At 38.8% G+C, this 72,089-nt stretch overlaps 2 protein-coding genes across 5 annotated transcripts in view; one reads left to right on the plus strand and one right to left on the minus strand.

The window, feature by feature from the left end:
• Positions 1-13,019: 13,019 nt before the first annotated feature.
• ice1 (KIAA0947-like (H. sapiens)) lies at positions 13,020-34,615 on the minus strand. The gene is made up of 22 exons (XM_059567324.1): positions 34,378-34,615; positions 33,912-33,970; positions 32,253-32,288; positions 31,797-31,814; positions 29,801-29,912; positions 26,134-26,210; positions 26,008-26,045; positions 25,466-25,548; positions 25,000-25,076; positions 23,119-23,156; positions 22,796-22,878; positions 22,659-22,695; positions 22,521-22,571; positions 21,747-21,824; positions 21,207-21,643; positions 15,202-17,571; positions 14,942-15,110; positions 14,613-14,773; positions 14,134-14,324; positions 13,907-14,007; positions 13,507-13,605; positions 13,020-13,353 (listed from the first exon to the last, which is right to left on the minus strand). Exons 1-22 carry the CDS (start codon positions 34,465-34,467, stop codon positions 13,169-13,171), a joined length of 4,590 nt encoding a protein of 1,529 aa, XP_059423307.1. The 5' UTR covers positions 34,468-34,615; the 3' UTR covers positions 13,020-13,168.
• Positions 34,616-54,685: 20,070 nt separating this feature from the next.
• Positions 54,686-72,089, plus strand: part of LOC132158072 (uncharacterized) — a 411,555-nt gene continuing 394,151 nt past the window's right edge. Inside the window, exons 1-3 of one of the 4 annotated variants that reach the window (XR_009437657.1) lie at positions 54,689-54,997; positions 55,070-55,244; positions 55,449-55,554. The gene's annotated coding sequence lies outside the window, so the exon portion shown is untranslated. Of the gene's footprint in view, positions 55,245-55,448; positions 55,555-55,627; positions 55,674-72,089 lie in introns of those variants that run through there. The other 3 variants (XR_009437659.1, XR_009437658.1, XR_009437656.1) reach the window with 3 other exon arrangements.

Consider the following 72,089-nt stretch of genomic DNA (forward strand, 5'->3'; position numbering starts at 1 on the left):
AGAAAATTACAGTCATAACCATATTGCGTAGAAAATATAGGTAATGTTATGATTTACGTCATTTAAAAATAAATTATTTATATATATATATATATATATATATATTTTTTTTTTTTTTTTTTTTTTTTTTTTTTTTTTTTTGTGTACCAGATGGGCCGGCCCACATTGGCCAGCGGCCCACCGGGAGAAGTCCCGGGCTCCAGATGGCCAGTCCGCCCCCATATATATATATATATATATATATATATATATATATATATATATTATATTTAACATAACACTGTCCTTTGAACTGTGGCTTAATTTATCTTAAGGAAAAATAAATCATAGAACTACTCCTCAATAAGCCTTCCCACATAGCAAACGGACTTGGCCCACATGTGGCCTCAAGGTGGCACTGCTGGCCTCCTGTCGGCAATGGCATGTACCCTTTCAGCCAGAGCTGGGCCATGTGTGGCAATGACGGCATGGCAGAGATCTGGCAAACAACATGAGGGCCGATTGTTGATGGGAGGAGTGTTGCCCAGATCAGTCAGTTGATATGTGGCCCAAATGAGGCTAAGATCTGGCAGCATATTATATGACCCATGATAAACAAGATAAATACAATATTGCATGATAATGGTTAAATGATCACATACATTTTAATGAAGTTTAGTATTGTTAAAATGTAGTCTTTGAAATGGCAAGTCAAAACAGAATGATACATTATCATTAAAAATTTAAGCAAATCAGTCAAGTGCTTTAAACTGCATTTAATTAAAATTTTATACAATTTTATATTGTTATTCTTGATGCAAATAATCTTAGAATCCTTACGTGAAAACAAAGAGGGAGAGTATTTAACCGTTATCATGTAATATTTATTTGGTTTAGTATGGGACACACACTGATCTATAATAGAGAGTGGGGGCACATCATTTTTATTGCTGTCATGCAAAAGCATTGAATAAAATGATCATGAAAGTATTTTATTTTCATTTAAATCCTGTATGATGCTTGGTGTGAGGAACAGATCAAAATTCAAACCGCATTCATTGTTGATATGTATCTCCTTCCTCTGTAGCTATAGTAACTATTTAAAAATGTGCCGTTAAGAAGTTTTACAACAAGTTTTACGGCAGCGATATCAAATGCTCATTGGCTCTCGTCGGTTTCATCAGAGATTGCGACATGCTGTGTTTCCGGTGAAGTGTGTTTTGAATGAGTGGAGCGGCTAGAGTGGAACTATATGTGGGCAGTTCTGCAAAGTTTTGGTTTCGGTGAACATTAAATTTCTACATGGGCATGGGCTGCCGGCACTAACACTAGCAACTAAACTAAAAAGTCTACTCTACACTAACACTAAAAAGTCTTTGGGACTGGAATAATACCACGAAAAACAAGACTTTGCCTCCCACTGCCAGCAGCTTACATTACCGAGACGGGGAAACACAGCTGCCCGCATTCGAACAGAAGAGAAAGAAAATGCCTCCTGCTGAATCTACTAGCTGCATGAACTGTTGCTAACTTCTATAAAGGATTGCAGTTCTTGAAACAAAGTTACTTGCTGGACTTCCAATACAGGCAGAACACTCAGCAGACCATCGTCATGGACCCCCTCAGCATAGAGCCGGTGAGTCTCATGAATCTAGTGAATTTCAACAGTTTACACCAAGGCACTCGAGACATCAGAATGTCACAAGTTTCTTGTATTCCTGCCTTAGCATCCTCTACCCCAGATTTGGCTATGACAAGGCTTATGAATACTTGTATTCTACCCCCCATACATCTTGAGAACATATTTGAAGCATTAATGAATGTGGGTGAGGAATCCCCAAATGTGATTAAACAAGAATTGGATCAGCCAGCAGCTAACATCACTACTAACAGGTGCTCAAGGTTGAGCAGAAAATGACATTCAACTCAGAGCGCAGTCAAGCCCAGGACTTTGATAGTGGGTGACTCTATTATCAGAAACATCAGTAGCAGGACTACAGCTGCTTTCCTCAAGCAACCTTTTCTGATCTGAATAAGGAACTTCTGAAAATTCGAATGAAGCATGAGACTGCGGTCCAATCAGGGTATCTTCCGTCCATTCCAAATCCGTTTTCAATTAAAAAACAGAAAATGGAAAGACTCAAGAGGATTCAAGTGAGAGAACATGAATTCAATAACGAGAAATTGAAAAATGGCTTGTTTATTCGTTATTCCATTCAGTTTAACAAACGGAAAATGAGTTTTTGACTCGATTTCTCAATTTGTCGTTTGGGGATTAAAAAACGGGTTATGGCTTCAATATTTAATTCGCACTTGTGAGCGGAGCTGAAACGCTCCTTTCATCTGATTGGTCGAACCGTTTCGCCTTCAACTTGGTCTTTCATTCTTTCAGAATAAGAGTCTTATACGAGTAATGTCTGAAACCACCGCTCACTTTTAATTAACATAATATTTGAATCAGATGTTCCTGCGCACATAATTCGTGCTGCTGTGACTTGCAAGTCACCCCTTTAAATTATTTCTAGGTTATAGTATTGTATGAATATTGTCCCACTGTAAATACAGTGCAAATAGTTCTGTCTCCTTGGATAAAAGTGAAGTGGAAATAAAAATCAATAATAGACTGAACAGTTCCATGATAATATGTCTATAACATTTACCACTCTCGTCTTTTAAGTCTAAAGGCACTAGGTAGGTGTGTGCGACATTAATAATTAATTGGGAAAATTAATATAGTTAAATTTATGAAATAAATTAGTAATATTAGTTTTATTACATACTAAATTGAATGATGTTTCTCTTTTAGTCTTCTTTGTTGGCCTTGAGAAAGCCAACATATATTTGAACATTATTATCATTTATTATGAGAGTAATTGACAACGACTAAAATTTTAATGTTTCACCAAATTCAGCTCAGATCTTCAGACTCGCCTGACTCGTTGCTGTAATTGGTCAGACTTTTTCCTTCTCAAAAAATCCTAGTGGCTTTCATTATCTGAGCAATGAAGGTCTTACACTTAATGTCCACTAGAGGGGGAGACAGGATTTCTATTTTCGTAAGTTTAAATCACAAATAAATACATGAATTTCATGTGTACTACCATGAATATGCCATATCTGTGTACAAGAATAAACTTCACACTTCAAGCTGTACTTTAAAACTTCCCATTCTGGCTTTTTCAACCTACCTCCAAATTTATTTTAAGATATTTTTTATTCACACTGGTTTATGCATTTAATGTTTGTCCATCTGGAACTTTTATTTTTCATGAGCTGTACATTTTAAGATGTACTCTGTGTTGATAAATCACATGCAGTAAATGTAAAGAGCTAATGTTAGGACTCTCAGTCCTCCTCCTGGATAGCCAGTGTCCTGCAAAGTTTAGCTACCCCAAATAAACACACCTAAGCTAAGCAAGGTCTTCAGGATCAGTAGCAATGTCCAAGCAAGTGTGTTGGGACTGAACTCTGCAGAACATGGTTCTACAGGTTCAGGACTGGGTTTTAAATCTATAAATGAATTTGTACAGTTGGGTGTCTGCATGCAGAGGTGTACTTCAGTAAGTACAATGTAAACTATAATCTACAAAGACAAAATCTTCAGATCAGCATTTAGGCCACTGCCTTGAGGTCTCCATCCATTGGTCAAAACAGACCTCGCACCCCACCACACTCCTGCTAGCTGTCAACATTAACTGTGGCTGGTGCCAAACAAAAATTATTATGTATCCCTTGTGCATTGTTCAAATTCACTACCCTTTCGTTATGTTCTGGATGAAAACATCCACTCAATTAAACTGCTATAAAAATGTATCAGATAAATATTTTTTTTTCAATATTTTTTTGCATAAATCTATTAATCAACCTCAGTCCTGATCAAAACTACCAAATGTAAAAAAAAAAAATCCAAGATTTTAACTCTTTAATTGCCTAGTTCATAAATAATGTCACTGATTTGGGGGGAAAAACTAACAAAATGACTTATTTTCAATATAAAAGTAATTGTGGCTGGATTTTTTTTTTAATCACAGTCTTGGGCATGTCAAAGATTAGTAACAAGATTGGCTTTGATGCATTTTTAGTTTTTGTGCAGCATTAGATTTATTTTATTTTTCCCCTAATTTATTGTTGGTGGCTGTTTTTGCCCCATTGACTTCCATTATAATGACATTTTGATTGCAAAGCCATGACACACAATCATGCATTCTTGATTGTTTGTGGTTTTCCCTGTTGGGAAGAGGTAAAATTTGTTATTTTTACAGTTGATCACTAGGTGGGACCATCAACCCTTTAGATAGGCCTGTTCAAAAAAAGCTTAGTTTCTGACTTGTATATGAAGCTATATGGAGTATAACAGCATATTATATTGTGTGTGTGTGTGTGTGTGAGAGAGAGAGAGCGTGTGAGAGAGACCTTTGCGCACTTACCTTGATGTATTTGAGTCATTTGTGCAAGTACACTTGACTTGCAGTTTTCCAAAACATAATCATTTTTATTTGGCACCAGCTGCAGTAGTTAATGTTGTTTTCTATTATACAGTTATCATTGAGCTAAGGTATACCCCCCTCCCACCCCATCTATCATTGAAGAACCTGTGTTACACAGATATGGCATATTCATGGTAGTACACATGAAATTAATGTATTTATCTGTCATTTAAACTTAGAAATCCTGTCTCCCCCTCTAGTGGACATTAAGTGTAAGACCTTCATTGCTCATATAATGAAAGTCACTAGGATTTTTGAGAAGGAAAAAGTCTGACCAATTACATCAACGAGTCAGGCGAGTCTGAAGATCTGAGCTGAATTTGGTGAAACATTAAAGTTTTAGTCGATTTCAATTACTCTCATAATAAATAATAATAATTATGTTCAAATGTATGTTGGCTTTCTCAAGGCCAACAAAGAAGACTAAAAGAGAAACATCATTCAATTTAGTATGTAATAAAACTAAAAATTCTAATTTATTTAATAAATTTAACTATATTAATTTCCACATTTAATTATTAATGTCACACACACACACCTACCTAGTGCCTTTAGACTTAAAAGACGAGAGTGGTAAATGTTACAGACATATTATCATGGAACTGTTCAGTCTATTATTGATTTTTATTTCCACTTCACTTTTATCCAAGAAAACAGAACTATTTGCACTGTATTTACAGTGGGACAACATTCATACAATACTATAACCTAGAAATAATTTAAAGGGGTGACTTGCAAGTCACAGCAGCACGAATTATGTGTCCAGCAACATCTGACTCAAATATTATGTTAATTAACAGTGAGCGGTGGTTTCAGACATTACTCGTATAAGACTCTTATTCTGCCTGAAAGAATGTAGAGACCGAGCTGAAGGCGGAGCGATTCGACCAATCAGATGAAAGGAGCGTTTCAGCTCCGCCCACAAGTGCAAATGAAATATTGAAGCCATAAACCTTTTTTTAAAAAGTTTTTTAAACCCCAAACGACAAAATGAGAAATCAAGTCAAAAACTCATTTTCCGTTTGTTAACCTAGATGGAATAACGAATAAACGAGCAATTTTTTAATTTCTCGTTATTGAATTCATGTTCTCTCACTTGAATCCTCTTGAGTCTTTCGTTTTCTGTTTTTTAATTGAAAACGGATTTGGAATGGACGGAAGATACCCTGATTCGAGCGCATCGCACTGCGTGCGCGTCGCTTCCATTATGAGCGCGCATACCGCATATTTACTGTCTATGGTAAATAACGACAATGAGCGCGCAAAAGACGCGATATGGGAACGGCCCATAATGGAGATTCAATCACAAATGTGATTTCATAAAAACAGTGAGTCATAAACAGGACTATCTGGATTATTATTATTTTTTTACTTAATGTTTGAAACAGCAGGTTATCAACTTAGAATATCAATTTATATGAAGTGCCACTATGCATATCCCACAACATTAGGCTAAATGAAAAAAGAAAAGAAAAAAACGATTCAGAACAGGCACAAACAATAACGTGACAACTTAAACAGCAGCAGGAGTAAAGCATATAGCCTAGCCTAATTCATTTCTTAATATTGTTTGCAAGAAACACCAGTCTATCAACTTGATCTGGGTTAAGTGCGGCTCCCTTTTTATTTACAATGTTCCCCGCAGTGGAAAACACACAGACGTGCCTGGCTACTAGCTATTATTCGCTTGATTTGGTCATGGGCCTACACTACAATACGTCTAGAGTGCCTTCTACTGGATAAGATGGCAAAGAATAAAATAAAAAACAACTGGTCTAATCATAGACTGTAAAAAAATGCGCTACACATGGCATTTTAAAAACCGGATATTTTATTTATAGTTCGATTAAGGATATTTCACGCCATGTTCGAATGCATATTCGAAAATATTGAATAAAAAGTGACAGACCCAATCACAGACCCAATTTTCCTACCAACGAAGAGAGCTATACCGGGGATTTATCAGATCTGCTGCTTTTTGCCGGACCCACGATCATTCCTACCCAGCCAAACACGGCCGTTGAGCACCATAAAGCGTCATCGCGACAGCTGCTCTCCTCGCCAAGCCACACGTTGTGGCCAATAGACCTTGTAAGCTCCGAGCTCGCCTTGCTCGACACAACGATCGCGCCGCCCGAGAACGAGCTCTCCTTGAGCGCTGGATTGCAGCAGCAGGCATTCAACCAGCCTGGGCCGCACCCCAGTTCTCACCGCAGCAAGCCTCTCTCGCTTCCTCTAGCGGCGCAGACCGTGTGACGTAAACCAATACATTTTCAGGCGAAGACGGTATAGGCAGGTTCACGGCTAAAGTTTGTTAAACGACGTCATGACACAGTTCCGTCTTTTTCTTCTTCTACTAGTGTTTTATGGCGGTTTTGGCAAACCAGCGTAAAGGTGCATTTACGCCACCTGCTGATCTGGAGTGTGGAGTATGCATAGATTTGGAAGACAGACACAAACGTTGTTCCGTCGGATGACGATGCCACTTTTAACCACGAAGCCAAGGCATTATTTCCAGAGTCTTCATCCACACTGAAATGTCCAAGACATTACATTCGCCTTACCGCGCACGTTTAAACCTCACTGAAATGATACAGACATAAGTTCCATGATAGGTAAAAAAAAAAAAAAAAAACATAGCCTGAATGCACTGTAAGTCGCTTTGGATAAAAGCGTCTGCTAAATGCATAAATTTAATTTTAAATTTTAATTTCCATGCAAGTATTCTGGCAGGATAAATTTATTTAGGGACCTATTTCACTATTCACTGGCGTGATCACTCAAAAATTCATCTAAAATGCAACTGCCCTCGTGTTTTGACGCAGGATAGCAAGTGAGTAAAATTTCTGTTGCCTTTTTTGGACAGTAATGCGAAAAACAGGCAAGTAAATATCTTTAGAAACCACTTGGAAGCGAATAGCACATAACTGCTATTAACCCATTTGCTTGCAAGAATCGCCAACGGCCCCAGTTTATTATCGTTTCACTTTCACAGCACGTTAAACATCACTCTCTACTTGATCTGGATAAACCGTGCATCAATTGAAAGTCTAAAGGCTTCGATATTTGACCAATGTTTCGATAAAACATAGTTTCAGTGACAGTTATTTAGTAATTTAGGTCAGGAAAAGGATTCCAATTCCTGAATGGTAAACGTCGAAGTGTCAGCTCGTAGACAAATGTTGATCATGTATCTAGTCAGAAAGAATCATGAGCAGAAACATTTTTATTTCGGGTATGTAATTTCTGTCTCCATGCCAAAAATGGGGTGTGACTGGTAAGGGGTTAACTTTACTGCTATAATCATGTCTTTTCGGTACAACGTCTTACAAGACTAAACATGCTTCATCATTTCCAAAAGCCTCTGTTTCCACAGTCCATACTACAACGTGAAAACAGCGTTCCAAACATATCCGCTCTGGAGACCGTCTAAAAAGGCTGGAGGCCAAATGAAAGGAAAGATGCTTTTCCAACAGGAACATAATAATGTGGACAAGGCTTGAGGAATTGCCAAATCAGGCAACCAATTGCTAAGCTGGCAACACAGTAGGCTACCCATTCATTTTTAGCTTGCCCCATCAAATGTTACTAACCCTTTTTACTCTTCCCGCAGCCAACATCTACAGAAGCCGAAGCAAGCTCCGCAGGTGGCCCAAGCAGCTATCTCTCCTCCTCTTCTCATGCTCCCCTTTACTTTTCCGCACCTCCCCACTGCTGCTGCAGTGTCTGCTCCCGCAGGAGCCTTTTCCATATCTCCTCAATGCCGCAGCAGTGTCTGCTCCCGCAGGAGCCTTTCCTGTATCTCCTCACTGCCGCAGCAGTGTCTGCTCCCGCAGGAGCCTTTCCCATATCTCCTCACTGCCGCAACAGTGTATGCTCCCGCAGGAGCCTTTCCCGTATCTCCCCACTGCCGCAGCAGTGTCTGCTCCTGCAGGATCCTTTCCCGTATCTCCCCACTGCCGCAGCAGTGACTGCTCCCGCGAAAAAAAAAAAAAAAAATCGACATCACCTCCGCTTAAAAGGTATGCCATGCATTCTAGGTTGCGGTGATAGTATCATGTATCGACGATAGCCAAGACAATATTAGGCTCATTCTCCAATCAACGTTTTTTTATTATCATTATTAGGCGGCCTACCATAATTCGGCTATCAAACTGCTCCGTTATCCCATCTCAGCACTGCATTTCACGCTCGCCCGTGCTCTCAAAGGATGATGTGAGCCTGTAGGCGGCGAAGAAGTCTCCATCCACAAATAGACATACATCGTTTGCAGATATAAGGTATTCCATCGTACTTTAACAGGTAATCCGATACGTGCCATATTTTAAACGAGCTCTCACTAACGGAGTTTAATGCCACAGTTACGTTAGAACGCATCTCATTCTTGTTTCCGGGGCGGCGCGTCGGTCCCACCGTGAGGCACGTGGTCCGGAGCGCGTATGACCAAGGCATCAGTTCAACCGAACTCACTCCAAATATATGAACTTACCTGTTTTTGAATACCTTATATTTAAGGCGTTCATTTACATCCATATTAGGGTTAAATCGTTGGACTTTAAATGAAATCTACTATTGTTTTTGCACCATTGACTGATTTTGCAGAACATTTAGACTGATAACTTCCGTGCGCAGATGCAAAAAAAAAAAAAAGAAATTTGTCACAGGGCAAGCGAGATGACAGTAGTGCCGACTACATGAACTAGCTGTTTTAAAAATATAATATTTTATATTTAATGCCAGTTTATCAGTACGTCCGAAAGTATATTTTTTGATTATTGGTGATTCCATAGGCTCTTTTTCATGCACCTGCATGGTTAAAATGGCAAATAGTAAGCTCAGACAAGAATAAAGAATCTTTCTCTTACTCCATCCATGCACGATTACATCGTCGATATGTACCATCGAACTTACTTGCTGACAATATGACGATTTGACAATGACCACATCGCTGATTCATGGCACCTATTTGGGGTACACTGGCACAGGAAATCCAATTTATTTTTGCACGCTTAATTTTGAATACAATGACTGGACCAAGATTTTTCTGACTCGTTATCGGAAGCAGCTCATTGGATTTGCTAAACAATTATTCAAGTAAGCCCTACAGCATCTACCCTCGTAGACAACCAAATCATCCTTAGTATTGAAGTCCCTGTCAGGCACTAAAAAAATTATTCTTTCAGTCAACGACACTTACCTATTGAACACCAACGAGTACATCGCAGCTAAAACAATTTTCCCTCCGATGGCAAGATGTACCCATCCAACACCGCAAATTTAGCTTTTGCCGAAAAGCTTCGACGTCGGTAAGTCTCTCGGCCACGCAACTTACCTTTCCATTTGACGGTAGGCGAGGCTTAACCGTCCGACGCTACGCGTCTTGACCTCTCGTCAAATCCTGCAAAAAAAAAAAAAAACACTCTCAGATATCCTCACATCTTTTAACCCCGCCTGGCGAGGCTTACCCATTCGATGTTCTGAGTTTAATGCCCCATCGGATGCCGCGAGAGTCCTCCCAGTCGGGTTTTCCTTTCCACTCTCCCCGTCCGGTGAGGCTTACCCGTCTGATGCGTGCGCTCCCTTCAGACGTCTGGCGAGAGTTCTCCCGGTCGGGTCTATACTTGCCGGTCGCAAGTGAGTCTCATCCATCCGATGCCGTGAGTCGGGATCTCCCTTCAGATGTCGCCAGAGTCATCCTTGTCGGCCAGCCCAAAGCTTTTTATCTGCCAAACCGAGAGGACCCAGACGTCCATCATCCTGAGTCTCAATCAGCTGTCGGAGGCTTCATGGGCCCACTCGGTCAGCATTAGGCCCTTCGCCCACTGAATAGCAGGGGCTATCAGCCAGTAGGGCCCGTACGCCGACACCGTGACCTATTCCGGTCGAGGCAACTTGGGTCCTCCCGGTCGGGCACCACAACCACGCTGCTCCTCCTCATCGGCCGGTAGGGCTCACCGTTCCAACGCCATAAGCTCCCATTGAGCATCGGCTCGAGCCCTACCAACCGGGCGCCAACAAACATGTAGTTCACTACCTGCAGCCGGTAGGGCCTACTCTTCCAACGCCTAAGTCGCTCCCACCAGAGTACGTAGGCCCTTCCGGCCTGCCAACGAGACGACTTCTCAGAAAATCAAAATCAGCCCCCGCCAGTACTCTATGCTATTTTTGGGGGGGCGTTATTTAAACTGGTGGCTGTCCTCTTGTACATTTGCTTTTTTGGGGGGTACTCTAGGTTTGGGCCATTCCCGAGCTCGGAGCCCTTCCCCGGACAGCACGCCAAATACACATACCATACCTCAGCTAATTATATGTAAGCGTGAACTAGTGAAATTATGTTTTTATTAACAAGATTCGGGAGGAGCACGTCAGATACTTAGCCTAATCGACACAGGTGGACCATAATCAAGTAATCAATCCCATAGTATAAATATCGCTGACTTACCTCTATCCATTGACGGTTTATCAGCATCCCTCCTTCATCCCATCTCCCCACTTTGAGTTCACTTTATAAATAGACGGGGAAGTGGGGGTACTCTAGGTTTGGGCCATTCCCGAGCTCGGAGCCCTTCCCCGGACAGCACGCCAAATACGCATACCATACCTCAGCTAATTATATGTAAGAGTGAACTAGTGAATAGTGCGTTCTGTCACTGGAAATATAGAATTATCACATTTTTCAAGATATGGTGCAGAAAATGTATAGATCTATATAATTTATATAGTTTCATATAGTTACTATCACACGAATAATTATGTTTTTCTCCAAAAGTCAGCATAATTACAAATGTGAAATAGATTTTATAAAACAGTTCAATAAACAAGAAGTTAATATCAAGAGACTTACGTTTTAGACAACATATTAACTGTTTTTGCTCTATTTCTAAGAACAAAAATCATTCCAAACACAGCCACCGTTTTGCTCTCTGAGTAACATGATAGAGTTTCATTCCTGAATGAATCAACTGTTTAAAGACTCGGTTCAATGACTCCCTTATTAACAGTGACTCACTGCCACCTACTGGCAATTTTAATTTCACATGTAATTAACCTTTTAATTTTTTTTTTTTATATATATAATTTCAAACATCAGTTTTCAATGTTTTGTTTAAAATATCAAAACATTATTTACTCATTTGTAACTGCAGGCTAAAGTATTCCATGCCCCACAGAGCTGCATTAAACAGTGTGTAAAAGCATCTAAATGCACTTTAGATGCAGCTCATGTTTTCTCTGCATTGCAGATCTATTTTGTTGATAATGATTGCATTTGCTTGGTAACAGCCAAAATGCAAGTATTTGACCTAAAAGATGGTGCACACTTTTAGCAAAAAAAAAATGGTGTAAAGGTTAAAATAAAAAAATTCAGGATTCAGCTGTCAGAACAATTAGAAATAAGATATCAGCACAATAACACACTCAGCAAAATATTGTCTATTTATCGTTATCGATAAAATTCACAGAAAAATCCTTTGTTGTTAATATTGCAAACCCTTAATTTTTTTCTTAATTTTGGTGTGCCACCCCAAGATTTACTGTGGCCTCATCTGGCCACCCCGATTAAAATTTTCTGGGGGCGCCACTGAAAGAGGGGCCTGCTATTTTCTCCCTCATTTTGAGGGGAGAATACCCCTTTTGCTAGCCAGAAGGCTGCATTAAGAATATCTCAATAATATTGTCTTTTCTCTTTTGCAGAAATGGAACAAGGATGGTTTTGGGGGGTTCTTCTTCAGGCATTAATGCCTCTCATTATGTTTGGGGGGTTAATGTTTAAGCTCTTGTATGTTCAATTAATCTGGGAGCAAGAACCCCCATAAGGAACCATACTGCCAAAGATAAATTGTGTTCAATAAACTCAAGTAACTTGCCAAAGTGGTCCTGTCTGAAATCGAACGCAGCGTTAGTTCAGTCAGGCCAGGGAGGCATAGGCTGCGACCAGCTAATGCAGTCAGCTGTCAAATGGCTCCAATGACTACCATTCTCCAATTAGACACGGGACATGTATACGTGGCACTACTGCTCGGTAAGTATGCTCAAATGGCTCGCATCCCTACCAATTATAAGCATGAGCATATTACCGTGCACCCTCTGGTTGTCATCTCTTTGTTTCAGATCACTAAGGCTTTCAAGACCTGGTGGCATGGTCCTAACCGAGGTCCACTGAGAGACACTCATCCTCATAACAAAGCTACAGGACAGACGTCCCAATGCCACATCTACACGATTACCACTGTTTGCTTTTAAAGACATTTTATTAAGTGTCTTAATTGTTTTGTATTTCCAAGCTGATGGTTCCGTGGTTCAATAAACTCAAGTAACTTGCCAAAGTGGTCCTGTCTGAACTAAAATTATAAAAGGCTATACGTTACATACGGATCAACAGTCTCAAGTGTTTAATCAAATCAAGACAAAAGCAGATAATGTATCAATAATATTCTAAGCAGAAACTGATTTTTTTTCTTCACAATTTTAGCCTGAAAATAGAAACATATACCACATTTCTAGTTCTGAATGCTGACAAAACAACAAAAAGGCAAAAACACAAACACAGTAAAGTTCAATACAAATTATCTTTATAGTATAAAGTTATTTTCTTTAATATACATAACATACATAAATGTACAAGAACAGCATGATTTCCTTGATTTTCAGTAACCAATGATCACAAAAAGAGCATCTGAAAAAAGAAAAAAAAAAGTTTTTATTTAAGCGGATTTAATTTGACGACAAAGGGAGCCAATCTGAGTGATGCAGCTTGTCACAGCAGAGGGTACTGGTTGTGTAGTTTCGCTTCGCCATGATGCTAGAGCCTCCAGGGCATCTTTGGGGTTGCAGGGTGCCAGGTCATAAATGGCATAGACAGCAGACAACTGCACCTCATTGGGCACACCTGCAATCATACAACAAATGGATGTACTGTGATTCGTGGTGGGTTTATACAGAGAGAGGAAGAAATATAATAGAAAAAAAACCCAAGCAAAGCAATGTACCAAAATATTTGTAATTTGCTATTACAGTTTTTGTTACATTAGAGGTTCAGTACCTTCTGTAATACCATGTTTTCCAAAGAGGTTTACAGCTTTTGCAACATTTTGGACTGATTTACATAGCATCTGCCTCATTCCTAACTGACCAAGTCGTCCTGGAAGAATACAAACATAAGACACATTTCAAATCTCCTAAAATGCGGTTTTATATAATTTGTGGGATTTTTATACCACTTTTTTTTATGGGATTCTGACTCATAGTGCTGCTATGAAATGCACCATCAGGCTAAAGAAAATGAATCAAAATCAAACCAATAATTTAAATGAAAGACATAGAAAGTAAAATTAAATGCATTAGTTGAACTTACTAGATTTTATTTTAAATTAAAATTAATATAAAAGTTTATAATGACTAAATACAGTAAATAATCACTTCATGCAAACTCAACAACATACCAATCAGTCGCAGAACAGCTGCTACAGAAACATCACGGACTGGGGATTGCTGAAGCCTTGATTGTGTCACCCAAGTGTTCATGATGGGCCACAGCTCTTTGCTTAAAAATAAAAATAAATAATAATAATAATAATAATAAATATATAAGTATATATTTTTTAGAAATACATCACGTATGCTTGATGTAAAATGATTTAACTTTTCTATATGCAGTAGATCAATATACCCAATAACATAATCATGTGTCCATTTCCACTTCATATGTGCACACAAGAGATCCAAGGTATGAATGTACTCCCATGCAGTTGGGCAAAGGTCATGACCATGACGATCATGCTTCTGGAACGTCAAATCTTTGTCCTCTTGAAGTGCTTTCAGTGTGCTGCTAATCAATTTATGAATGTCATCAGGTGGACTCTAGGAAATAATAAGGGACAACTGATAAAATGCTTAAACTAAATTAATGCATGAAACTCACGTTTTTATGCATTGGCAATATTAAAAGGTAAAAAACAAAACAAAAAAACAACACCGTTATGTAGCAAATCTTTATACATATGATGCCCAGATAAAAGCTAACAGGGTCAGGATGGGAATTACAGGATTCACAGATTTGTAATAATCATTATTGGTAAAGAAATCATGATAGTTAGCTCCAGCCATTAGAGAACGCAAACAAAATAATAAGCCCTAGACACTGCATACCTTATCCCAGTGAAGATATTTAGTCAGGTATTCCAAAATGTCATCTTCCGCTTTAAGCTTGGCCACTGTATGAATGGCTTTGCACAAAGAGGTCTCATGGAAGAGCACACTTGGCCATGTTGTGACCATGAACAAAATTAGCTTGGAGGCATTATGAAAATCTGTGAGTAAAGAATCCAATAATAAACTTAATATAGAACACATGCTTCGTCTCTGAAATCGGAGTCTGAGAAAGTTAATATAAACATTTATAATGGGTAAATAACTAAAAAGAAATAATGCTGAATGAGAATATCATATAAATATAACTTAAGTTGCTGTAAACTCACCCTCTTTGAGAATACTGTATGCAAAGGCATGGGCTTTCTGGTAGTCTCCTATCTGGCGACATAACCCTGTGTAGACTCTACAGAGAGCTTGTACATTATCATAACTCAGAATGTTCTTCTCAGTCTTTAATTTAGTCAAGATGGCAGATATGAGTTGTTCTGCTGAAGACTAAAGAAACAGAAAAAATGCATGCATCAATATCCTCAAGGCTGCATTAACTAGAAAAGCAATCTGAACTGTGCAAAGCATAAACACATACCTGATTGACACAGAAATCAGCAATTACAGCCTTTTCTTCATCAATCAAAATTGGCACCTGAGATATTCTCCCAATGAACACATGGCTCTTAACAACAGGCAATACATCAAAACAGGACAATCCAACTTTGGCCAGCACTTCTGAGATCTGACAATTGATATCATTTGTCTTGTCTTTCTCAATTCTTTGTTTTTCTTTATTGCTTAGTATTTCTTGGTTGGATTTGATGGACTCCCTTTTAATAACAGTCTGATGATCCATTACTTGTTCTGGAGGAGAAGCAACACCAGGAGGAGCAGGTGAACAGTTGTCAAGTCTGAGTCTTTTAGCACTCTTTGGCAATAGGATGTTTACACCTGTCCTTTTTGGTTTCTGCTCTGTTTTGGTAAAGGCAGTGGATGAAGAACTGATCGTTTTATTTCCTGATATATGGTTAACAGGCGGTGGGGAGGTACCGTTCTCATTTCCAGCTCGGGTCAGGTTAACATTGCCACGGAGTATGTTTAAAGTGCGGGCGCGTGCAGAGAGTTCAGGATACATATTATCTAGCATCTGCATGGAATTTTCCTGAGAAGCAGCAGGAGGGGAAGAGGATAAGGCAGATGATGGGAGCCTTCCTGGGACTGGAACAGCATGTTTTGGAGTAGCTGATCCAAACTGAAGTGGTGAGGAGGGAACTCCACAAGATGGTGATGGAGTGGTCAAGCATGGAGATATTTTTGATGCATCTGGGAGAGCTGAATCAAAAACAGTCACAGATGGCACCGTTGGTTCATCAACTGGTAATCTTGAGGGTACTAAAGTAGGCTTTAAAGGAGTGTGGTGTTTTCCAAACCTCGGAGGAGTAGCAGTCAGTGGCATAACAACTGGAGGTAGAGGTGGACCCATCTCCGTTCGAACCCTTCCAAGAGATAAACACGAGGTTGGTGTAATATGGGTTTTTATGTTGAGACCTGGAACAAGTGAAATACTGCCACCTTTTTCAAAGGTAGTATATTCCGGGTCCAGAGTATCTTGACATGGTGTTCTGGTATCCTCAAGACTATTCACTGCAGAATCTCCTGATATATCTTTGTTGTTGTAAATATCACTGACAACATTTTCAACACCGGGGCTATGTGTATCAGCTGACATCCCATCTACCTGCTGATAAGATTCATTTTTCTTTTGCACCAATGTTTTTCTTGGGCTGTCAAACTCCTTTTCTTTAGTATCCTTAAACTTGATTTTGTGACTCATTAACTCGCACATATTTTGAACGGTTTTGTCATTTTCTGGGCATTCAGAATCTTTTTCATCCTCAGACTCCATGATCACTGTAGAAAGTCCAGAGTGAGATAATGCTCTGATCTCAGAAATAAATTCCAGTGGCTCATCTTTGGACATCTGCTTTGCAGTGGAGCACTGCTTATTCCTAGAAACATGGTCCAACTCTTCCGAAGGGATCCTTCCTTCAGACCTTGAGTGTACACCCCTAACCTTTCTCATCAAACCAAAGAACCCTTCATCTTCTGATGATGACTCTTCATCCTTTGAGGGTCTTGAAGAGCAAGCACCTTCATTTTTTCTCACAACCCAACTTTTCTGAGATTCTGTAGGCTTTAGATTATTATCCTCTTCAGACTGGTCAGCCTTCTCAGCCAGTATCTTCTGAATGTCACTTGTTGATGTATCTGCTACAGTCTTCATTTCTAGTGGTACAGAATTCTTTGATGTCTTATTTTCAACACTGTCTGATTTACTATAGTTCACATTAAGTGTTGAAATTCTCTTGACATTAGATGCCAATGGCACATTTGGCACTTTCTGTACCTGAGAAGTTTCACATTCTGCAGGGTGAACAGAACTGGTGTGCACTAGTTCAGTTTCAACATGCTGCTGCATATCTGAGTTTTCCAATGGACTTTTAAGATTATTAGCAGTTTTTGTATCTTCCAACTCAGTTCTTTCACCATTTTGATTCATCAGTGGAATCCCTACTGCAGTTTGCGTGCTATCATTTTCTAAAGAACTTTCCACACTGTGTCCATTTCCTATACCAGACTTTGCAGTTTGACTCGCAGTACTTCCCATACAGCCATGCATTACATCAAACACATCCTCTACATCCATGTGATGGCTATCAGATAACGTCTTTGCAATGTTATCTGCAGATACAACTTCTTTCACGTGTGTGTCTGGGGACAAGAGTAAAGAAGATTTTTCCACCTCTTCTTTCAGCAATGACTTCTGATCTTCAATATCTGAAGGTTCTAATTGTGTGTTGTTTTGAAGAATAGCTTTATGTAAGCTTGATTGTCCTTGTTTTCCATTATGTGTTTGATATTCCTCTTTAGTATTGGACATTGGTTGGTCGTCATTCACACTGACCTGAAAGAACAAATTAAAAGTGTCATATTACACATCTCTTTACCATTACTGACCACACAGGAACATTATTAGTCACATTTTACAAGCCAGTATTGAAAGAAATTAATTAATTGCTATTAGCTGTGTTTACATGGACCTTACAAACCCGATCGTAATAGGCCTAGAAGCACAATCAGAAATAAAAAAAGTCGGATTTAATCGGCCAGATCCGACAAAAATTTCGATCGGATTGTAAGGGGTGGTTTATTTCATTTGTAATGAGAGTGAGAAGACATGTAAACATTTAACTGGATTGAAAACCGAAACTGGAAAGTACTGCACATGCGCAGTGATGTAGAAATATCATATTGACGTATCATGCGTGGAACGAGCTGTTCTTCGTGGTGAATATAGTGTCATAAATAATAGGGGCACTTTTACGACTTTTTTTTTTTTTTTTAAGTAAGCAGCACAGCACAACAGTTCATGTGCTGGTCGTCGACTAATTAGGACCCGAAGTAGATAAATATTGTGTGTGCTTTTTAAAACAGTATGCAACAGCAGCGGGGGAAACTGTATATTTGGATTTGTCAATCGGAATGAATTCATTCCGATGGAAGCAACTAGTGTCCAGTTAAATGCACCTGTTTACTATAATTGCTGAATATCTATGGATAAGACTACATTGGGGATGACATGCAATGTTTCACAGTTGCTAGCTAAAACTATTATTTAATTCCAATTAAAATTGACTTTATATTATGAATTTATGACTTTATATTATGAATTTCTACAAAACTTTTTCTGAGGGCTGAAAATAAATCCGTTTAAAGTGTTCTCATGAAACATCACGTACATGTTTTTTTCCAAACAATGCACATTTAATTTATCATTCTTTAACATATTTACACTGATCTCAATCTTAACAGAAAGGTTCAGAAAGAATGACTGTTTATAAGCTATAAGTTATAAACTAAAGTCTAAGCAAAGTCAACAATAAATTACTGTATTTAAATATCAGCAAAGTCAAAGACCAACTGTGCTTCTCAATACTCAAACTGATGCTTCCTCGTGTCCGCTCTCATCCGTCCTCTAAACTGTGAACCGGAAACTGATCAATGTTAGCCATCTTGAAGGACATCCAGGGCCGGCGCAAGCTCAAATGCCGCTCTAGGCAGAGCACGATCGTGCCGCCCCCACCTCACATTCACAATTAGGGATCCTTAAGATGCAAGTAAACATTTATTTATTTATTTTTTTGAAATTACACTAAAATAAAAACGTGCAAGTATGTTTTCAGAGTTTTTTTTTCATACTGCAAAAAGGTGAAAAAGGTACACAACAGATAGATTGGCGGGTGCATTCCCTTCAATAATAAATGTAATCCTCTGCATCTTCAGTGGCTCAGATGTAGTTGCATATAATGTCTGTTTTATAGGCTAATAGATAGTGTACAGAATAAAACTAAACATATGCACACAACTTTTTAGCTCACAAAACTGGAGGTTTCAATTTTTTCTTGACTGATACACACATTCACACACCTACATTTCAGAAGCGTGCGCATCGGGCTTTCGCAGCGGCAAACGCTTTGATTGCGTCCTCGAGTTTAACTTGTACTTCGGAGATAATTTTTATCAGTTTAAGCTTGGAGAAACTGCGTTCTCCAGAGCTCACAGTGACTGGGAGAGTGAGAAGCACTCTCAATGCTACAAAAACATTTGGAAAAATAGATTCCATCCCTTTTTCACAGATGAATTTAAGCGCATCCAGTGGTTTAGATCCAGTAACCAGGCATCTGCCCAAAGCAGTCAGCTCTTCAAACAATTCATGCCCATCAACATCCCACAAGTCTCCATGAGTCAGGGCCTTTTCCAGTCCTAAGCAATCCTGAAGAACTATTGTATTCTCCTTTTCTTTGAGAGATGCGATGTCATATAAAAATCCAAATATGCTCCCATTGTCTCTAAGCAGCGAAAAGCGCTCTTCCAAGGAGGCGATTGTACTCATGACCAGACCATTTTATTCGTTTTGCCATTTTTTTTTATATACATTAAAGTATTTTGCATGCATGTAGACCTACTAATAGGGCGCTGCCGGGCAGGAATTTTTATTCGAAATGTAAAGTTTTTTTTTTATTTATATAGTTGATATAAGTGCGATAATTGTAACCTAATGTGAAAGAAATAAAAATTATCTCTCTCTCGCTCTCTCTCTATTCTCTAACTGCACCATGAGGAGGCGAGGAGTGAGGAAGGTTCCAGAAAATCCAGGAAATGTGAGGAAATTGGCAACAAACCCAACATGTGTAGATTATCCTCCCTCTTCATATCTCTCATATAGTTTACATTATTATTATTTTTTTATGTTTTATCTTTGCAGTTTAAATGATCCATATATATATATATATATATATATATATATATATATATATATATATAATATTTCAACAGGACATCTTGCTTTATTAATATTCATTATAAATGTCTTCTAGGGGTCATCGGATCCCCATGTTCCACAAATTGATATGATTCTTTAGGGTCTTAACGAAAGATCTATAACAGACTTTGGTTAAAATTTCTCAGTGTAGTGTAAAAAAAAACATCCTTTTTACTTTGTCAAAATCAGCTGTGTTCACAGCGAAACATTTTAGTGCATGTCCCTTTAAATGCTCTTTTCCTTAGGGTGACGATCCGTTCTCATAAGATTGTAAACTATAGCCGCATTTGCCATGGAACTTGCTAACTAGCACATTATTAGGAAAGGAAATTTGCAAAGATTCATAAAAAAACATATACACACTTATTCTGGAGGTGAAGCTGGATCACGAATGACTTGCATGAACATAGATGCATTTAGGTAGATCGGTGGGTGCATTCCCTTCAAAAATAAAAGTAATCCTCTGCATCTTCAGTGGCTCAGATGTTGGGAGTAAAAAATGACTTATGTTCACTATTACATTCAACAACAAAACACCTCAATCGCTAAGGAGACATTCTTGTCTATACCTACTCCGATGTCTAAACAATGGCGGACTGTTAACAGCTCACTCAGGGCAGGTCTGTGATAAAGCGCCAGTGTCAATTAACAATCATTGTAAGGGACTGTGCAGAACTACATCAATCTGCCAAGAGTCTGAGATTGGCTTGATCTGATACCTGATCTTGATCTGGGGCTATTATTAATGGGGATTAAAAAAAAAAAAAAAAAGACTGGGTGGATTTTTATCATTATAGGGTGGTTGTGTACTGCCAAGACACATTTTAGTTCAAACAACTTGTAAAAGTGAATTTTGCATCCGATGACCCCTTTAACCAAACATAACATTAGGGACCGCAGACGACGCTTTAAAGTGAAGCTTAAGTGGTCAAAAATATTCCAATGTGCAAATAAGCTTTCCTTTGATTCCTCAAACATTTTCCCTCATTGCTTATCCTTCCCTTTCATCCTGGGGGTGGAGCTAACATGAGTAAAGGAAGCGAGGAAAGGAAATGAAGATGCAAAAAAAATTTTTTTTTACAAATAATGAGAAGCACCTCAAGTCTTAAGTCCTCATTTTCGAAAATCATAGTGACTCAAAAAGAAATTTGGGAGGACTGTCATTGAAATTTAATCACTTGAGCATTACAATGTAATTGAAACAAATTCTAACTTACCAGCTCTGTTGAGGGGCTATGCACAGGAGATAAAGCTGCAGGCAAAGGCTTGAACCACTCTTTAATGTCCTGCAAATCCACAGAATAATCTCCAAAGCAGTCATCTCCAACTCCAACTGTCATTTCCCTCAGTAAAGATTTAGTAGCATCTTCAGTCCAAGAGTTCTCATGCTCAAGAACATCTGAACTTACTTTTCTCTTTCTACTTGATATACTGAAATCTTTATCATTTTTCTGCTTCATCAGTTTCTGATATGATTTAGGCCTGTTGACCTCAGGAGGTGTTTTGGGCGTGGAGTGTTTTGAAGATTGCAATATAGTTTCTGGACTGGGATTTCCTGGAGATGATTGAGAAATCTGTATTTTTAAAGGACTGTTAGGCAGTGGTTGAGAAGATATTCTTTGAAGTTGGTTTTTCAAGGGTGTTGCCTCTTCTCCTACAAAAGAAATATGCATTGCCTCGATCAGAATTAACCTTGGTCGCCTGATAATAAATACATTTTAGAAAAATTAAATTTCAATCAATGCAATAATGATTACCAGCGAAAAACAGATTTTCTTGCGATTGGGAACTTTCCACACAATGCCAGAGCTCTTCAAGCAGCATTCTGACTTTGCCTAAAATAAGCATTATTAATTAAAGAAAACATTATCATGTGCCATCATATAAAGATGTTTTCTTTTAAAGGAACATTATTTTCTTTTTGAAATAGGCTCATTTTCCAACTCTCCTAGAGTTAAATAGTTGTGTTTTACCGTTTTTGAATCCATTCAGCTGATTTCCGAGTCTGGTAGCAGCGCTTTTCATTGATTTTTATTCCAGAATGAGAGTATAGTTCCTAGCCATATCGGCCTAGAAAAACTTTTCATTTTTCGTTGGTCTTAGTACACGATGTAACTACAGAAGAGTCAAGTTTTAAATAGGAAAAATATCTAAACTCTTTGGTCATTTTTGAGCAAGATGCTTATGGTCTAATCAAATTCAATGATCTACATTTAGTGGACGCTTTTATCCAAAGCGACTTACAGTGCATTCAGGCTATATATATTTTTTTAACCCGTATGTGTTCACTGGGAATCGAACACACAATCTTTTGCGCTGCTAACACAATGCTCTACCACTGAGTCACAGGAACATCTATGCTAAGCTAAGCTAAAAGCGCTAAGCAAGACCCAGAGATCGGCTGAATGGATTTGAAAATGGTAAAAACTCAACTGTTTAACTCTAGGGGATTAGGAACATGGAGTTTTCCTTTAAATATTTAAGCATTTCTTTATACAATGGAAAGTCTAACAGTTTTAGACTATGCATACCTTTGTCAATTAGTGGCTCGGCATCTGTTTGAGAAGACTTACTCCTTTTTTCTAAAACAACAATATATTTTTTAATGACAGAAAACAATGGATCATATAATATACAAGTTTATAGGTATAAGCATGCACATCTTATACCTTTGTTGAACAACTCCTCAAGTTTGCCGAGTCTTTGCTAATAAAAACAAAGTCAGTAAAAACATCAAATAGCCTTTCATAGCCTTTTAATTTACATTTTACCAAGAGGATATATAATGTTAAAGCAAAATTTAAACCTGTGTTGTGTACAGCATTTCTTCAAGTCTTCTCTTCTCATTTTTTAGAACAATGATTTCATTGTCCTGTTGAAAATTTGCCTCTGTGTACAAATAGACAATTACATTTTAATTTAGATTTTATTTCCAACTTGTATGGTGCATAAAATCAGCTGCTGGAGAATAGGTATGGAGATTAGTTAATAATCCAATATGCTAAATATTTTAATATGTATGATAGTCCAATATGTTTTAATATGTGCAATAGTCCATATTTCAAATCTAAAGCAGTTTTTCATGAATGCACTGCAATTTGATTAAAATATAAGATGACTAGCACAGACCTTTTAGCACCAAAATGTCATTCTCAAGGTTTCCTTTCCTGAGAGAAAAACACAACAGTCAAATATTTTTTTATGAATTTCAATTCTAGAATGTCAGATTCAACACTAACAAAAACATAAGTATACATCAAAAACAACAACAAAAAAGAGAAATTCAACTGTCATTGTTTCAATTTGTAAACAATAAAAAAAAAAAATAGGTACAGTACACCAGGGGTCCATTTTTGGTAAGTGGATTACTCTTTTACTGTTGATGATTTGACAACCAAGGATTGTTAAATTCTATGAAGAATATCCTGGAGTTGCTATCAAAGCAACAGATCCATACTGCAACTTTTTAAGCGGAGATGATTCTTAAAGTTTGTCAATTCCACTGCAAATTGTTTACCAGAGTACCCTATCAAACAAGGGGTAACGGGTTAATTTGAAAATAATATTATAATGTTATATAGTCTAAAACTATATAGAAACAGTTTCATTCATTGAGAGATAGGGTTGGGTATGGAGTTCGATAATTTTTAGGCACCGACCGAATTGCTTCTGTACTATCGAGTATCAAAAAACGTCTCATCATTTGGTAACAAATTTGGATAATTAATGGCAAGCTCACACTACATGATTGAAAGACTGGCCGAATCACTGTGTTGCTTACACTACGCAACAAGATTTCTTCTCATATGTCATCGTCCTGTCATAGCTGTGCGCATACTGAACACCACAATACAAACAAGGTGCACACACTACAAAACATTCAGTGAAAAAGTGTTCCAGACCATCAGCGAAAATACGTTTTCTTCCACGACAAAAGACAATATGGCAGAAACCAAGGCTTGGTAGATATGGACAATGAGGACTGTCAATACTGCAGAAAGAGTTGGAGATAATTTAACAGTACAATGAAGCATGGCATTGTATATTAAATGTATTTCTAGTTAGTTGATTTGATTAATTTGTGGCTTTTTGTTTCTGTTTATAAATGTGCATGGTAAGAGTGTTTATACCATCTGCAATGTAAATGGTTGGATTAGTTCTACCTTGTCATTCTGTCGCTCACATTACGAGATCACATAATATCAAACAGGTTTGAAAATGTCAGTGTCTGTGATAGCTTGAGACAGGTTTGGATCACATTGCTGATCTGTTCATACTTAAGGCTAAGTACACACTACATAAATTTAAACGTCGGCAGATCGCAGTGCTGTTCAGAGACTACATTAGATTATGATAAGATTTATATTCCACTTTTACTCAAAACTCACTTTAAACCACCAGTGTCTGTAATAACTTCCAATTGCCGTCTAATGTGTGTTTTGGCCATGTAATGATGCTGAAATTAAATATGTTATTACCTCAGAGTCAGAGCAGTGATCATGAAAGAGCACACAAGCAGACAGTGCTGGAAGCTGCTAATGCTCATCAGTAAATTAGTGGAAAATAAATAGAAAACATGATTCTGTTTGAGTTATGCGTTGTAATACAAACACGCACTAGTGTAAATTAGGGCTGTGCAATATGGAGAAAAAAAAACTATCACGATTTTATCAATTTTCTAGACCCGCGCAAGGACGCCTCGATCCATAGTCTTTGCATTGACTTTGTATGTAATCTACTCACGCAAATCGTTGAACTCGCATTTGCTATGTATGCCCAATTACTGTGTTTGAATGTACACGAGTGTATATATTTGTTGAACAAGTGGTATTCGTTTTCATATCGTCTGATTTATGGCAGGTCCTACAAGCTGTACCTTTAAGTGAGGTATGAAGAACGGGCCGCAGCACAGTGCATTTATAGAAAATATAACAAACACATCAAAGCAACATTTAATTAACACAAAAGCATAAACTTATTATAAACCATAACAGACCCAGTTGGACTTACAGAATGAGTGTCTTGGCATTCTCAAGCTTGAGATTCTCATGTTCCTCTGCAGTCTGAATATATTTTCTGAGGGAATCCTTGAAATAAAACAAAATATTAATCAGAAAAAAAATTACAATCGATGAAATATAAATCAAAGCAGCAAATAAAATATGGCATATTAACCCTTAGGGCTGTGCAAAATCGGCAATGAATTGCCTGCGATTTAATGCGATTTTGTGTAACTTTTCAGTGAACTACAGCTCTGTGTAGTAAACGCTGCTCCATCTGAACGCACGTGCTGGAGATTAACTACTAATCACAGGTGTGGCTTGACTGACAAGATGCACATGAAAATTGCATTCGATAACCCTTTATTTTAGAGACAATCTAAGGTGAATTTGAATCAATAACTTGCATTTAGAAACCAGTATTACATTTTAACAGCCAATTTTTTAATTACAGAGGCAACTTTAAAGAACCAAACCTGAGTTTTCTGTAGATCTTCCTCCAGTGATTTCTTTTCAGTTTTGAGTTTCTCATTCTCCAGGTTTTGCCTTTGCACAGTATCTGTGAAAACAACACGTTATGAGCAGCACAAATACAATCCAGTAATTCAGTGAGTGTACACTACATTTTTGGTTTCATTATTTGTATTTAGACTTAAGAGACAAAACAAAACAAAAATTAAAATTGTCATTTGTCAACCCTGAAGTTGCTACAAACTTTTGTGAGTTAGTAACCAAACAGTTGATGGTAGCCTCTGACTTTGATAGTATTCTTTATTCTTTATTTCCCATACTATGCACACCAACAGCTACCATTAATTAACTCATTGGTACAAACATTCTTCAAAATACCTTCTTTTGTGCTCAACAAGAGAACTATGAAATTCAGTTTGGCGCACACTTTAGGGAAAGGAAATGACCCAATTTTTTTTTAGGTGAATCGTCCCTTTAATATAATCAGCAGTCTTGATCTATAGGCCCCATTCTAATCTTAACCTAAAATAATTTGTGATGCATGTACCCTCTGCTTGTCTTAAGGATTCTTCAACTTTTTCTTTCCTGGGAAGACAGACAGACAAATACTGTGAGGAGAAGACAATAACAAGAGCAAATAAATAATCATAATGCTACAGTAAAGTGGTCTTACAGAGTAAGTGCATGAGCTTTTTCAGATTTTAGCCTGTCAACATCTTCACACCTCTGCTGATATGACGTCAAAGCAGTCTGTTAAAAAAAGAAAAAAAATGAGCAACATGCACATATTTCCAGTCTAGTTGGAGTCAGGTTTAGAAAATTTGTAATTAATCTAACTTAGATTTTTGTACCGTCTTCCTACAGTATTGGCAGTACAGAGTGCCGACAAATTCAACACAAAAGTGCAGTCATTCAATAGCTTTAATCTCAATGATCAGGAAGATAGCAAAAATGTATTTGAAAGCATGCTCATGCTGCTTAACTGTGGAAAACACTGCTTAATGTTTATTAAAATTTCACTTTTTTAAAGTCCCCATGAAAGAAGCTAGAATTAGAAGAGTTTTTTTTTTTTTTTTTTATAAAGTAGTTCAAATAAATTGTGTAATACAAAACCTGACACCATCCACTAGGTGAGGAGCTTGGTAAAAGAAATTAACCCCATAACTGTCACTGTCCCACCTGTGGGACGCTTAGCACTCTTTTTTGTTGTTGTCTTTTTCTCTGTTGTCTTTTACTAAATCTTTTAGTAATCATCATATCATCATATCATATCATTTGAAAGCTTAGAAGCCCAAGATTCATCCTGTGAAAACCATTTTGGAATCGGACATTGCTTTACCATGGAAATGGTACTTTAAAATCTAATGGCGGTCACCTCCCCCTTAGTGGGCAGGGTCAAGTGTGATAAAACATTATGCATTACGGTCTTCTAGAACCAAAACTTTTTATAATGTTGGCAACAAACATATCATTGGAAAGGTCTGAGTCTCAGGATTTCATATTTGGTGGTTATTTTGAGATAGAAGTAAAATTCACAGAGAAATCTAGAGGAAAAAATCATTAAGCAAAATTCAAAATAGTTTTGATGACTCCCAGTGGATGTGTGTGGTATGACGCCCTAAATAAAATCTCACATGAACCTACATTTTTTTTCATGTCAACTTCAAATTTGTAACATAACTTATTTAGACACAAGGCTTTAATTTTATACAAATTTTAGAGTAAAACCTGTTATGTAAAATATTTATAATAAATAAAATATAATAAAATTAATATAGCGCATATTATTTACAGTACATTTAAACTTCTATAACTTTTTGATACTTCAATTTCTTGAAAAAATAAATTTTCTTCTTTAAAAAGAGACCAACCTTAGGTTTATATTCCAAAGTGTTCATAAATTAAAGCAATTTAAGTTTGGATAGTGCACTTTAATGCCTATTTAAAAAATGGGGGGTAACAGGGTACCATTTTTATGGTAAAGCAAGGTCTGATTTCAAAATGGTTTTCACAGGCTGTATCTTGAGTTCGTAAGCCTTTGAATGATATATAATTTGTCAACATTACATCAGGTAAAGTATAGGATATAATTGTTTTAAGCATGCAGTGGCAAGTAGGCCAGTAACAGTTAACAGATTATTGACTAGGTCCTTTTTTATACCCTAATCAGGCAACGTGAACTGGGAGTCACAACTCATAAAATCCAAAATATATAAAATATTTCAAAAATTCTTTTGGATATGTTTTACTTAAGCTCAGATGATGTAAAAAAATGACATGAAAATATTTTTTTGCTTATTTTCCACTCTTGCCTGTTTAAGGGTTAAGGTGATCTTTAAGGCAGGCTCCAAAAAAGTGACAAAATTCGCATTTAGAAGATACAAGCATTCAAAGCTTCCAGTTAAATTTTTTGACGTCACATCATAGTTCATTTTCTCATTAAATCTTCTGACCAATCAAATGCTCTCTAGAATCCGAAGCACCCGCCTTCTGCACCATAACTATAGATGCTGAAGCGTCGGCTTAGATCAGTCACTTGTTCACGGTGTAGTATTATATTTTCCGGACTATAAGTCACACTTTTTTTGCATAGTTTGGCTGGTCCTGCGACTTATAGTCAGGTGCGACTTATCAAAATTAATTTGACATGAACCGAGAGAAAACATTACCGTCTACAGCCGCGACAGCGCCCTCTCGAGGATGTAGACGGTAATGTTTTCTCTTGGTTCTTGGTTCTAAATAAATGCGACTTATAGTCCAGTCCGACTTGTATATATTTTTTTCCTCGTCATGACGTATTTTTGGACTGATGCAACTTATATTTAGGTGCGACTTATAGTCCGAAAAATACGGTAAATATTATTACGATTGGTGCAAATGAGACAAGATTTCACGTTGTTTCATGCACGGAAGCGTACATCCGGATATATTCGATGCAATATTTTTGCATTCGAATGTGGAATTTTATTTTTTAATTCGACGAATATTCGAAATTATTTATTTTGGACAGCCCTACAACACATAATAATGTTGCTTGTTTCAGGCCTATGGGGGACCTTTAAGTAAAAGTTTTATTAAGAGTTTTTAACATGGTAAAGAGAATCAGAGCATTTCACTGGAATTGGTAGCAAATGCTAAATGTTTGAATTCTAGAGTAGAGGTCGATTGATATTTAGAAATCTGGGCAGCCAATGGCCGATATATATTGCCAATTTATTTGGCCAATATGTTTGGCCGACTTTCTTGATGCAGCCCCCCCCCCCCCCCATTCATCTCATAAAAGTGAGTTTCAGCAAATTATTATTGCAGGGTACAATAGTATTAGTAGCCCAATTTAGAGTATTAATACATGGCTTAAAATTTAAGCACCTTCTCAAAACAGTTCTGAAGCATGCTTTTTGTTTGTTTACTGAAAGACATCAGATTCCTACAGACTGAAAATTTATTCTCTGCCAGCATGAGGCACTGTTGGAGCGGAGATATAGCGGTTTCCCTGGTAACTGCTCTTATCAAATAAGCGCTGCTCACAAATGATACTTTTTCAGGTATTACAGGAAAGACGAAATGAAAATGGCATCGAAGCTTTTCTGACAGTCAGTTCTTTTCAAAGATACATTCATATAAAAACACCCATGCTGCATTTTAAATTTTAAAACGAGAAGCGCTCATTTTAATTCAACAAAGTATAATCCTTTTGGAAAATCTATTTGTGGCTGTCAGTTTTGATATAGTGACGAGCTGTCACAAATAACTCAATGTATAGGAAACACTGGACACTGCTATAAGTCAAATGGACATGGTGATAACAAAAATAAAATATTTCACACATATTACACAGCCTGCTGCTCCTCACTGCTGAAGAGTGCGCTGGCCATGAGCGATGACATCTTGGGGGATATTGTCAGACCTACACACACATTTAAGGAGGAAAGTTATCGTGCACATTATAATCGGCCCAGAAGTTTTATCTGATTTGAATGTGTTTCTACTTTTATATGCAAATGACTTGTTGCACTTATGAATATGATAACTTTCTGGCAATTATAATAGGGTAAAACATAATTCCGCTTTCGAAATGGGCTGTTTTGCCCTGCCATTGGCTGAAGCTGTGTGTGAACAAGACTACGCTGCAGAGTGTGAGCTGCTCCATCTCTCACGCAGCCTGAGAGGGAGTTACACAACAACGCTTAGCTGCCTACCAGTGCGCCTGCCTATAAATCGGCGTAATTAGCAGCACAATCAGGCGATTAATAAAAATAAAATGCCAAAAAACCACCGACTGGTCGATCGGTCGACCTCTATTCTAGAGATGGTAAAAATTTGAGTGTTTGAACACAGACCTTAGTTTTCTCCAGCTCGGTCTTCATCTGTTCATACTCCACTGTCTGTTTCTCTAACGGCTCAAGTTTCAGCAACACCTCATCCAGCTGTTTGTGCAGTTTGCTGCTTTCTCTTTGAAAAAGCATCATCATGTTTTAAAGACATTAATTTTGTCACATACTTAAATGACCATCAACAATTTTTGCCCAAAATTATGATACTGTGCACATTATCAAACGTCTAAAGCAATATTAAAGCCCATCTTTCAAGTTGAAGATCCCTGTGAATGAACATGTAGATAAATAGTGTAGGAACTTGATTTGCGTGAAGAAATTAATCATAAATTTGCATTAAAAAAGTTTTTTTAAAAGAAATTGTGAGTAAAATTACTTCCGCTGTCAAAAACGCTCTGATTGGGGGTGACACGGCCGGCAAATCTCATCTCTTCGTAATGGAGTCAGACAGTGAAGAGGTTGTAGTAGGGTTTAATGTCAACTCTTACGATGGGCCATTGCCGTATAATTATGAGCCGCCTAGGCGAGAGAGGGGTCAGGCAGAGTTAAGGGGAAGGGTAAATGGACAGAGGAGAGAGATAGAGTTGTGGTGTGAGGAGAATCGGTGGTGTGACCACAGGCTATAGGTAATTGTGGCTAACGTTGTCTCCATGTTTATCACATTGCAGTATCTTTAATAAATCATATTTAGCAATATCGCTGTCGATTTTGTTGTTTTTCAAGCAACCATGTAGTTTATTACCATGTATGACAGCAACATGTGTCTTAAAATGTTTAATTTAGATCACAGATTTTAAATGAATGCTGTAGGCTATAGCTTACATCTGTGACGGTCAGCTAGTCTGGACAGGGATGGAAATGCGGTGCATTTCTGCACAACAGTTTATCATGAAATTTTGTAGAAATTGCTAGCTGATTTTTAATCAGTAACTGCTTTCAGACCTAGGTGTCTGCATGTTCTGCTTCTGCAGATGTCAAGCGTTTGGGGCGTATATCTAAACAACATAACCGGCCAGCTGGAATTCCGAACTTACCCCTTTTAGTATTTCCGACGGACATTGTGTAAATGAGCTTGCATGTATTGCCGAGTACGTGTATGAAAGCAGTAAGTGTTCCGGTTAGGACGGGAATATGCTGTTCATGTAAATACAGTCATTGTTACAAAAACCTACTATAACTATATTAACGATAACAACAAACTCTCTTTTCTGTTACCACCTCTCAGACTGCGTAAACCCGCGGTGCTCAACACTACTCCTGGTGATCGACTGTCCTGCAAAGTTCAGCTCCAATCCTAATCAAACACACCTGAAGCAACTAATTAAGGTCTTCAGGCTCACTTAAAAATTAAAGGCAGGTGTGTTTGATTAGGATTGGAGCTAAACTTTGCAGGACAGTCCATCGCCAGGAGCAGGGTTGGGCACCCATGGCCTAAACCCACACTGAGAACCAGGGCGGCAGCACCTATGTTTGCCTGTCGTTACGTCATATGACGCATTCTCTGGGAAAAGGCGGTTTTTTGGAGCGTAGCTTAGAATAGGTACACTTTTTTCTCAATTTCTGCACGTGGGGGTTGTAAAACACATGTATTCTTATGCATGTCTTTTTAAATTAACATTTTCATACAAGATTCTGTATAAATTAAGTTATACAATTAAATTGAAAGATGGCCTTTAAAAAGCAAATGACCTGTGCATGTATTAAGGAACTTATCTCACCCGGAGCATAAAGTAATTGTAGAGCAGCATCCAGGCTTTGCATTACTTTAGTTACAACATAAGAAGTACAATGTCTTTGCAGTTGTTATGGGTATCCCATTTAAGGCCTAGGTTCACATGCATTGTGTATTCTCAGTCACCAGTTCTGGTAACAGCATAGCAAATTTGTACTATAAATTACTTTGGTAAACAGCAAGTTGTTAAAAAAATAAATGTCAGCTTAAAAATATTTATATTACACAGGGTGTAAAATAACAGCAGTGAAACAGAAAATATCTTCTTACCTCTGGGATTTCTGAAGCTGTGAATTTTTGTCAAGGAAAACAGATCGATCCATAGAGAATAAAATAAATTTTCAAGCTTTGCATTCATTTTGTTTAAAGCCAGTGTATATGAGTGGCATGGAGCAGGTTGCATAAAAAAAATATAATTTGCACTTAAAATTAATCAAAATGAGAAAAAAAAAGTTTATAATTCCGGTTTAATACAAATTTTGTTTCACAACCATGCTGTTGCAGTGAATATCAGTATGGCCGTGATAACCTGCAGCCTAATGTTGCTGGGCTGATATTTAATACAATAGCACTCATTCACATACAATATTTCTTAATTCAGGACCAAACAGTCTCTAAATAGCAATCTCAGATAATATGCTTATATATGATATGTCTATGATAAAATCAATCAGTTAATCAACAGAGAGCATGACAAAAACAAATACAAAGCTTTATAGAAGGATATCATCACACTTCTCTTTGTATTCACTTAAGAGACGGCTGAAAAAAAAGTTATATATAATAAATACCATCATAGTTTTTTTGCACTGCAGATAAAACTAAAAAATCAGAAAGTAACAAGTTAAGAAAACATTTATAGTTACAGTATTAAAAAATATATGAATATATTTCTTTAAAGGGATCTATGATGTTGCTAAAAAGAACATTATTTTGTGCGTTGGGTGTAATGTGCTTATGCAGTTTAAGATAAAAAAAAAACACATTTTCCACATACTGCACATTATTGCTTCTCCTCTATGTCTCGCCTTTCTGAAACGCATTGTTTTTTACAAAGCTCATCAGTCTGAAAAGCGAAGTGTGCTCTGATTGGCCAGCTATCCAGTGTGTTGTGATTGGCCAAATGCCTCAAGCAAGTGACAGAAACCATACCGTGGTGCATGTCCTGGTTGGAACACCGGCACGACAAGACAAAAACAAAACATAAAACCCACTACAAACGAGGCGTTTGTTGCATCCAGTGGGGACATAATTACTGATTATAATGACTTACACGGTCTTTTTACGTGTTAAGTTGCGTAACACGTAAACATAAAACCATGTCTGCATTTGTGATCTGAGAAACCACAAACAACAAGCTTGCTCTACACTGCTCAAAACTCACGTTTGAATCATCAGTGGCAAATTCTTTACATATAAAAAAAACATACTTACAGACTGTGAGTCAGAAGCGGCAAACTGTCCATGCAAAGAGTGATGAATGGCCGACAGGCCTGATTGAGTGGCAGCCAGCGGCTAGAGTAAGGATCAGCTGGCAGCTAGAGTGAGGAATGGCCAGCGGCTAGAGTGTGTAAAGTATGACTTTCTTTGCACGAACACTTGGGTTCCATTATGCAAATCTTCACACACAATGACGTAGACACGCGGGGGGCATGTTAATACGAGGTGTTTTAGGGGGACTTGGACAGGTCTTAACTTTTATAAAGAATATCTCTTTGGATTTGAGACTTTAGTCTTTGCATCTTTACAGATCTACTTTATGCACCAAGGGCTGGTAACACTCCAAAGAGAAAGGAAATAAAAATTCACATCATATGAACCCTTTAAATATTCTAGTTAGAACACCTTAAACCTAAATATTAAACTTTTGCAATTCGACTGCAATATAAACTTCTACCATTTAAGGAACATGCTCGATCCAAATTTTGATGTGTAAATAAAGGCTTAGATTTGCGATGTATTTTTTTATTTATTTATATTTATTTACTGTAAAATGTTTATGTAATGTATTATGTATGATCAAAATGTTAAAATCTCTGACTTAGTCCACAACCAATTTTTAAATGTAACCAAGTTGTGGTGCCATCAATTGCATTTTTTATGCTTATTTGTGTATTTAAAATGGAACTGCATACATTTTATTGTGAATTCCCAATTCCTTATAACCACAAAACAACACAAATGCTTAGTGTCATGACAACTAGCGACTAATACTGCAGTTCTTACAGAAAAAACAGTCAGACATAAGCTTATGTAAAAGCTTAACACTAGTATTTTGTTTCCATACAAGAACTGTGCTGCTGCCCTTCAAAATTGGGTAAAAGTCTTAAAATTATAACAATAATAATGATAGTATTAGTTAAAAAAATAAAATAAAAAACTCACTCTGTGTCAACGATCTTCTGCTTCAGAGTTAACAAAGCAGCCACATATTCATCCAAGCTCTGTAAAACGTAGAATCACAGACATACACATTCAGCTTTACTTGTAATCAACAAACAGTATAATGAATAAGGGAATTCGTAAAAATAGATGACAGTTGATACCTGCATTAAACACAAAATTAATAAAATACATCAATATTCAGTTGCGTACCACTAACTGTAAATCACATTTTTAAAAAGTGACTGTAAAACGTTAATTACAATCAACAATGACTAAGACAGACGTAATTATAAGCAACATCGAATTGATATACTCAATTTCCAGGTATTTAATTAAAACCAAAAGCATTACATTAACAAATTGCAATATCAATCTTCTCTAATTCTCATAAAACACCCATTATTACTTGGGTAAGTCTGATTTTATATAGTGGACACTGTCTTGGCGTTAGGAATAAAGTTCTCACCTGATTTAAAACAATGCAGTTTTGACAAGTGCCAGATGTAGCTTCAGAGGCGATTCCTGCGGTTTTGGACTGGTTCTCCCCCGGCATCATGGTAATAGTTCAGAAATATCAGTAGAATCGTAAACGTACCTCCAAATATCTAAAAACGTACAACCAAAACAAGCACCTCAGCTCATTGCACATACAAACGTTCGGCAACACGTTGACTGAGGACCCCAGGGAAAGGCCCCAGCTGCCCGCCGTAGATGCCGGATTGAAAAATAATTAAAAAAATTATTATTGTAGAGTTAAATTGATCCAAAGTAAATAAATTAATAAACACAAATTTTATTTAGAATTTGAAACGAATATGGGATAATTTCTTATATTCGGAATATAACTATGTAGTTTAATGTAGGCATAATTTGGGGCAATTTTTTCTGACAGTAACTAAATATATCTTACTAAATAAACCCATAAACCTCCCGGACCGACAAAAAAATAAAAAAATAAAAAAATAAAAATACATCTAATAGGCTATGGTTCTATTAGGTGTGGAAAAATCCTAGTACTTACAAGTACTAACGATCTAAAATACGGGAAATCTAAGACTGCCCATGTTTAAAAGCGATTTTTTTTTCATCCGATGCGTGAGTACAGTTTATTAACTGAGGGGACGGATTGTTTTTTTTTTTTTTCTCCTACAGGTTACGTGCGGGGCTCCGTAGTAATGCTTGTGTACAATTTTCTTAACATGAAGACTTATTTTTGTGATTTTATTAAGCTCCCCCCACGTGACCCCCCCCCCCCCCCAAACCAACTGAGCGCAAACCCCACCCCGCAGCCATGACTCACGTCTCTAGCTCGATTTCATTGGTCAACCCTGTTACGTCACCTGAGAAGAAGTTTGGACGTCGTTGATGGATCCGTCGCTGACAAATGGTAAACATTTCTTTTCAATAACATTTTATTATTAGAAGTATTTGTAGGTCTCTATTTGAGTTTTTAAAATTATTATTAAAGTTTTCATTTCGCTCTCAGGAGAGTACGCATGTTTTGGCTGTGGTGAAGACCAAGCCGTACATCCGAAGGTAAAAATAATCTCAGTAAAAAAATAAAAAAATAAACCTTGTAACTTTACATATTTATATATTTTACTCAATGACATGACATTCGATTTCCACCATAATTTCTTGTTATTTATAAAAAAATATATTTAAAATAATATCATGATATTATTTAATACAGTTTTATTTTTCAGTGTAAATTATTACATTTTATAGGTATAGATAATCACATTATTATAAATTGTATTCATGGGTCAAATGTAAGAATTTGAAATAAAAGTATTAATGAGATTAATGGGAAAATGCCCTCTATAAAGGAAAAAAATAAATAAAAATAAATACCCCTAGATAAAATTTAAGGGTCTCAGCTGATAGAAATCTGATAAAAATATTGCTTAAGAATAAATCATATTTGCAAACACACACACACATATACTACCAGTCAGTCAAAAATTTGTGATAATAATGAATGTAATAGTTCTTTGGAGGAAAGGAAGAGGACAAAGGGGTCGGCTGGACTGCTGACATATTTATTAACTCAAACTTCACAAACACCAAATGGTGAATTTTACTCTGACATCAACACGTTCGCACAACACTTCCGGTTTACTCTTTCCGGTTTCCGATTCACGTCAGCAGTCCGTCTCTCTCTCGACTGCTTCTGTCTCTCCTGGCGTTTTATACTCTCTCCGTGCCAATTACTGAAACGAGAAACAGGTGTTGATAGTTTTTGCCCAAACCACTCACTTACCGCTCGTCTCCTGATTCTCTCTCCCGCTGCAGACTTCGCTAAACCACGCCCCCCTGCCACATACCCCCACCGCCCGTCTCAGGCCAGGGAGCCATCCGGCCTGCAGCCAACCCCCCCCCCCACCATTTCTAGAGAGGAAGTCGGCCACCGCCATCTGAACACCCGGCCTGTGGATCACCTTGAACTTAAAAGGTTGAAGAGCTAGATACCAACGAGTGATCCGCGCGTTGGTATCCTTCATGCAGTGGAGCCACTGCAGCGGAGCGTGGTCCGAACAGAGGGTGAACTCCCGTCCCAGGACATAATAGCGGAGGGTGAGGACGGCCCATCTGATGGCAAGGCACTCTTTCTCTATGGTGCTGTACTTAGCCTCTCTCTTCGAGAGCTTCCGGCTAATGTACAGCACCGGCCGTTCCTCCCCCTCTATCTCCTGGGACAGGACTGCCCCCAGTCCCCTGTCCGACGCATCTGTCTGCAACAGAAAAGGGAGAGAAAAATCAGGAAAGTGTAACAATGGCCCGCCACACAGAGCAGCCTTGACCTGGGTAAAGGCCTGCTGACACGGCTCCATCCACTGGACCGTATCTGGCACCTCCTTTTTAGTAAGGTCAGTCAAAGGGCTGGTGAGGTCCGAATAATTAGGAATAAACCGTCTATAATATCCCGCCCGCCCCAAGAACAGCCTTACCTCCTTTTTGGTCTTGGGACGTGGGCAGCTCGCAATAGCAGCTGTCTTATCAATTTGGGGACGCAACTGTCCATGCCCCAAGTGGAAGCCCAGATACCTTACTTCCACACGCCCAATCGCACACTTCTTTGGGTTGGCCGTGAGCCCCGCTCCCCTCAGCGACCTCAGGACAGCCCTCAGATGCTGCATATGCCGCTGCCAATCATTACTAAATATAATGATATCATCCAGGTAGGCAGCCGCATATGCAGCATGGGGCCGCAGAATCTTATCCATGAGGCGCTGAAAGGTAGCTGGTGCCCCGAACAAGCCAAACGGAAGGGTAACAAACTGGTGTAATCCAAACGGCGTTGTGTGTCTTTTCTCTGGATAATGGAGCTGCCAATAGCCCTTTGTTAAGTCCAATGTTGAATAAAAACGAGCCGTGCCTAGCCCATCAAGCAACTCGTCAACCCGCGGCATTGGATACGCGTCGAATTTCGACACAGCATTCACCTTGCGGTAATCCACACAGAACTGGACTGAGCCGTCCGTTTTCGGAACTAAAACTATCGGGCTCGCCCAGTTACTGTTGGATTCTTCTATTACCCCCATATCAAGCATAGCGCCTAATTCAGCCTGAACTACTTTTTTCTTGTGCTCAGGTAAGCGATACGGCCGGCTGCGAACTACCACGCCCGGCTCGGTCTCGATATGGTGCTGAATCAGGTTAGTACGGCCCGGTAGGGGCGAGAAGACGTCGGCAAACTCTGCCTGTAATTTCGTTAAATCAGAGAGTTGGGACGGCGAGAGGTGATCTCCACCTGGAGCCAGGGCGAGGGATTGTGGTTTGATATTCGCCTCTGGTCCGAGATCATCCTCCCCCCCAATCACCGTTGCCAACATCACTAATTCCGCCTCATTCCATTTTTTTAGGAGGTTGAGGTGATAGATCTGACGGGTATTACCTCATAATCGAGATCTCCGACTTGTCGTGCGACCTCAAACGGTCCCTGCCACTTAGCCATTAATTTAGAGCTCGACGTTGGGAGTAATACAAGTACTTTCTCTCCCGGTGCAAATTTGCGTAATCTAGTTCCCCTGTTATACAGTTGGCTCTGGCGGTCCTGGGCTTGTAACAAATTCTCCATTGATAGATGGTCCCTCCTCCCAAGTTTCTCTCAGGACATCCAGCACCCCTCGGGGCTGGCGTCCATAGAGAAGCTCAAAGGGGGAAAACCCTGTGGAGGCTTGTGGGACCTCTCGCACAGCGAATAACAAGGGCTCTAGCCACCTATCCCAATTTTTGGCGTGTTCATGAACGAACTTACGGATCATGGATTTAAGTGTGCGATTAAACCGTTCGACCAGGCCGTCAGTTTGTGGGTTATAGACGCTAGTTCGAATCGATTTAATGCCCAACAATCCGTACATTTCGCGTAGCGTACGTGACATAAACGCCGTACCCTGATCAGTGAGGATTTCTTTTGGAACCCCCACCCGGGAGATAAGACGAAAGAGGGCATCCGCAACACTTTTAGCGGAAATGTTGCGGAGGGCAACTGCTTCAGGATATCGTGTTGCATAATCAACTATGACTAATGCAAAGCGATGTCCTCGTGCCGATCGCTCTAATGGCCCGATGAGGTCCATCCCAATTCTCTCGAAGGGGACCTGCATTAAGGGAAGAGGGCGCAAAGGCGCTTTTGGGGCGGCCGGTGGGTTCACCAACTGACATTCCGGACAAGACACGCACCACCTGCGCGTTGTCATGAATGCCCGGCCAAAAGAAATGGGTCATGAGGTGATTCAGTGTTGCTGCCTGTCCCAAATGGCCCGCCATAGGATTAGAATGAGCAGCATGGAAAAGCATTTCCCTGCGGCTCTTCGGAATTAACAATTGGGTTGTATTCACTTTTGTCCGAGCGTCTTCACTTTTGTCCGAGCGTCTTGATCCGGAACGTCCGGGACCCGGATCATCGTCCCCACCTCCATCACTGGACACCTGTCCACGAAATGGTCCGGGTCCCCGCAACGCCAACAGGCCAGCCCAGACCTACCCGCCGCCCCAGTGGCAGGGAGTGGATTGGAGAATTGGCGCGGAGAAAGCAGAGAAACGGAAGCACTGTCCCCTCCGGCAGCCATAAACCCCGCCCCCCTGGGCGGGGCCCTTGGATTCACGAAGTGCCCTTGGTCAATCCCGCCCCGCCCCCGAGGAGGGCCGGGTGGACGGGACCTAGGGAGAGGGACAATGACATGCTCCACGTCACTTCCCTCGGCCAGTAGCCACTTGCGGCAGGAGTCCCGGAGCTGTTGGGCCATCGCAAAGGGGAAGTTGTTGCGCAGCTACCTGGGCTTCGCCGGAGAGCAGGGGGATGAGGCGCACTGGCCACTGCTTGCGGGGCCACCCGCACGCCTCCGCCGACTTCTGGAAGAGCTCCAGGAACGCCTCCGGATCGCCCTGGGGCCCCATCTTGTGCAGCGGCAGGTGCATGGGCGCGGCGGGCGGCCCGGCAGCCTCGGCGCGAACCTCCTGATCGATCCAGCTCCGGAACCTCTCACCTCTCTCCTCTCTCCTCCTGCTGGGCCTGGACGATGGCTTGGAAGTGCCTCTCCTGGTCGGTCCTCAAGTCCAGCAGGGCCTGGTGTTGTTCGCGGTGCAAGACCACGTGGGAGGCGATGATGTCCGCAAGCGGCGTGGAGGACGGGCTTTGCATGGCGGCGGCGGCGGTCCTTCTTCCTCCCGGGTTTCGGCACCAGTGTAATAGTTGGTGGGAGGAAAGGAAGAGGACAAAGGGGTCGGCTTGACTGCTGACGTATTTATTAACTCAAACTTCAGCTCAAACTTCACAAACACCAAATGGTGACTTTTACTCTGACATCAACACGTTTGCACAACACTTCCGGTTTACTCTTTCCGGTTTCGATTCCCATCAGCAGTCCGTCTCTCTCTCGACTGCTTCTGTCTCTCCTGGCGTTTTATACCACTCACTTACCGCTCGTCTCCTGATTCTCTCTCCCGCTGCAGACTTCGCTAAACCACGCCCCCCCTGCCACAATGAATTATTATTTTTTATTTTATTTATTTATTTATTTACTTACTTATATATTTAAGAAGGAAACTTTATATTGTCATAACATTTTGCAAGATTATTGTTTTTTTCTGTATTTTTTATCATCAAATGCAACCTTGATGAGCATACGAGACTTATTTAAAAACACTACTCTGCAAAAGTTTTTTGCCACTAGTATTTAATTTTATTTTTTATTTTTTTAATAAATAAACTTGGTTTACTGTTATGTGTCTAAACGTTGGGCCATCTCAGTTATAATACTAATGGGTGAATTTTCTGTTTGGTGACTTCTTTTTATTATTACAGAACTGGTTGCCTCCTGGGTATAAATATCACTTCTGCACCTATCGTTTGTGCACTACAGAAGGTGACTCACACCTGGACCACACAAGTTTTGAGGCATCACTAAGAATTGCATTGACAGAAATTTGTGAAGTAAAGGAATGGGTGGGAAAGCTTAGTGAATCATCAGGAGTGAGTTGGAGAGTGGCAGTGACAAAACCAAATAAGGGACAACGTGTACTTTATAAGGTGATATCAAATAATTTAATTCATCTTTACACTATATAAGTGTAAGACCATTAGTTACACTGAAAATGACTTTACAGTAAATTTTGATAAAATTCAGAATTGTACTGTGCAAAAGGCACATTAGATTCTTCCCCCAAATTTCAAGACCATTATTTATATATGTATTATTTATATTTCACTTTATTCTGCCAGTAAGTAATATCAGTTAACACTGACTTTTACCATTAATTGTAATAGTCCAGTGAGATTTGTATCCCTGTGATGGACTTGCTATCTGTAGACTCCAGTATTTGTATAACCTTAGGACAAGTGAGATGGATGGATGGATGGATGGATTAATGGATTGATGGATGGATTTGTATATGCACAGGGGATCTGAAATCCTATGGTTCACACATAGATCAAATCTCACCATCATCTAGTCCATCTGGGATTGCATAAAGAGGTGAAAAAATGGAGAGACACTAAATCCTGTGGCAAAATCTCCTATACACTTGGAGAAATCTGCCTGAAAATCTAAATGTGACGAGTGGGGCGGGGCCGAGAGACGTGGGAACAGGAGCGAGGCCGGTGGAGTGATTGGAAATGAGCGACACCTGCTCGACCCACCGGTCTCGAGTCCCACAGAGGAGATGGAAGGATATAAAACAGGAGCGATGAAAGTGAAGGACGAGAGAGGACCAGGCCTTGGTTGAGCAGGTGTCGCTCATTTCCAATCACTCCACCGGCCTCGCTCCTGTTCCCACGTCTCTCGGCCCCGCCCCACTCGTCACACTAAATAATAAAATCTAAAACAATAATAAAAAATGTATTCATGACATTATTTAATAAAAATACATAATTTATGACATTATTTCTGAAAGCATCATCAATTTACAGCAATTTTCACAAATGCGTATACATTTTTAGATTTTTTTGCTTTGCAGGTTGATTTCTCCAAAGGTCTTGGAGATATTTGCACAGTATGTAGCGTGTCTTTTTTTTGTTTCTTCATGGTATCCCTGTTGGACTGTTGATACTGAGATCAGATTTCTGTGTGGTCCATACTTTTTGTTGTTGGAATTGTTGCAATTTTCTCCCTGGAAGAAGAGATCTTATATGTCAATGAGATGTTTTCCTGGACAACTAAAGGAGTAATAATAATAATAATAATAATAATAATTACAATTAATGGCAAATTGTAAGTTTGGACATAATTTTCTATTGCCAGAGTAATGTTAAATATATAAATAACTAAATAAAAAAATTAACATGTCTAAGATTTGTGCATAATTCTAAACATATTTAAACATTCATATTATGTCTATCTTTAGGCTCATTACAGGTGCCAGCACAATGTTTATGTCCAAACGGATACGACTAATCAAAGGCGGCTATCAAAAAATACATGCTGTGAGGCAAAAATGGTTTGCACTCTTGTGAAGACAACAGACAAAAGGGGAGTTACTAGTAGGTGGGTTAGAAATGTCAAGATTGGATAAAATAAGTGCTTTTGCTTGCTTCTTTGGGTGATTTGTTATTGTTATTCAGGAGCATTGATCCCCATATACCTACTTACCCAACATCGGTGCATTTGTACAACGTACACAATCATAACATCGTTGTTGCGGAGGCACTGAGGCACAAGGATGTAGGGGTCAAGGCAATTGAAACCCTGATACAGTTGTTTGAGGTTGGGCACAGTCCAACCTCAGCTCTGGCTGTACTTAAAAGTGACCTGTTGGCTGAGCTTGGCAACAAATATGTATATGTCTCAGCCAACCGTGCCATTTGCCCAGACCTTCAGTTTTGCTACAGGTATGTGAAATTTCACTTGGTGCAAATCAGTTGCTTTGACGAACTTATGTAGTCAAGACAATTTTAATTTGCAGACTGTATCAGAAGTTCAATAAGCAGGAGTTTGAAGAGCAAAGTGGGGAGGGAATGCTAGCGGCTTTAGAAAGGCAGGTAGAATCCTACAATGCAGCCTGTAATGACACCTGCGCCAAGCTTAAAATATCTTCAGCAGGAACACCACTTGTAGCCATTTGTTCCCCATTGATGAAACAAACAAAGTCTCTCAAATATTGGAGAAATGTGTTTTATGGATTCATCTGCTAACATGGACCAGGAGAACTGCAGGGTGTTTCTCCTCCTCACACACACCTGTGCAGGTGGTCTTCCTCTTGGGATAGTGATAACCCAGGCCGAAGATGAGAAGACAATTAGTGAGGGATTAGAGCTGCTGAAGTCCTTACTGAAAAATGATGCCTTTGGTGGGCGAGGTGAGGCAGGCCCTCGTGTGTTTTTGACAGATGACTCAAAGGCTGAGAAGGGACTTATAGCACAGGTCTTTCCTTTAGCGCACAACTGCTCTGCATATTTCATCTTCTCCAAGCTGCGTGGAGGTGGTTGTGGAACAAAGAACACAAAGTTGAGAAGAAGGACAGGCAGACAATGTTCAGCATAGTAAAAGACATGGTTTATGCCAGGGAGATGAGTACAGTTGAATTACTCTACCAGCAAGCCCTTGACAACCCTTTGACCACCAGGTAGAGAAAATAGTAGACAGTTAGAGGTAGCTTAAATATTTTAGTAGTACTTCTGATGCATTTACCCTCCCGAGGCCTATTCTGAGGGTTTTATTGTATTGTATTTATTCTTTACAATTTCTCTTGTTACCCATTACAGATACAGGAAGTTCCTGACCTATCTACAGAATCTTTACAGTCGACGTGAGAGTTGGGCTCTCAGCTATAGGAGGGACTTGCCAACACGTGGCAACCAAACCAATAACTATGTGGAGGCTGCAATGCGTGTCGTGAAAGACAAAATACTTCATAGGTCAAAGGCATTCAACCTGCCTCAATTATTCAACCTTTTCATTACTCGACTAGAGATGTACTATGAAGCACGTGTGACAGACGTTGCTCTTGGCCATTGGGAGGCATTCCACTGGTCAAGATTTCTTGCTACATAAAGTAATATCAAAGCATCTGATATTTCTCAGGTAAAATGTAATTCTCAATTATGGATCATTAAAAAAACTTGTTGGTTAATTTTGCAAACGGTTGTTTCTCAAAATGCGTTTTTAAGCCTTTTAAGCCTTGTGTTTTCATACTGTCATCATCAACTGTCAAAGTTAAACTCCAATAAGAATGCAAGTACAGAGGACACATGAAAATTATCTGATGTAAAAAGTAATATGTAATGGGCTAGGTGCACAAGATGGCGCCGGTGAGCTTCAGCGACGCGACTGTGTGCATACTTCCGGTCTTGCGACGCTCGCATTGACTGTAAGGGAAACTTACATACGAAACTTGGCTAGATGTATATAATTAATGTTTTTCAAATTTAACAGCGGATAGTGGTATATCAAAAACATGGGGAAACATCCTCCCTACATTTTGCGTACCTCTGTGTGGAAATTCATCAAGATACAACGCAGAGATTTATGGAAGCATATGGGTAGCATTATTCAATTTGGAATGTAATATGCAAAATGACAATACAATATGTAAAATGACAATGCATTTCTGTATTTACATTTACATTTTCCAATACATTTGTGCAACGTTTGGTGCAAAATGAAAATGAAAATTAAATTACATAATTTTCATTTGCCATTTCATACACCAGTTTTAATACACAGTAGACAACGTATTTTTTTACCAAAATCATGGTAGAAAAAAAACAAATATATTTGTCACTTATACAGTAATTTTATGTAAAAAATGCAACTTTCCATAGCTTTTTACGGATATTTGCAGTAAAAAAAAGTTATAATATATCACTGTAAAAAAAAAAAGTTGCATCAACTTAAAAAAATAAGGCAACTTATCACAAGCGCTTTTTTGAGTAAACTTAACAAACGGGACTTAAGTCCACCCAACTTAAAATAATAATAATAATAAGTTGTCACCAGAGGTGGAAAGTAACGAATTACATTAATGGCGTTACTGTAATTGAGTAGCTTTTTTGTGTACTTCTACTTTTTTAAGTAATTTTTTTAATCTGTAATTTTACTTTTACTTAAATATATTTTGTTTGAAGTATTGTACTTCGCTACATTTTAAAACACATTAATTACCGAGTAAAAAAAATCGCTCCCTGGAAGCTACGTCAGTAAATAATGAGCAGGAGGGCAAACTGGCGCTAAAATCACAAGAAAGATGCAGACGGACAAAACAGGCGTTAGTGGTGCAGACACCGCTGAAAACGAAACCCCGTCATATTCTGAAGTTGAACTCGAAGGTAATGAAGTGAACCCCTGCCCATATTTATACTCTGTCATGTTGTGTATGCTTAGCTTGCCTAGGGAGACCAAACTAACAGTTTATAAAATCTCGACAAGACATCAACCCTTCGTAAGCATATAGAGGTGAGCTAAATAATTGCGTCATTGCATTGGTGGTTAAAATGAAGCTTTGACATTTTAGCAAGAGGTTTTGCACAAATTAGCCAAAAAGACTGGTGCGGAGTGTGCGATATATATCGTCTGCGATAATATCATAATTGTTGTTTTAATGATGTACGCGCGCATTTAGAGTGTTCTTTCAGCGTGTGATTCAGTGTGTTGAAATGCATTTAGAATGAAATCAATCAAAATCATTTAGAATCAAAATCACACAAAGAATGCTGTATTTTCCTCTTAAAATCATAATCACACACACACACACACACACACATATATATATATATATATATATATATATATATATATATATATATTAATAAATCAGTGGGGATTTCTTTAAGACTGCAAGGGCAGCTCAGCTTCCCCTCTAATGTAAAAAAAACAACGGTCAAATATGTACTATTGTGTATTATGTGTTGTGTTAATCAGCTACATGTCGGCTGACTCGATTTTCTTCTCATACATTCCCGTAGCGTCACAGTGCATTTCCCTGTTGAAGCCGAGCGTTTATTGACTTCAATGGGGCTACTTTGAACAGTTTTTTTCAGTGCTCCGAAGCTAGACGGTCATTGGATAAATGCTGCGATTATGTCCCGCCCACGGACGCTCAGCGTCTCTGGAGGTGAATGAGGAGTGGGCTGGCCCGGACTCCGGGCTTCCGTGTGATGATTGGAGGATCTGTCGATCTCCTTTTGACTGACAGCGGTCTGCACCATAAGAAGTCGGTGAAGCTGTTTCACGCTCAGTCCCATGATCGCGGATTTCTCAAGTGTATTCGAAAGACAAACTGCGGCAATATTTCTTGATATTTGTAAAATGCAGAACCACCACAAAATTAAATTGGTAACTAAGACAGATTGAAAATGTGTGCGCTCACACACACACACACTATAGCCATCTAGTGGTTAAAGTGATTTATTACAATTTTTAAACTGAATTTCCCAAAAAATGGGCAAAAATCTTACATTAAACCTTATAAAATTATCCATGGTATCCCCATGTATGAAAGTTAGAAATCTGGGTCTTTTATGAAGTGAATTTTACCTGAAATGCTTTTTTCTTTATTTGTAAAAAAAAAAGCCTATTTAAATAAATATGTATTTATTTATAGAAATTTAAAAGATTTAAATCCTCCAAAAACTGTACAAAGTTTAGTAAAAACATAAATGAACAGAGTAAAATAATATTTGTAAAATTTTTTAATATTTTACTATTACAAAATTAAATGTTATTGTCTGGGGTCAAAAAGACCCGAGTGTCACTACAAATGAAGACCATCAGAGGGTTATAATGTAGGCCGAAAATGAGCTTCCCCTCTTTGAAAGACCAGCAGCCGCCACTGATATAGATTTAAATCCTCCATATATATATATATATATATTTTTTTTTTACAACAGGACAGTAAACTAAGAGACTTGCGTTTTAGACACCATATTGCCTGTTTTTGCTCTATTTCTATAACACAAATTTATTTCAAACACAGCCACCAAAGCACAGTTTTGCATCTCTGAGCAACATTACAGTGTTTCGTTCCTGAATGAATCAACCGTTTAAATGATTCGGTTCAATCGCAATGACTCACTTATTAACAGTGACTTGCTGACACATACTGGCCATTTTAATTTCACATTTAAAGTATCTTTTGATTTTTTTTTAATAATTAAGTTTTTATAATTTCAAATGAGTATTCAACATTTTATGTCTGGCATATCAAAACATTATTCATGCATTTGTAACTGCAGGTTAAATGCATTCTTGTCCTGCACTAAACCGTTTGTAAATACATCTAAATGCCACTTCCAATGAATCTTCTGCATTTCCTCTGCATTAAAAGATGAGTTTGTTGATACTGATTTGCCTGAAAACAGCCCAAATGTCTTATTATTCTAAATAATTGATTCCTTTAATTAAAAACTACTAGTTTGAGATTAATAGGCCTATCCCAGGGGTGTCAAACTCAGTTCCTGGAGGGCCATAGCCCTGCAGAGTTTAGTTCTAACCATGCTCCAGCACACATATCATGTAGTTTTCAAATAAGCCTAAATGATTAAATTAGCTGGATCAGGTTTGTTTAACTAGGGTTATATCTAAACAGTGCAGGACTGTGGCCCTCTAGGAACTGAGTTTGACACCCTTGCCTTTCCCATTTTTGCCTCCCTCCCACTCTTAAAATGTAACTAAGTAATTTTTACTCTGAGTAAATTTTAAATGAGCTACTGTTTACTTTTACTTGAGTAGATTTTTAGACTGGTACTTTTACTTGTACTTAAGTAAAATTTCATTAATGTAATGGTACTTTTACTTGAGTAGAATATTTTTGTACTCTTTCCACCTCTGGTTGTCACAACATAAATAGTCATGTTAACCGTAAAAATATCAGAACAAAATATATTTTGTTTACTGAACACAAGGCCTATTATCTATAAGCATACACAATTTTAAAATGAAAAAAAAGTGAAGTGACATTCAGCCAAGTATGGAGACTTATACTCAGAATTCATGCTCTACATTTAACCCACCGTGCACACACACACCATCATTTACGCTGCAGCACCCGGGGAGCAGTGGCTTGCTCAAGGGCACCTCGGTCGTGTTAATGCCGACCCGAGTTTTGAGCTCACAACCCTAGGATTAGGAGTCAAACTCTCTAACCACTAGGCCACAGCTTTATATTATTCAAGTCGTCTAAATAAGTAAAAGACCATACCACGGGTCAAATAACTATTTTTATTATTGAAAATTTGTGTCCAAAGCACAAGGACATACCAAGTCTTGTATATTAACTTCTTTACTCAATGCATTTTACACTTAACTCAACACATGGTACATAATGCATGTTAAATAAATCCAGTGTTAATTATACCTTAATATGTTAGCACATGTCACATGTATTTAACATTTTTGTTTGTTTTTAAAGGAACTATTACATGAAAATTACTATATTGCGTATTTTAACATCAACCTAATCCACTGGGCAAAGTTACGTCCAGTGCATGTCTTTTTATGTCTTTGCAGATGTTGAAAAGATGTCCACTGAGGAGACAGAATGTTTTTATGACGTCTATTTTTTTATGTTTTTTATGTCTTCTGTACGTCTGATAGACATTCACAGATCCTCCTTACAAAGTTTTGTGACTTTATTTCTGTCAGACATTTAAGCTCTTATTGAGAATTAACAGAGGTTTAAATGTTGATACTTGATTCACTTGAAGTCACCATTGTGGTGGAAAGTGTTTGGTTTAGTTGGGATCTTGGTCCAGTTACTTCCTGTGTTAGCTTGTCTCTTGCTGCTGTAACAGTGTATTTTAAAACGCTGTTTTTGTGGTAAAGAAAGACAAAATTTAAATGAGCTCAGGTGTTATCAGCTCTTTGTTGATGATGAGAAAGTCATCACATAATACGTTTTTGTTTGATATTTTTAACAGGCACCAGGAGCAAAATACTTATCTTGAAGATGGTCAAAATGAATGCGTTTGAAATAATTTGAGTAAAAGTTTCATGTACTCACTCACACAGACTTCTAGATTTAGCATATGCATCACAACAACGGTGACAAACAAAAGAGCTCCATAGCACAAACTCATCCTTATTTTCCAGCCTTTTTTGTTCTGATTGTCACCATTGATGTGATGCATATCCAAAATCTTGATGTCTGTTTGTGACAACATGATTGGTTTTCTAAAAATATTTTTTTCTACAAGGTTTCGATCCATAAAAACAAATCCACAGTCGCAACAACACATTAACATCTGATTTTGCTATAATTTGTAACCATTACAAGCAAAATGTGTAGTGTAGGCTTGATCTCAATTTTCTCTGCCACAATAAACAATAACAGTGTTTTATAACACACAGTTACAGCAGCAAGAGACAAGCTAACACTAAAGGAACTGTTTGTTCCTTTAAAAACAAACAAAAATGTTAAATACATGTGACTTCATGCCACAAGACTGCTAACATATTAAGGTATAATTAACACTGGATTTATTTAACATGCATTATGTACCATGTGTTGAGTTCAGTGTAAAATGCATTGAGTAAAGAAGTTAATATACAAGACTTGGTATGTCCTTGTGCTTTGGACACAAACTTTCAATAATAAAAATAGTTATTTGACCCGTGGTATGGTCTTTTACTTATTTAGACGACTTGAATAATGTAAAGTTGTGGCCTAGTGTTTAGAGAGTTTGACTCCTAATCCTAGGGTTGTGAGCTCAAAACTCGGGTCGGCATTAACACGACTGAGGTGCCCTTGAGCAAGCCACTGCTCCCCGGGTGCTGCAGCGTAAATGATGGTGTGTGTGTGCACGATGGGTGAAATGTAGAGCTTGAATTCTGAGTGTAAGTCTCCATACTTGGCTGAATGTCATGTCACTTTTTTTCACTTTAAAATTATGTATGCTTATAGATAATAGGCCTTGTGTTCAGTAAACAAAATATATTTTGTTCTGATATTTTTAAGGTTAACATGACTATTTATGTTGTGACAACTTATTATTATTATTATTTTAAGTTGGGTGGACTTTAGTCCCGTTTGTTAAGTTTACTCAAAAAAGCGATTGCGATAAGTTGCCTTATTTATAAGTTGATGCAACTTTTTTTTTTTTTACAGTGTATATATTATTATATTATAACCTTTTTTTACTGCAAATATCCGTAAAAAGCTATGGAAAGTTGCATTTTGTACATAAAATTACTGTATAATTGACAAATATATTTGTTTTTTTCTACCATGATTTTGGTAAAAAAATACGTTGTCTACTGTAAAATTTAGGGTTACAAAACCAGTATACCGTATTGTCTTTTACAGATTCCACATTTTTTTCACGGTATATTCCTGGCAACCACAGCTGCCGGTATTTAACCGTAAATTTGACAGTTTTTTTTAACAGTGTAACTTTTAATCTGTATATCAGTATCTGAATTTAAAATAAAAAATACTATCAATTTTATTGTCTTTTACTGCTGATATTTGCTTTTTTTAAATGGTATTTACTGGTTGGATTATTATGGTGGACCCTATTTTTTAACATCTTGCTTCTGTAAAAATTGATGTTTTTGTTTGCTTAAAAATCTACAGATTTATACTGTGAATTCCAATGTGCACAACCCCAAAAGATGTAGTTTTACTCAAATAATACCGTAAAATCTAAGGTTTTCAGACATTTTCAACATTACAATATTTAATTGTAAAATGTATGCATATTTATTTGTTTTCACAGAAAATATTTATAATTTCAACATTTTATTACAGTAAAAAACAAAGTTTTATCCAGTCTCACAATTAACGGTTATTCAATCTATTTAATTAAGGAAAAGGAAGTTTTTGGTTTTACACTCCATTACCGTTGGAATTTGACGGTGTTTTGCTGTATATTTTACTGACCTTTTTTACAGTGTATGTAAAATGAATACTAATTTTAACGCTTTATAAGTTGCAAAATTAAAATGCTCGGTCTTTTCATTCTTTCAGGCAGAATAAGAGTCAGTGCGAGTGAAGCACTGTAATGTCTGAAACTACACTCACTGTTAATTAGCATAATATTTGAATCAGATGTAGCTGGGCACATAATTCGTGCTGCTGAGACCTGCAAATTATTTCTAGGTTATAGTATTGTATGAATATTGTCCCACTGATAAAAACAGTGCAAATAGTTCTGTCTCCTTGGATAACAGTGAAGTGGAAATAAATATAGTTAAATTTATGAAATAAAATAAAATAGGATTTCTTGGGAAGGTAAGTCTGGCCAGTTAAATTAAATTATTTCTAGGTTATAGTATTGTATTAATATTGTCCCACATAAAAACAGTGCAAATAGTTCTGTCTCCTTGGATAACAGTGAAGTGGAAATAAATATAGTTAAATTTATGAAATAAAATAAAATAGGATTTCTTGGGAAGGTAAGTCTGGCCACTTAAATTAAATTATTTCTAGGTTATAGTATTGTATTAATATTGTCCCACATAAAAACAGTGCAAATAGTTCTGTCTCCTTGGATAACAGTGAAGTGGAAATAAATATAGTTAAATTTATGAAATAAAATAAAATAGGATTTCTTGGGAAGGTAAGTCTGGCCACTTAAATTAAATTATTTCTAGGTTATAGTATTGTATTAATATTGTCCCACATAAAAACAGTGCAAATAGTTCTGTCTCCTTGGATAACAGTGAAGTGGAAATAAATATAGTTAAATTTATGAAATAAAATAAAATAGGATTTCTTGGGAAGGTAAGTCTGGCCAGTTAAATTAAATTATTTCTAGGTTATAGTATTGTATTAATATTGTCCCACATAAAAACAGTGCAAATAGTTCTGTCTCCTTGGATAACAGTGAAGTGGAAATAAATATAGTTAAATTTATGAAATAAAATAAAATAGGATTTCTTGGGAAGGTAAGTCTGGCCAGTTATAGCAACACGAGTCAGACGAGTCTGAAGATCTGAGCTGAATTTGGTGAAACATTAAAGTTCTAGTCGGTGTCAATTACTCTCATAATAAATAATAATAATAATAATGTTACCCGTATTTTTCAGTATAAGTTGCATCAGTCCAAAAATACGTCATGACGAGGAAAAATTTTTTATTTAGAAATGTAACTATATTAATTTTTACAATTATTTATTAATGTCACACACAAATACCTAGTGCCTTATGACTTAAAATATGAGAGTGGTAAATGTTACAGACATGGAACTGTTCAGCCTATTATTGATTTTATTTCCACTTCACTTTTTTCCAAAGAGACTATTTTCACTGTATTTATCAGTGGGACAATATTCATACAATACTACAACCTAGAAATAATTATGTGCCCAGCTACATCTGATTCAAATATTATGCTAATTAACAGTGAGCGGTGGTTTCAGACATTACAGTGCTTCACTCGCACTGACTCTTATTCTGCCTAAAAGAATGAAGAGACCAAGCTGAACCTGGAGCGATTCGACCAATCAGATGAAAGCAGCGTTTCAGCTCCGCCCACAAGTGCGAATGAAATATTGAAGCCATAAACCGAAATGATCAAAACGTACACGGGCCAACTGTCTTGTCCATGTTCTCTCACTTGAATCCTCTTCTTGAGATTTGAGTCTCTGACCTTCTGCAAGCCCCGCCTTGTTCACGCAGTGATTGACATGGTGGGAGGGGGCGGACACGTGATCGGCTCGGAATGCATTTTCAATGTGCACATTGAATTTTGCTACATTCATTGTGGGACACTGAATGAAAATGCAATCGTAAGTGTCTTGACTGTTAGTGTTAATGCATTTAAGAATAACATCATTTAAATGATCATTTTGCCACAGTTTTTGCTTGAACATGTTATACATATCTTATCATTTCTGTAATACATTTTAATATTAATTTTGCAACTTATAAAGCGTTACAATTAGTATTCATTTTACATATTAAAACTGCTGTATGAAATGGCAAATGAAAATTATGTAATTTCATTTTCATTTTCATTTTGCACCAAACGTTGCACAAATGTATTGGAAAATGTAAATGTAAATACAGAAATGCATTGTCATTTTACATATTGCATTGTCATTTTGATTATTACATCCCAAATTGAATAATGCTACCCATATGCTTACATAGAGATTGCTTTATTCTTCTGTTGATTATGCGGATCAGCGTCAGGTCAGGTCCACGGGGATTTCTTCTTTCAAACACAAACCACTCAAATATGCAATACTTTTCATTTTCGAAGAGCTGGTTTTGTTCTGACTGTTATGTAAGATCAATGTTTCAGACTGTCAAACAAGACGCACAGAGATTTCTGATAAAGCATGTTTTATTAACTTTATTTGTTAACAATTTATAACTAACTGTACAATTAAACGTAATATAATCATGGTAGGTTTGCATTCATGTGTATTTTTATCTACGTTTATTTGTTTTGTGAAAGATCTGCAGCTTATGAGCAGCTATGTATATTGTTATTCTTTTGCATTAATTATCAGATTAAACACATATTAAAAATTTGTCATTTTTTACTGTGTAAATAAAATATGTTGTGAAAATAACGATGAAATAGAGTGATGTATGTGTACAATTGAGAAATGGATACTTCTGAAGATACATTGCAGCCCACGTCTCACGAGGTAAATATTTCATTAAAAAAATAAATAATGCAAACATTTTCGAGAAATAAGTAATTTGTACATTTACATATTTGGTAAGATAAAAATACATTTTGTAGCTGTGTATACACACCATGAGTTCAACTTTCATCTCGTGAACATTAGTGTATTTAATTCATTCACCAGACCCAAACATACACAAGTTTCAAATCCACTGGCTCAATTAACATTTATAGTATAGTAATAATAGCAGTGTATATCTTATTTGCATTTGAAGTGATATTATAAATCCTGTAAACATATAGAAAGTAATATTTGGACTTCTCTGTTTCTCTGCACTGACATTTAGCACAACCAGAAATATCCACGCACACACTCGCAAGACCGGAAATCCAAGATGGCGGAGATATGCAACTAGCCCATTTGTTGTGCTGTCCCTCTCTTAACTGCTGGAATGGTAAGCTGAGCAACCAGATCACTGTGCATCTCGATTCTCACAAAGATGTGTTCTGTGTCCTAGTGTCCTTCCAAGTTAATTCTTTAAAGCAGTGGTTTCCAACCTTTTTCAGCTCGCGGCCCACACAACCACACACATGTTTGCGCGGCCCACTTCAAAAAAATTAACTGACCCCGCTATTGTTTGGTTAATAACTAAGTACTCAGAAGCTAGATTGAATGAACTAGGGCTGTGCGATATGGACCAAAAAAAAAAAAAAACCTATCGCGATTTCTTTGATCAATTTTGCGATTGTGACACACACCGATATGCTTTTACATTCATAAATGCATTCAGGATTAATCTGAAACATATTTCCAAAAGAAAACCAATTAGAGCTTTATAAAAAAAAATGTAACGTCTCTAGAACACACTGTTAACCCTTACTGTATTTTCTAGGGTAAATAACTGTAAAATAGCCAGTGTTTTGCTATATCCTCTGGGAACAGTATCTTACTGTAATATGAGATGCATCTTTAAGAATTTACGCAGCTCAAATAATAAATTACAGTAAATTACTCTATGGACCCATTACAGGTACCAACTGTAACATTAATGTGTAAATTACTGTCCTCCGACACTACTCCAGTGCATTACGTCACATTATATTGTGAAGTGTACACATATTCAGGCGGAAACCAAGGATTTATGCATTAACACACACATACGCACGCACTGACTGCCTTATCTAAATGCAAAGGTGTTGCCCCTTTAAGGCAGCCTGGTGGTCAAGTCATTTGTTTACTTTTCATCATGCATGTTAGTCAACCAGTTGCTACAAGCCTTAAAATGGAACCTTCCACAAGGAGTAAGTAAACTGTTCAAATATAAGTGAGGTTCCTAGAATACTTTATGTGAAGTTAAATCACTATTATTTGTTCTTGGACTTCCTTTGTTTCCAGAATGCTATATGGTTAGCAGAGTTTTGAGCCTCTCCTCACAACTTTCAGTTAGATCCCTTGGTGTTGCAAAATATTTAATTGATAAAAAATTTACCAACTCAAATGTTTTATTTATTTAGTAATGTTTTATTTATTCATTTAATTGGTTAGTCAACATTTGCCACAATGTACAGATGCAAACTGTGCAATGTGCCTTTCCACCAGCTTATTGTTTTTTTATGCACATATAAAAAGACACCAACATAGAGCAAATTTTCAATATGCCTGTGGAATGCAGAAGTGCCCTTGTACATTTAAGAAAATTCTCCTTGTTTAGATCTCATATGCACAGAAATCGCAGGCAGTCACAAAAACAAGATAACGTTATAAATAGGCCTCCACAGGCGAACCTCCACTGTCAGGTCCTAGGGTGTGGCTTGTAATTTTTCAGAGCTGTGCTTCCACTTGCGAATTCATATTAGAGATGGTAGAAAAGTTTGCTCACTCCCTTTAATGCACAAATTTTTATTTCAATAATTAAATAAAACTATTAAAATAAACATTTTAAAGGGAACATTGCTACGTTTTTGCTGAGTAATCTTTTTTTTTTATATTGTTTTCAAGGAAACTTCCACCAAGATGTCAATAGAGACTGAGCAAACCCTACAGCCACACCAAGGCTCATCATGCTTGGTAAGCATAAAATATATAGTAAACAACCCATATGTTTCTTTGCAGTTTTTATGGTGACTTTTCATTTTTCAGGAAATAAACTTCTAACCTCATCTAAGTGGATGGTCAGCATTGAGGGGAAAGTGACACATTGCATTGAAGAGAAGCTGGATTTTGCTGGAGCACTCTCTGTGCTTTTTGGTTGCTTTTATGTTTTTAATATTGAGTACCATGAGTCAGCCAGTGCCACACTTGAGCTTATTCAAAGGTAAGTGTTAAAAAATAATTATGTCCAATAATGGTTTTATTTAAGGAATGTCTTTTTTGCTAATATGTATTTGTTGTTGTACTAGGTTTTTTTTTTTCTACTAACTGATCAAATTCTAAAATTGATCTTGTCTGATTTGAGTATTAGGTTCTTTGTGAGGATTAATCCTGAGGGGACAACGTGTACTGCAAAATCTGGAACTAGCCGCAAAACTGGGTCTACAGTTAAAAGAAAGGTTCAAAATGTGAATCCACATGGCCATACATTTTTGCAGAGCCTTACCGAATTTGAATAGAAAACATCTAATTAAGTAAGCAGTATTTCTTAAGACTTTCATTATAAAGACATAAACTGGTTATTTAATTTTTGTGGAATTATTACAGGTTTGGAACAACATGTGGGTCAATGGTGACTGAGTATTATATTTTGGATGGTGTATATATATATATATATATATATATATATATATATATTATATTATATTATGGTGATGTGATGTAATTATTTTGCCAGTTATGTCGGAAATATGCCAGATAAATTGCTAGAATTCACTAAAATGCACTGGCTTTGCTAATTTTTATTTTATTTATTTGTGTGTGTGTGTGTGTGTGTGTGTGTAATATTGTGAAGGAAGAAAACATTATTTCTATTTGGTTATAATTTTATTGTAAATATCGATTTCACTAATTTGCTTTTGTATTGAAAATATGCTTGATGAATTAAGTTACTAAAATACACTGGCATTGTTATTATATTGTTAAGGAAATGAGAATACTTGTATTTTGTTTATAATTTTTACTGATGTTGTAAGATGTTATTTAGCCAATTCTATAGATAATGTGGTTGTTGTTGTTTTTTTCTTTCTTTTTAGTATATGTTCTGATTTGTTTAATTTTGTGATATATTTCATGTTATGTATTTGTTTTTCCCAAATTAATAAAATATATATTGTATGAATATTTTTTATGCTTTCTCTTTTAAAAAAAGAAAGAAAATAAGATTATTGTAGTCATTCTGGTGTTACACAAATATATTATATAAAGTAAATTTATATGCAGTATTATACTGAGTGGTTTCGTGTCAATACAGTAAATAACTGCCAACATTCCTGCCAGTTATTCACTGTAATTATTTATTTACAGTATAAAACTGGCAATACTGCTGCCAATTAGTCACCGTAATGGTTCAGTTACAGTAAAATACTAGCAACACTGTTGCCAGCTAGTCACTGTTAAAGATTCATTACAGCAACTAGCTGGCAACAGTGTTGCCAGTATTTTACTGTAAAAAAAAACAACCTGGTAAGGTCTAACTGTGCAGACATAAGACAAAATTATCACTATAGTAAAGATGTAACAAAATGTAGACTTATGGCAAAGAAAAAATGTCCAGGGACTTTTTTTTCTTTTTTGCCATGCATTGTTCAAAGAACTCATTAATTGTTGCGGTGCCTCAGGTGTTTGCAGTGTGTATACACATAGGTGTGATCGACAAAGGACAAAAAAGCAGGAAACTATACGGTGCACTTAGTTTTGCTAGTCGATCTCGACCCAGATCAGATTTAAGCGTTCATTAAAGTGAATCGCTTCAAAGGAGTCATTAGTTCGCAAATCGGACGAGTCATTAGTGGACAGATATGCTCATAAGCTCCGCGCATATAACGTTACTCCCAAATATATTTTTAGGTCGCACAGATTAAATTTCAGGAGCATATGCGACAAAAATTTTGGCAATTTCGAGCCTTGTAGAAGCTGCTAAACTTTCTAGCTAGAAGTAAGCAATAACCAACATGGCGTTACTTTGCTAAGTTAGCCCAGAATCGTTTAACATTAATGTTATGGAATCATGACAAAAGTGATCAATTGATTGGTCAAATTTTACTAGACCTGCATTATAAAAATGAAAGACAATATATTGGATTTGCTAACATGAATCATCCGTGTTCACTGTCTTCGTCAGTCAACTGAAGCTGTTCACGTGAGTAGATGGTTGGGTGTGTGGCATTCAGAACGGTGCGCGTACACTTTGAACTTCAATCGTGACAAATTATTGGACTACTTGCGGAGTGACATAACGACATGATTCAAAGGCACAAAAAACGTTGACAGCGGTGAGCAATCATTATGTTTACCAATACCCGACCCATCGCAACCGCCTACACCCTGAAAAGCCGGATTTCCGGATTTTTCCGGAAGAATCACACCCCTGATACAGTATGTGTATGCGGTCAGCAGCGAGAGCGTATAAATGTAACGCGAAAGCACATTAAAATAATGCACGAGCGCGAATCTCTCTGTTTGCATGCAAATTTCCTTTGTGCTGTCACAAAACCAAACGTACTTGCTCAGATACACGCTGCTCTGCGAGGAGAGAGTGTGCGCACTTAAAACGTGTCTCCTCTCACTTAAACTGCGTCCAGTGCTCTCACAACTCTCTCTATGCTCTCTCTCTCTCTCTCTAGATAATAATTAATTTCGCATGTTTTTATTTCTAGCCTTTTACCACGTGCAGTGTGAACGCTCTGATCCGTTAAAGCTCCAGTCCGTAACTTTTGACGCTCTAGCGGTTAATAAACAGAACTGCTTGCATCTTGCGGAAGAACATTGTAGCCGGAGCTACTTCTCTCTGTTTATGTCTATTAAGAATCACAAAGGTACCGGGTTACTCCGCCGCGGTACCCCCGAAGCAATCTAAAATAGTCCGAATATAAACACTTATTATAGATGTACCCTAGTGATTCAGGACAGGCTAAAAACACGGTTTGGAAAATGGATTCATGGTGTACTCGCTTATTTTTTACAATTTGTAAACCTTGAATACAAAAAAAGTTACGGACCGCAGCTCTGATTGGTTGTTTCTTACCGGGAGCGGATGAATTTCTGCAAATGGCAATGGGACCACTGGGAGGAGCCAGAGGAGCTTGATTTTTTCACAGATTATCTGTCTCATATTCTACTGTCAGGACATAATGACAGGTTTCACAAATACATTTTTACAAAAGTTACCTACTTCAGCTTTAACATGGGCTCGGAAAAAAGGCGCATCACAGACAGTGTGTGAACCTGGAGTTAGGCATATGCCAAAACTCTGTTCTGTTCTCGCGCTAGAGGCGCTGCATTCTGATTGGATCGGAAAGCATACTGCAGGAGGTCAGGGCCGCGGAAAATTGTGATAAATAAAGCTATAAAGCTATAAAGCCATTTAGAAATCGCGCACGGACAAATCGTGATTTTATGACGATTTCTATTAATCGCACAGCCCTAGAATGGACTAGAAATGAACAGAAAATAACTCGGGCTGGCACCGCTCAGCAAAACGGGAAAACCAGATCCAGGCAAAGCTCGGCAGCGGGTAGATAGTCACTGGAGCAAGCAGTCAGGAGGAAACACAACAGCCATTTATGCATGTTTGAATTTGTTGTTCTGTAGCATATGCAGCAAAAATATCTAAGATAAATTGGTGGTTTATTCTTAAACCAATCGGCAAGCTCGAATAGTGGAAGCATAGTAACAGCTTAATATTTCTTTTTTGTTATTTAATTATATATATGAAATGTTATGTTGTGACTTAGACATTTTTACATATATTAACAGTATTATTTCTTTTAATAGTAATTGGCGGCCCACCTGCAATACGGACAGGTTGAAAACCACTGCGCTAAACCATGCAGTCCGAGCCGGAAAGAGAATTGATTAGTTCATCTCATGAGTCTTTCGAGTCGAGTCGTTCCTTAAACACGTGACAGACCCATACGCTATTTCTGACACTTCTGTCACTGTGTTTTTGTTACTGTTTCTTCAGGATCTGTGGTTTGTTATTATTTTATAAATAAATAAAGCCCTGTTATAAATAAAATATTGATTAATTTGTCTTTTTGACTGTCTATCAGTAAATAAACACTAGGCTATGTATTAATATATTCATCCAAGCCTACAATACAAAGTATTTATAGCCTAGTTTGTTCATTTTTAATCCAATTTTGAGTTTGCTGGTATAATAATTGCTTTCCTAGGCAAACTTGACATTTTGGTCTAATATATGTACAAGAAGATTGCTCAAAAAGGACATAATGACATAAATTAAAAGCAAATATAATTTTGAATCCTAAACAAGTAACACAGTCCTATAGTCTAATCTAAAGGGTGAACTCAAGATACATTAATCATACAACAAGGTCAGTTTTTTTAAGATTAGAAACCAATGGAAAAAAAAAAATAAAAAAACACAGAAAACCTTCATCTGTAATATGGAAAGATGAGGACCCAAAAGCGGTTATGCAAGTGAAGCTCCTTTAATAGAGTAGCGATGCAACAAAAGCTAGTCTTCAGAGCAAATAACAAAAAGCAGCCGATGAGCCGGTACCCAAACAGTGAACATAAAGTCTTTCACGTAGAACAGAAAACAGAAAGTTCTTGTGGGTAAACGGATCAGCACTTGGGCAGCGTGCGGGGATAGGCGTTCGCTGACCTCCTCTCTCCCTTACGAGATATCGTCAGATGGCAGGAATGGTGACTGCCCAGAATACTCGTCAGCACCAGTAGGACTGGACAGAGAGCAGAGCAACAGGTTAATCCAGAGCACCGTTTGATCTGACCTGAGACTGGAGAACAAGAGGCAGGATAGGACCCGACACGACACGTCGGGACAGGACAGGACTGGAACAAGATGATTGTGTAGCTTCTGCATCAACAGCAAACAAAATAATCTAGCAGAGAGCACAGAAAATGGGGAACTAGAAATAGCAAGGATGATTAGGGAGAAGAGAGAACAGGTGTGAATCTATTAGTGTGACAGAGGAGAGATAATGAGAAACAGCTGAAGAGGTGTGTGAGTGTAACAAAATAACCAGCGGGGGGGGGGGGGGGTGAACCGAATCCATGACTTCTCTCCTCAGGACCGTAAGCTTCCCAGTCAACGAGAAACTGGTGGCCCCGACCTCGACGACGCATATCCAGGAGTTTACGCACTGTGTAAACGGGGGCATCCTCGACGCAAACAGGGACAGACGGAAGAGTACGAGAAGGCGCGCGTATGTCTGGTTTAATGCATGAAATATGAAAAACGGGATGGATACGACGAAGATTGGGAGGGAGTTTCAATTTGATCGCGACAGGACTAATGACCTTAGAAATTTGATAAGGCCCAATAAAGCGGGGGGCCAGTTTGCGGAAGTAGTCAGGAGAGGTAAATTTTGGGTGGAAAGCCACACTCTCTGACCACAATGATACTTAGGACCTCTGACACAACGCTTATTGGCATACTTTCGAGTACGGGTCTTGGTACAACAAAGCGCGGATCTAACCCTTCTCCAGGTGCGCTTACAGCGACTGATGAACGCCATCACTGAAGGGACATTGGAATCAGCATCCTGTGAGGAGAATAAAGGAGGCTGATAGCCAAGACAAGAGTTAAACGGGGAGAAACCGGTTGCGGACGTAGGTAATGAATTATGGGCAAATTCTGCCCAAGGTAATTGCTCTGACCAAGAAGATGGGTTACGAAAGGCTAAGCTGCGTAGAAGGTGGCCAACGATCTGATTGGTGCGTTCAGCCTGGCCATTAGTCTGGGGATGAAACCCAGAGGAAAGGCTGACAGGAGTTTGCCAATGAAGCGACAAAATTCTTTCCAGAATTGGGACATGAATTGAGGTCCCCTGTCCGAGACGACGTCAGAAGGAAGGCCGTGTATCTTAAAGACGTGATTGACCAAAACCTGAGCCATCTCCTTGGCCGAAGGAAGTTTAGGGAGAGGTATAAAATGCGCGGCTTTAGAAAATCGATCCACTATAGTCAGAATGACAGTATTACCTGCTGACGGGGGTAAGCCAGTTATAAAATCAAGGGCTATGTGAGACCAAGGACGAGACGAAGTAGGTAACGGTCTTAAGAGACCCGCCGGCGGAGAACTGCTAGATTTAGTCTGCGTGCAGACCGTACATGAAGCAATGAAACGTCGTGAGTCACGGTCAAGAGTGGGCCACCAGAAGCGCTGGCGAATTGTGGAAAGCGTGCCCCGAACGCCGGGATGGGCGGTCAATTTGGAGGAATGAGCCCACTGAAGAACTGCTAAGCGTGCCGTAATGGGAACAAAAAGGAGGTTCCTGGGAAGGTTGCGCGGAGCGACGGAGTGAGACAGGTCACGTTTAAAGTGAAAAAAGTGAAAGTGACGTGACATTCAGCCAAGTATGGTGACCCATACTCAGAATTTGTGCTCTGCATTTAACCCATCCGAAGTGCACACACACACAGAGCAGTGAACACACACACACTGTGAGCATACACCCGGAGCAGTGGGCAGCCATTTATGCTGCGGCGCCCGGGGAGCAGTTGGGGGTTCGATGCCTTGCTCAAGGGCACCTAAGTCGTGGTATTGAAGGTGGAGAGAGAACTGTACATGCACTCCCCCCACCTACAATTCCTGCCGGCCCGGGACTCGAACTCACAACCTTTCGATTGGGAGTCCGACTCTCTAACCATTAGGCCACGACTTCCCCGAGTCTGAGGAATCAAAGAGGCGAAAAAGTGCATTGGCTTTCACGTTTTTAGATCCAGGGTGATAAGAGATCGAGAAATCGAAACGGGCAAAAAATAGAGCCCAGCGAACCTGACGTGCGTTAAGCCGCTTAGCGTAGCGAATGTACTCTAGGTTACGGTGATCCGTCCACACAATAAACGGTAAGGTAGCACCCTCTAACCATTGACGCCACTCTCCCAAGGCTAAACGTATGGCCAGCAGCTCACGATTACCTACGTTATAGTTGCGCTCCGCAGGCGAGAGACGGTGGGAAAAAAAAACACAGGGGTGCAACTTATTGTCGGATGAGCGTTGGGAGAGGATGGGTCCAACTCCCACCTCTGACCCATCGACCTCAACAATGAACTGTTTAGAGCTATCAGGGTTTACGAAAATAGGAGCCGAGGTAAAAAGAGACTTTAAGTGATCAAAAGCCTTCTGAGCGGACTCTGACCACTTAAAACATGACTTGACCGATGTTAAAGCTGTAAGGGGGAGCCGCTACTTGACTGAAGTTACGTATAAAACGTCGATAAAAATGTGAAAAACCCAAAAACCGCTGGAGCGCGACACAAGAGTCAGGGATTGGCCAATCGGTAACCGCCCGTACCTTCGTAGGGTCCATACTAACGCCATCAGCGGAGATCACGGAACCGAGGAAGGTAACGGATGGTGCGTGAAAAGTGCATTTCTCAGCTTTTACAAACAGGCGATTCTCGAGAAGGCGTTGAAGGACTCGACGCACCTGCTGTATGTGTACCTCGAGAGATGGAGAGAAAATCAATATATCGTCAAGATACACAAAGACAAAGATATTGAGAATGTCTCTTAGAACTTCATTGATTAACGTCTGGAATACAGCCGGGGCGTTCACGAGTCCGAATGGAAGCACGCGATATTCGAAGTGCCCTAACGGTGTATTAAACGCAGTCTTCCATTCATCCCCTTCCCTAATACGAATGAGGTGGTACGCATTACGAAGATCTAATTTGATGAAGAATCTTGCCCCCTGTAGCAAATCAAAAGCGGATGACATGAGCGGTAAAGGGTAGCGATTCTTAACGGTCACGTCATTAAGCCCACGATAGTCGATACAGGGACGTAAAGACTCGTCTTTCTTCTTAACAAAGAAAAATCCTGCACCAGCTGGAGAGGAGGAAGGGACAATGGTACCGGAGTTAAGAGACTCGTACAGATATTCCTCTAATGCTTTACGTTTGGGCGCGGACAAGGAGTACAATCTACCGCGAGGGGGCGTGGTCCCGGGAAAAAGTTCTATACTACAATCGTACGGCCGGTGAGGTGGGAGAGAAGTGGCCCGTGACCGACTGAAAACCGCCCTCAAATCATGATATTCCTCCAGCACCCCGGTCAAATCGCCCTGCTCTTCCTGAAACACAGAACCAGAGGAAACAGGGGGATTAGCAGACAATAAACATTCAACATGACAAGACAGGTTCCAAGAGAGGATGTTATTACTAGACCAGTTAATGTGAGGGTTATGTTTAACTAACCAGGGGTTTCACAAAACCAAAGGAGCAAAGGGAGAACGGAAAACTAAAAAGGAAAGGGTTTCGTGATGATTACCAGAGACACTGAGAAATAAGGGAGCAGACTGAAAGTGAACCCTGTGTAGGGAACTACCATCTAGGGCAACAAGAGGAGTGGCCTCCTCACGCTTCCTCAAAGGAATACCTTGCTTGCGGGCCCAGGACTCATCTAGGAAATTCCCCTCAGCCCCAGAGTCTATTAAGGCATTACAAGAAACTGACGAACCAGGCCACTGCAGGATAACAGGGATGATAGTGCACAACTTTGAAGGAGAGATAGAAGTAGCGCTCGCCAGTAATCCCTCACCTACTGACGAGCGCTTGCTTTTACTGGACATGTTGACACGAAGTGGTTGGCTGCGCCACAATACATGCAGAGACGAAGAGTGATGCGACGTTCCCTCTCCTTGGCGGAAATGCACAGTCCACCTATCTGCATGGGCTCTGGATCAGGCTGAGTAGGTTGGGGGGAAGAGACGGGTGCAGTGGCTGAACAAGCGGGGAAATCCATGACCCTGGAACGGCGGCGGAGATCAAACCTTTTCTCTATTCGAATGTCCAGTTCAATAAGGAGGTTGAGACGAGTCGGCAGATCATGGGCGAGGACCTCGTCCTTGATGCTGGAACGGAGTCCCTCAAGGAAACGTGCCACGAGCGCCGGCTCATTCCACCCACAAGTGGTCGAGAGGGTGCGAAACTCAATGGAATAATCAACGACTGAGCGTCTACCCTGGTGGAGAGTGGACAAGATGCGAGACGCCTCTTCTCCACGGGCCGAACGGTCAAATACCCGAATCATCTCCTCCTTGAAGTAGTCAAAGCGAGTGATGTATTTGACCTCAGCCTCCCATGCATCGGTTCCCCACTCGCGGGCACGTCCAGTCAGGAGCGAGATGACGTAAGCGACCCGTGCTCGCTCTCTAGCGTAGGTCACTGGTTGGAGAGAGAAGACAAGTTCAGATTGGAAACTGAACGACCGACACTGTGAAGGCTCACCGGCGTAACAAGGAGGGTTGTTGACTCTGGGCCCTGGGGATTCCAACCCCCTGGAAGCAGGAGAACCAGTCTTGAGTTGGTGAATCTGCGTGGACAAATCCGAGAGCTGGGCGGCCAGGGAATCAACCGCGTGCTGAGCAGTGGCTAGCTCTGTGTCATGTCTTCCGAGCATGGCTCCTTGCAGCTCAACAGCAGTCTGAATCGGGCTTGCACTCGCTGGGTCCATTGTTGGCTAGATTATTCTGTAATATGGAAAGATGAGGACCCAAAAGCGGTTATGCAAGTGAAGCTCCTTTAATAGAGTAGCGATGCAACAAAAACTAGTCTTCAGAGCAAATAACAAAAAGCAGCCGATGAGCCGGTACCCAAACAGTGAACATAAAGTCTTCCACGTAGAACAGAAAACAGAAAGTTCTTGTGGGTAAACGGATCAGCGCTCGGGCAGCGTGCGGGGATAGGCGTTCGCTGACCTCCTCTCTCCCTTACGAGATATCGTCAGATGGCAGGAATGGTGACTGCCCAGAATACTCGTCAGCACCAGCAGGACTGGACAGAGAGCAGAGCAACAGGTTAATCCAGAGCACCGTTTGATCTGACCTGAGACTGGAGAACAAGAGGCAGGATAGGACCCGACACGTCGGGACAGGACAGGACTGGAACAAGATGATTGTGTAGCTTCTTCATCAACAGCAAACGAAATAATCTAGCAGAGAGCACAGAAAATGGGGAACTAGAAATAGCAAGGATGATTAGGGAAAAGAGAGAACAGGTGTGAATCTATTAGCGTGACAGAGGAGAGATAATGAGAAACAGCTGAAGAGGTGTGTGAGTGTAACAAAATAACCAGCAGGGGGGGGGGGGGAAGGGAAACCGAATCCATGACATCATCTTCATCAAAGTGATTTCACCATCATATGGACAACATTTAAAGCATAATTATTATAAAAAAATAATAGTAAGTACTATGCACCCATTTGTAAGGAAGGTTGTAAATTAACAAAATTACTCTAGCCAATGTTGTCACGTCACGTGACAAAAGAACGAACAACCCGAAGACCCGAAAGATGAACTAATCAATTATCTTTCCGGCTCAATACTGCATTCTTTTACTGTCTATGGTTTTAGCGTATGGGTCTGTCACGTGATTAAGGAACGACTCGACCCGAAGACTCATGAGATGAACTAATCAATTCTCTTTCCGGCTCAGATTGTGTTGGGTTTAGCATATGGGTCTGTCACGTGATTAAGGAATGAGTCAAAAACCCCATTGACCCGAACAATGAACTAATCAATTCTCTTTCCGACTCAGACTGCATTGGGTTTAGCCAGGGGGGCAGGGTTTCATATTTTTTTGAAGCACCCCTTGGCGCCACCATTGGCTAGCAGACCCACACCTGCTGTTAGCATTCCATTGACTCCCATTCATTTTGGCGTCACTTTGACACAGAAGAACTTTACATCTGAGAAATGTATAAATGTAACGAAAATGTATAAAAGGCTCCATTACCTTGTATCTTACGTTATGGTCCAGTAGAAGCAGTTTTTGTAAAAAATAGGCTAACGATTGCATCATAACTCTCTGTCGCACAGTAGAGAAATTACCGTATGGTCAGGAGGAGAAGCTCGCAGACAATCTTTTACTGTCTATGAGGCTACCGGGGGGAAGTGGAGGCATAAAGTCAAGGGAGATAATTAATCAGAATACTTACCAAAATTTGCTCCTGTTCGTGCTCGCCTTCTCTGCAAGATTAGGTGGGTGATTCAGATTTCTCTTTGCACAGCGTTTAGAAGACTTACAGGTTGCTCATGTGACATCTACGTCATCAAGCTCAGTTTGAGTCTGCGCAGTACGCCCGACCCCCAGGAAGTGCATGCTTCTAATTGACTTCATTTTCTCTGTTGAATCCAATGGGGTCGCTGTGTCCATTTCTTTTACTGTTTATGGGTTAGCATATGGGTCTGTCACATGATTAAGGAACGAGTCAAAAACTCGATTGACCCAAATTATGAACTAATTAATTCTCTTTCCGGCTCAGACTGCACTGGGTTTAGCGTATGGGTCTGTCACGTGATTAAGGAACGAGTCAAAAACCCGATTGACCCGAACTATGAACTAATCAATTTTCCGGCTCAAGACGGCATTGACTGACACAGGTGAATTACTACTAGTGCAACAGATGCTATAGTATATTGCGCATGCGCGACTTAACGAATCATCCCCCGAGACAACTCGTTCTTCCCGAGTCACATTAAAGATTTGTTTAAAACGAACGAATTGTTCAAGAACGACACATCACTAATTCCGTGACGTTCTCCAGTTCCATTTTTGACTGGATTCCGAGATTCTATCCGTGTCATTTCGCAAACACAGACGGGGTGAATTTATGAATGAAAGTGTAAAAGTTCTGACACAACACTAAGTTACATATGTTACATATCCTCACACTCTTTTAAGTGGAATACGGAAATCCTTGGTCTTTTCTAGAGGTATCACATAGACTACACCTCTTAGCAGACGCGTTTTCATGCGAGTTTAGGTACGACACTAGGCTACATAGTTTTGCTTCAGGTAGAATGATAAGGCTCATTATATATGCATGCCACTTTCTGAAACAACCTTACACAGTTTTGATAACGTTAATAATGAATACAATGTTAACATAGCCTACTGTGATGATATACCGACTGCACACACACACATGCTTAGTCTTGGGATTCCACAACTTCCCTTGATCATCCTCAGTCACAACTTAGTGCTTGTAGCCATTTTGTCATCCTTTCCGGTTCTGTATGTTTATTAGGAAGGATGTAGAACTTCAATTCATAATTTGTTAGTTTATTGGAGGTACAGAAAACAACACAACAACTCTTCGGCATGATTGTCCCATGTATATCAATTGGCGCCAAGGCAATGTTTTCCCCCACGAGCTAAATTCACCTCACGTGACAGGGCGTTCCCGGGGGCGTTCCCAGACCAACCGTCTGTATGTATGCAAGCTTCATTGTTAATGTTATTATTAAATAATTAGGCCAAAAATAACATTGCATTCAGTTAGATAGAAAAGGAATGAAAACATAACCGGCATATTATTTGTTTTGTATTGCTTTTTACCCTTATTTTCTTCTTCATTTTAGAGTAAATGTTTTTGGCTATAAAACACAGGCGGTTGTGTCTTCTATTGCTTATTAATGTAAAATAAATGCTAAAAAGAAGACTATTTTGTGTATGCTGATCATGGTCTCATAACTATGAAAAATAATGTTTAATAAACAGAAATGAATCTGCCGGTGTGGGCGGAGCCACAAATGCGTGTGGGTGCGGTTTACGAAATCTGAGCAGTGAGCACACGGATTGGAAATTCGTGGGCACGATTTGTAAAAACCGAGGGAACCGTTAATGAATTTGTGAGTAAGGTTTATAAACTGAGGGGACTGATTGCAAAACCGTCACCACGGATAGATTTTTTTTTCTCCTACAAGTTACGTGTCGGGCTCCGTAATACGATGCGGACATGGCAACCCAAAAAGGGCGAGGTATATGATGTTGCCTGCATGTTTCTCAATGCGATTAACCGTTCAAAATAATTTCTTTCTCTCTGCCTTTGTTTTTGTTAATCCGTTGTGGCGGATTTTGTGTCTGTTTGTTTGCTTTAATAGACAAATTTTAAAACAATTGTACAAGAAAACCATAGACTAATGGTCCACGGACCTCTAACCAGGGGGACAGGGTTTCATATTTTATTGAAGCAGCCCTGGGCGCCGCCATTGGATAGCGGACCCCCACCTGCTGTTAGCATTCCATTGACTCCCATTCATTTTGGCGTCACTTTGACAGCTAATAACTTTACATCTGAGGCGTTTAAAGTCTCCATATGTCCATTCATTATTTCTAAAGAAACACGAAAATGTATAAAAGGTCCCATTACCTTGTATCTTTCATTGTGGCCCCGTAGAAGCAGTTTTTGTAAAAATAGGCTAGCGATTGCGTCATTACCTGCGACTCTCTGTCGCACAGTAGAGAAATTACCGTATGGACAGGAGGAGAAGCTCTCAGGCAATATTTTACTGTCTATGAGGCAATCGGGGGGACGTAGAGGTATGAAGTCAAGGGAGAAGCCCATAGAGAGTCCATAAAAGCAAAGGGACAAAATTGTTCAAGGGACAAAATTGTTTAACAACGTCTGCAAGATTCGGTGGGTGATTCAGATTTATCTTGGCACAGCGATTAGAAGACTTACAATTGTCAGACAGGTTTCTCACGTGACATTTACATCATCAAGCTCAGTTTGAGTCTGCACAGTACGCTCGACCCCCAGGAAGTGCGTGCTTCTAATTGACTTCACTTGTCTCCGTTGAATCCAATGGGGTCGCTGTGTCCATTCGGACGGGACTAGTTTTACAGGGGGTCGTTAGAGAAATCTGTGTTTCACAGACGTACTTGGTGATTTTAATCCCGTCCAAATCTGCCACGTCTGTGTTTTTCTCACACAACCTCTGTGATAATTCCAGAGCAAATTACATATTGTTTTTCAGCAAACGCAGTGATCCTCTGAGAAAACTAATCCCGTCCGAATGCGAATGTCTGTGTTTGCCGGCGATATTTTATTTCACAACATTTCCTCGTGTGTTTTGGCCAACATGAATTACCATAGATGCTCTTACCGGGCGCATGTTTGATATATTTGCTTACCGGCAAAGAAATAATAATAATAAAAAAATAATAAAAATAATAAATCAAGAGCCAGATCACGTAAACTGTTAATACTGGCTATTGTAATATCAGCATCAGGTAAGATTATTCACGTTCATTTATGCACTCAGTTACATAATGTTTTAATTACAGCTGTACCTTTATGAAAATTTAATATGTTTTTTTTTTAAAGGAAAACAAGTTAAACTAAAGAAACCACACATTAACATGGTTTTGTTATACTAGCCATTTAGTATTTATTGTGTAATAATACTAATGGAAATCATTCCAAATGACAGAGTGCGTGATTTCTTTGACGCCCAGATGCACAAAGCAGACCCTCCCACCTCTGTAATAAACACGGAGATGTTAGTCCCGTCCGAATTGGTACATGAAAATCGCAGACATCAGGTGTTAAGAATTGAAACTCAAACGTAGTTCAGAAAACTAGTCCCGTCCGAATAGGGCTTATGCCACTAACCATGTATGATTTCAAAATTGCCAAGGATAGCATAAACACACACACACATGCAGGTTTATTGTAGAAGCAGTCCATTCCATTCATATGTGGTGTATAATGTGATGAGAGAGAAAGAGTAGCCTACAATGCAATGGGGAAAAAATATATTATTTTAGATTGTATTATCATGATATGTGAAATATGGTAGGCCTATACTAATTATAAAGTTTGTCAAGAAAATTGTTGTTTTTAATTTTGCATTTGTCTCCAAAAGGGTTCTTTTACAATGTCTTGAATTTGTCTTGGGAATGTGCTAGAACATGCTCTCATGCTTGGTGTTTCTAAAAGAACATTATTTTTACATAATTTACATTATTAAAACCTTTGCACAAATGGCTCGATTAGTTCTGGGTTTGATGAAGGCCCGCCTTACGAAAAACAAAATGTCAAGTCAAGTCACCTTTATTTATCAAAGCAACTGAACAACATTAATCAGGAAAAGAGTGTGTCAATAATGCAAAATGACAGTTAAAGGCAGTTAGTTCATCATTGAATTCAGCGCTGTCATCATCCAACACCGTTCAGTTTAAATAGTACCTTTGCAATCATTTTGCAATCAAGTCAGCGATATCGCTGTAATTGGAGTGTCCCCAACTAAGCAAGCCAGAGGCGACAGCAGCAAGGAACCAAAATTCCATCTGTGACAGAATAGAGAAAAAATCTTGGAAGAAACCAGGCTTAGTCGGGGGGCCTTTTCTCCCCTGACCAGATGAAACCATCAGTTTAATTCCAGGCTGCAGCAAAGTCTGATTGTGCAGAGGACTCAACTGGTTCCTCTGTTCTTGTCCCAGTGGTCATCTGAGAGATCGTCTTTACAGGGGATCTGTATCTGGGGCTCATCTAGTTGTCCTGGTCTTCTGTCTTTCAGGGCTGTAGAGGTTCTTTTTAGGTGCTGATCCACCATCTGGTCTGGATACGTACTGGATCTGGTGGCTACGGTGACCTCGGAATAAGAGAGAAACAGACTAATATTAGCGTAGATGCCATTATTCTAAAGATGTAGCAAGTACATTGTGTGTTAATGGAAGTGTTCCTGGTGCCAGTTTACCTAATTAATGCAGCCTAAAAATAATTTTTTATACAGTGACATTTTTACTTTTTTATACAGTTATACAGAGTTTATACAGTGTTTCAGTACTGCCCCTCCCCTTGCCAAAGGAGCAAGTTCCTCTGCTCTGGTATAGTTAAAGGAAAACACCACCGTTTCTCCATATTCCTCTATGTTCTTCCCTCACCTTAGACGAGTTGATACCTGTTTTTATACAGTCTATGGTTGATACATACTTCTAGGGCTGTAGTACCGGACTCAAGACATTTTTCTATCGTCTCCGACTCGTTGTGTTTGCACTTGGACTTGTCTCGGACTTGGCCATTGGAATCGCCAAATTTTCTATTTGGGTCTCGACCGAGTCCAAAAAAATATATATATATCCTTCAAAACAAACCCATATTTGCATGCCGCGACTGAAAATGTGTGGAAAATGCTAGGCGCGCCACTTTCTCCTTTTTTCCAAAGCACTCTGTATCCTGCGATCTACGCATACGCTCCAGTGGCATCTGCTGTTGCTAGGCAGCCATGACCTGCTCTCCATGAAGACGCAGAAGTTTCAGCAAAGAATAAATGATTTCCCAGCACTAAAAATCCCTTGAAGTAGCTCTGCTGATAAATTCATTTAAAAAAATGGCTATCCTTGTACAGCTATGATCAGCTATTTCTCCATCTTAGCTTTCAGTTTTGTTCCGGGGCAGGATGTTCATGACCAGCATTGAACTTGCTGCTTTCTGAAAAGTTTAGTTGTTTCTAATTTAGGCTAATTTTCTTCCTGTTTGATTGTGTTTTATTTACGTCTACACCTAGATAGCCTTAAACTTACCTTTTACAATAATGAAATAATAATGTTGTAACTACAGTATAGTGGTTACAAAACTACTGATTTCTACTAGTCGATTAAAAAAAAAAACGTACCTTGAGTTACTCGACTACTCGTGCTTCATGCTATTGTAAATTTAAACACATTAAAAAAAATTTTTTAAATCAATAAATGCTTATTAATTTATAGCCTTATGCAACAATTACATCTGTACATTTTAAAAACTTTATAATTATGATATTAAATATTAAAATGTTCATGTAACAGCCAGTATTTGTATCTGTAACAATCACAACATTTTCCATATCTGCATTCGAATACAGCGTCGTATAGTGATAAGTCCAGTATGACTTTTTATCTTTTTTTCGTAGTTATCTCTGAACAAGTAGGCTATGTTGTGTTAAACTAAAATAATTATTAATTTCTAAAATAATATTTATCATGCAAGCAGAGAGATGTCATGACAAACGTTGATCATTTGAACATGACTGAATCAATTCAATGCGTAGTCAAGTCAAGTCAAGTCACCTTTATTTATATAGCGCTTTAAACAAAATAGATTGCGTCAAAGCAACTGAACAACATGCATTAGGAAAACAGTGTGTCAATAATGCAAAATGATAGTTAAAGGCAGTTCATCATTGAATTCAGTGATGTCATCTCTGTTCAGTTAAATAGTGTCTGTGCATTTATTTGCAATCAAGT

This window comes from Carassius carassius, chromosome 15 (genome assembly GCF_963082965.1).
Source record: "Carassius carassius chromosome 15, fCarCar2.1, whole genome shotgun sequence".
Taxonomy (NCBI): Eukaryota; Metazoa; Chordata; class Actinopteri; order Cypriniformes; family Cyprinidae; genus Carassius; species Carassius carassius.

Coding starts and splice junctions, on each gene's coding strand:
- ice1 (XM_059567324.1), bottom strand. CDS start 34,467: ATGATGCCGGGGGAGAACCAGTCCAAAACCGCAGGAATCGCCTCTGAA. Junction 33,971..34,377: donor ACTGCATTGTTTTAAATCAG/GTGAGAACTTTA, acceptor TACGTTTTACAG/AGCTTGGATGAATATGTGGC. Junction 25,077..25,465: donor AAGATCTACAGAAAACTCAG/GTTTGGTTCTTT, acceptor TTTTATTTCAAG/GATTCCCTCAGAAAATATAT.